We start from the raw sequence: 72,089 nt of genomic DNA, 5'->3' as shown, positions 1-72,089 counted from the left end.
AGGCCTGGGACCCAAGCATCTGCATTTCTAAAAAGTTCCCTGCGATGCTGATGTTTTTGCCCATGTTGAGAACCACAGTTTAAGTCACCTCTCAGATCCATGCTGTTATTCTCTTTGTGTTTGTTTAGTATCTGTACAAAGCCTTTGAAGGTATAACATGCTACCCAAATGTAAAAAACAAAACATAACAAAACAAAAACCACTATGTTCTTTAGAGCATTATCTGAGCCAAGAAGGTGCTGTTTTATGGGAACGCACTATATATAGACACACACACACACACCTACAAATGGTTTGATACTTCCGAGTTCCATTTCAAGATTTTCGCTGCTTGGTATAGCTTACCAGTGCCAAGGGAGTAGGAGGCAATCCCTTCCTGGGATTGGCAGGTTAATCTCTTAAGGACCAAGCTGTTTGTTGGAAACAGCACAGGGAGGCATATGACCCTGAGTGTGAATTCGGACTCAAAGGGATCACACTGAAGGGAGCTCACAGCCAGCAGCGGGGGGCTGCCGGGAAGATTGCTGTCTCTCTGGTAGAACCCTGAGCTCAGGAGGGAGCTGGAAGTGTGATTAAGATGCTTAAGAAAAGATTACATGATTTGCTGAAGGGGAGAAAAGTAGTGCCTAGGTAGAAACTCTTTTGAATAAAGATTATTTTTCACAGGTGAAGGTCGACGTGTGATGATAAACATTCGTTTAGACTCTCGGTTCATGTTAACTGTACCCTACCTCTCCTTCAGAAACTTTTCTTTATATTCAGTTATGGAATACTGGAAATACCTCTGAGGTGGTAAAAAAAAAAAAAAAAAGATGATCATATGGTTCATTGCTTTTCATCCTTGCTGCATACACTGAAATGTTACGTGTCAGCCAAGACAGACAAATATTTTCTTTTTAAATTTTGATTTACTTATTTATGAGGTACATACTTACATACTTGACATACGGTACTCTGTCAGTTTCACGTATGCCACCTAGTGACGCCACGGTTCTGTGCGTTGTGTGGTGTTGACCATGATAAGTGCCGTTGCTGTATGTACGTCAGCACACCAAGTTATTCCAGTGTTATTGACGAAATTCCCTGTGCTGTCTGTTACATCCCTGTGACTTCTTTTTGTAACTGGGAGTTTGCACCTCTTCATCCCCTTCAGCTATTTGTCCCATTCCCCTACCTCTTCCCCTCTGGCAACCACCATATCTCTGTATTTAAGAGTCGATTTCCATTTTTTGTTTATTTGTTTTTTCTCTTGGACTCTACATGTAAATGAAATGATATGGTATTGTCCTTTGTCTGACTTACTTCACTTAGCGTCATCCCTTCTCGGTCCATCCATGTTGTTGCAAATAAGAAGATTTCATTCTTTTTCATGGCTGAGTAATATTCTGTTGTGTGTGCAGGTGCGCGTGCGCGCACGCACGTGTGTGTGTGTGTGTGTGTGTGTGTGTGCCGTATCTTCTTTATCAATCATCTGTTGATGGGCACCTAGGTTGCCTCCATGTTCAGGCTGTTGTAAATTATGCTGCTACAAGCAGGGGTGCATATATCTTTTTGAGTTAGTGTTTTTGTTTTCCTTGGATGAATACCCAATAGTGGGATTATTGGATCTTACAGTATTTCTATTTTTAATGTTTTGAGGAATCTCCAAGCTGTGTTCCACAGGGGCTGTACCATTTTACATTTCCAAGAGCCATTATAAGAAGATTCCTTTTTGTCTTTTCACATCCTTGCCAATACTTGTTATTTATTTATTTTAATACTAACCATTCTAACAGTTGTGAGGTGATCTCTCATTGCAGTTCTGATTTGTTTTTCCCTGATGATGAGTGATGTTGAATCTTTTCATGTGTCTGTTGGCCCTCTATAGGTCTTCTTTGGAGAAATGCCTACTGAGTCCTCATCTCACTTTTAAATCAGATTATTTGGGGTTTTTTGGGTGTTGAGTTGTATGAGTTCTTTACATATTTTGGATATTAACCCCTTATCGGATATGCCACTTGCAAATATCTTCTCCCATTTTGTAGGTTACCTTTTCATTTTGTTGATGGTTTCCCTTGCTGTGCAAAAGCTTTTTAGTTTGATGATTTTTTACTTTTGACACTTGATATGTCTATGTCAAAACATCAGCCTTGGCTCCTCATTGTCTACAGCACAGAGAATAGAGTTAATAGTATTATAACAACTTTGTGCACTGACGGATGGTACCTATATGATTGTGGTGAGCATTTCATACTGTATATAAATATTAAATCACTGTGTTGTGCACCTGAAACTAAGACAATATTGTTTGTCAATTGTTTTTCAATTGAAAACATCTAAACTGCTGTCTTATGTGTATCAAACATTTACTGAGCTCTTACCAAAATGTCCGGGATTGTGGAAGGCTCTGCCTTTAAATAGATATTTTAGATTCTTTTCCTGTACTCGGGGTCTCACCCTAGAGGACGTGAGCTTTTATATAGAGGATTGTTAGTAAAAGCATTCCAGAGAAGACAGAATTTGAACTGAGTCTGGAAAACAAGTGAAAGTTGATGAGAGACAAGAAAAAGGGTTTTTGGTGTTTGTTTTCCATCCATTCAGGAGCTATTTATTTAGCATCTAATAGGAGGCTAGGTGCTATTTCCAGTTCTGGAATAAGTAGGTTATAAGCTGTGGTGTTTGTTATTTTGGAGTTCAGAGTTTGTTGGAGGAGACAGACATCGGACAAAAAAATTCCACAAATAGGGCACCTGGGTGGTTCAGTCGATTAAGTGTCTGACTCTTTATTTTGGCTTGGGTCATGATCTCAGGGTCATAAGATCGAGCCCCATGTTTGGCTCTGTGTGGAACATTGAGACTGCTTTGGATTTTCTCTCTCCCTCCTTTGCCCCTCCCTCCTAGCTCTCTCTTTCTCTCTCTCTCTCTTTCTCCCCAATAATTATTGTAAATAATTATTGCAAATAATTATTGTATTCCCATGATAATACAAGTTAGACAAAAATATAAAGGAAATACGGGACCGTATGACAACATAGCACAGTAAGAGGATGATCTAATCTCAGGGGTCAGGAAGATTCTGGCTCAAACTGAGACCTAAAGAGAGGGGAGACAGGTGGCTGGATCACGGGTGAGAGAAAAGGTTCCAGAATGAACAAAGCCTTAGGACTTTAGTGCTTTAGAGTTTAGTGCTTGGGGTTTAGCGCTTCAGGGGAGGTAAAAGGAGACCTGTGTTGCTAGAGGAAGAGGGGGATAAGGCTGAAAGGCAGGCAGGGCGCAGCTGGGCCTTGGGGCCACGGAAATCGAGATACAGATTTTAAGAAAGAATAAATGTGGTCAGCAGTCCTCAGGGACCTTTTAGGTATGGGATAATCTAAAAGTTCTATTTTTTATTTACTTTTTTTCAGCTTCATTGAGATCTAATTAGCATATAGCTTTGTGCACATTTAAGGTGTACCACATGTTGATTTCATATGTATATAAAATATTTATAGCAAAATGATTATCACTGTAACACTACCTAACACCTCCATCTCATCCCATAATTACCCCTTCTTTTTTATAGTGAGAACATTCAAGATCCACTCTGTTAGCAGCATTCCAGTGTATAACACAGTATTATTAGCTATAATCACCATGCTGAAAAGTTCTATTTTTTAATCTAGACTTTGCTACTACTATTATTATTTATTAATAATAATAATAATAATAATTTGGTTTCCTCTTGATGTAGAAGAACATTGTTCTGAAAATTATAGCTCATCTCATCTATCCTGAGGGGGAGCCAATCTCTTTTTATAGGTCCCTTTCAGTAAGATTTCCTGATGATCCAGATGACCCAACAACATTTGAGAATCACCGAACCTAAATGATTTTGGCACATAACAGAATCTCAGTTCAAGTTTGTGAAGGAACAAACTGATGGATTGGTTCTGGAGAGGATCAGACCGTCCTTTACTTCCCAGGAGCAGCATATTCTCTGGGAAGATTGCCTGTGTTGCAGTGAAATCCCCATCATATTGCAGTGCCCTGTACCTACTAGGTGCTCAATAAAAATTCTTTGAGTGACTATCGTAAATATGAATAAAGCCACAGACACTTTGCTGTCATCTTTGACTCATACTTCTTTGTTCTGAACCCAAAAACAATGTTAGGGATGTCATGATCAAAAATATTACTAAGCATAAACTGACATGCTGTTGAAATAAAATAGAAGTTGCCCATTGTTATATGCCTGTCGTTGCTTTCTGGCTGGGGCCTGGATATCCTGTGGCTGTTGTCACTTACGCTCACTTCAGAAGGAAATTTTCTTCTTCTTATGCTAAGTCCCTCTTTCATAAGGGTAGAATTCTGATCTCTCCAGAGACATGCTTGTTGAGGAGGTTGGGGGATAAGGATTGAAACTTTCTGTGTTGCTTTTCTGCCTTGCCTCATTTATGTCTCTGTGTGAACATGGACACTGTTGTGTCATCTTTCCACCTCCCTGTGGTTGAATCTTCAAAGCCCTCAGAGTTTCCTTTCAAATTTGGCATATGCCTCCGAATTTTAATTTTCATCATCTTCCCACAAAGTACATGATTCCCCCCCCCGCCCCCTTTTTCTGGGTTGGATGCTACTTTCAAATTAAGACCAGAGTTCTGTCATTATAAAAACAACAACAACAACAACAACAAAAAAAAAAAAACCACAAAAAACCTGAATCAGAGAGAAACAGAGCACTTGAAACCTTGCTCATCTCTTTCTTACTGTTCTGTGCACACTCTGGAGAACTGATCCTCCTGGTTGGGTACAAGTCACTATACAAATGACAGCAGCTCTGTTCTTTTTGTCAAGGAAGGGCAGGATCCACCACCTGAAGCTGCAGATGTAGGAACGCAGTTTAGCTCTTCGTAAGGGAAAATTTGATGAGAACATTGAAAAATTGGCATCACTCATCTCTGTGAATCCTTCCTTTCAACAGAGGAGAAAGTAACCTAAACACATTTCCCTATCATTCCTAAGCACACATTGGTGCAAATGTAATGCCAAGAATAATCAGAATAATCAGAAATTCCCCCTCCTACAAGGTAAAATCAACTAGAGTTGACTGGAATTGTCACATAAGCCCACACTTTGTATACGTCTACTGGGCATCACTAACCTCCCTGAAACACAGCGGCCTAAAACCACCAGTTTATTTTACTTGTGTTCCAAACTCAGAGCAAAAGGAGGCTCTATTCCCTGTGCTATAAAACGTCTGGAGCCTCACCTGGAATATTGTAAGCTGGGGTCAAATTGATGGCTGGGGCTGAGATCCTAGTGTTAGGTACCCCAATAATGGGTCCGTGATTAAAGGAGTGAAACTGATACAAAGCGAAGGTCAAGCAAAGCTTTATTTCATGCCAAGCATCAAGAATCAAACTGCCCAGCCAGGGCCGCGCCTCTTACAGAGAGGGCAACCTCTCTCTGTTTCACAGACTAGCTTTTAAGGGCAAAGGCCATATGGTTGGGCCTGGCCATGCACAGGTGGACAATGAAATTGTAACACACAGAGAAATCTGCACAGTCATGCTAGGTCACACATAAGTGACCAATTGAATTATAATTTACCCTATAGTAGACATTTGAACCAGCCTATCACCTTGGTCAGAACTGGCGCCTAAAAGGTGCCCAAAGGGCGGACCCCATACTCCTTGGTAACTAAGGAGACAGTATGTGCCCCCTTCCCCTCCCCCCCACTGTTCGGATGTCTCCACCTGGCCTGACCCACCCTTGTATTTGGGCTTTGTTACCTGGGGCTGGTTTCCGGGACTTGCTTTTGAGTAAGTCCCTTGGGGGAAGGGGGGTCAGGGACAGTTTAAGGGTTAAAGAACAAGGTTATTGTTTAACCTGGATGGAAGCCTCTGGCTAAATAGGTCCTTACACTAGGTGGAATCAGGCCTTTTCACTGTCTGTATTTGTGTATCTTTGACAGAAAGGCCTTCCCTGCCCCTCTGAGCTGCTTGCTAGCGGGAGCAAACACTCGTCCCACCCAAGAGTACCCCTTTCATATGCAAGCAAACCAGTCCTGAGGCCTGACCCCAACCACCCGGTTTATCAAAGTCTCTCTCAGGCACAGACAAGTAGAGACAGTCCTTATACCCCTGAGCCCACTGCAGTCACTCAAACTGGGAAATTCTAAGCCTGCTTATGTGGCCTTGCCTTGTTTCTTCTGCACAAAAACCACAATATAAGTTCTTACTCACATTTCCCCTCACTCCCTCTGCCACCAGAGCAACTCTGGGGCTCTGTGTCTGACACAGTTAGTAGTCACTTCCCTGTCCTGCTGTCCTCAAATGAACTTTGGATATAATTCACACATGGTTCAATAATTGTTTTATAATTATGCTAATACAGCCCATCCCATGTGGCCTTCCAGCGTGGTGTGACCACACCTCCCATTTCTAGCAATTTCTGAGTGTCAACGTCTTCCCTGATAGACAGTCATTTCCATGTCTATGTGTCCTAATGTACTTGGTTAAAACAAATCCTGCATACAGTTTAAAGCAGTCAGAGTGTGGCTTCACCTTCAAGTCTAGTGGTTGTTGTTGGCTTTGGGTTAGAATATCTTGCTGGTGGATCCTCTGAGGTTGTAAGTACATGGCATTTGATGATCTAGCCATGGAAGTTACACAGCATCACCTCCGTCATGCTCTCACTCTGGCTGAATGAGACCAAAGGTCCACCCAGGAGGAGTGGTTCAGTGGAAGGAACACAGGTTCCACCATCAAATGAGAATGACACAAATGTGTCAGGTCACAGTGCAAAAAGCAAACATGGCAGGAGAGATAGGAGAGCGATTGATCCATCTTTGGAAAATACAATCTGCCCCAAGGTTTTCACTCCATGTATCTTTCCTGAGAAGTAATGGAGACCATAGCAGTGGGAGAATAGGAAGCACCGCCACAACTAGAGCCATGTGAGACCTGATATACTTTGGTTAAGACCTCTGGAGTCCAGAAAGACTTGGATTTAAATTCTGGCTCTTCTGAATGTTTGCCACTGGGGAACTCATTAGCCTCTCTGAGCCTTAGTGTTCGCATCTAGAAAATGGTTCCATCAGCTTCTTTCTCATTGGGATCTTGTAAAGATGAAATGAGACATCCTATGTAGAGCACTGAGTAATACCTAATATATGCAAGTGAACACTATTCTTCTTTTTTTACATTTTATATAGTTATTTGACAGAAAGATGGAGAGAGCACAAGCAGGAGAATTGCAGGCAGAGGGAGAAGCAGACTCCCTGCTGAGCAGGGAGCCCAATGCCTGGCTCAGTCTTAGGACCCTGGGATCGTGCCTGAGCTGAAGACAGAAGCTTAACTGACTGAGCCACCCAGCCATCCCTGAGCACTATTCCTATCGTGCTGGTTGATACCACATCTGTATTTTACATGTCCTAGGATGTGAGCTCTGAAGGACAATGAGCCACCACTCTGACTACTAATGTCAGGAAGCAAGGTCATATTTGGTGAAGATATGATAAGTTGCATGTTTTATTTTGATGGAAAAAGTTCTGGTCACAGTGGTTGGAATTAAGTTCTAGCCCTGCCGTTAACCAGCTAACCACCTGGTGTCTGACACAGTTAGTAGTCACTTCCCTGTCCCGCTGTCCTCAATTGAACTTTGGATATAATTCACACATGGTTCAATGATTGTTTTATAATTATGCTAATACAGCCCATCATGGGGATCATGGTACAACAGCATCAACAAGGCTGAAGCATATGGGTGAGACCCCGGAACTTCTCTTGACACTGACTTGACACCTCGAGCTGTGATGAACATTTCACTGGATTCAGGTTGACTATGGGAGCCATGCTCATTTACAGTCATATGTTAGATGGGAGAGTGGGGGGGGGGGGGATGGAGAGTAACTTACCAAAGGCCACATAGCCATTGGGGGATAGAGCCTGGGTTTGCACTCAAGCCCTCTGAGCCTGTAACCCAAGCTTCATCCTCTGTACCAGAGCCTCTGGTCTTGAAAAGTTACACTGAGCCCATGCCTCAGCCAGTCTTCTTCCAGGTACTGTACTGGGGAGAGTTAGGATGGTTGTAGTCCATCCCTGTTACCTAAAAGCAATCTGTCTGTACCTGAAGAGTGAGAGTGCCTCCTTCATAAAGAAGGAACTTGAAAAAAAAAAAAAAAAAAGAAGGAACTTGAGAAAGCCCCCTATGCACCAGAGGAGGAAGTCAGCAGCACATTTTTTTTTACAGTAGCCTGAAAAGGATGTGGGGTCTGTTGAGTTCTTAACTAGCTTTATTTGCATGATAGCAAGTCACAGTCTGTCCCTGTCTATTAATATTCAATGATAAAATGGGTTCAAAGCCAGCAATGTGTCCTGTCCTCTGTATGTTTATTTAATAGATGGGTTTGTTTTAATTTTATTTATGGGGCATTGGAAAAGTAAGGGCTGCCAAAAGGTAAATCTGAGGTGTAGATAGATGGACAAATTTGCCTTGGTGTTAATGTTTCCAGATTTTTAATAGCAAATAGAGATATTTTATCCATGATTTTGGAAGGAGTTAGAATTTATGACCTGCCAGTCTTTATGGTTGAGAGATTGTTAGAAGAGTGATTATATGGGGGAAATAGTCCTACTAAATATAATAATAATTGTTGAGCCATTATTGAATGTTGATTGTGTGCTGGGTACTACACTAAGTACAAACACATAAGAACTCATTTACTTCTTGTGACAACCCAAGGAGATGAATACTGTTATTAATCCCACTGCACCGCAAGACAGTGGAAGGTCTTGCAGCTAGTAAGGGGTGGAGCCTAAGTCTCTGTTCATTATCACTATTCTGTGCTCCCAGGACAGCGAAAGAGCCGGAGTATTTTATCCATTCTACCTGGAGAGTTGGGGATATTATGTATTGGGTTGCTAAGTTTGGGACACTTGCATGAGTGACTTCAGTATCCCTCCCATTTTTATCATCAGCCTGTTCGGGAATCCAGGAGTTAGAACAATGTTCCTGGAAGTCAATTTTTCATCGTGGAGCGCACCACTCAATATGGAGTACACTTGAACAATGACAGAAAGTAGACCGTGTGGGAATTTGTTCCTATCTTCATTTTAAATGGGCCCTCTCAGCTCTTAGCCGAGAATTTACTCTTTCTGCCAGAAAGGCCATTGTGTATGCTTCATGAAGAAGTCTTAACGTTACTGGAGCTTGGCTTCAGCCTACATACAAATGCACAGTGTTCCAAAATATATGTTGTTTGTTTGGATCTTAGAAGACATGCCCCATGGGGAGAATATTAAAATTTCTAATTAGGGGTACCGAGAATGAACCTACCTCCCCTAGTAGCATCAGGAGACATGATGGAGAATTGCTCTTCGAATGACCAACTTGCTGACCTACAGTTCCATCACAGAGAGCCCTCCCTCGATTATGTCAGTTGTTGGAGGGTCTTACACTGATATTTGAACTTTCCTATCATCCATGCACAGTACAGATGACTTCACAATGCAAAATCTGAGGATATATGGTTCAGAAGGAAACTTATAACTGATGGTGTTTATGTCAGTGGCTGCCTCGAGATAGGTCTAGATTGTCTTATGTGTTATGATGACTGTCATTGCCTCGGGCACTGAAGATGCTGAGTGCTTTTCATAAATATGAAGCTCTATGTAGCATAATAATTCTATAAAGTGACGAAGTTATTGCACTTTAATATAATAAGCAAATTTCACAAAAATGATTTCCTCCATTTTAAAAAAATCAACAAGTGTTGGCCAGATGTAGAATTCTAATGTCAGCTAATCAGCTATGTCCCCTGGGGTGACAAATCTGGTCATGTTACCTTCACATAGTCTGATCTTAAAAATAATTTTAAAAATACCTTTTATTATCAGCAAGGAAATCACTTAGGAAAAGGCAATTTTGCTTTGAACTCAAAGCTTATTTAAAATTCCATGTGGGTGTTTCCTGAGAAAATTGCTGACGAGTACAGTTTCTCTCTGTGTGCTGGGGTCTTCTATTGGCTTACATTATAATCAGAAAAATATGAAAGATTTTCATTGAGGGCATCGCTGTGAGACATGATCCACTCATTTCATTATCTCTTGGTGGCATGTCTTCCTCTGTGCTGTTGATCTGTATTACAGACCTTAAATTGCAGGTCTGGCCTTTTGGACCACGTACCTTGAAGGGCTTCATGCTGGAAAACACCTGTGGTGTACAAGCCAGTGTGTGTATACAATTCCTTTCTACCCTATCAGCCTTGTTAAGTCCTGGGATTTTGCAGAAAGCCTAGGAAAAACACCAGCTCACACTGTTCACCACTTACTTACTGGGATCCTCTAATGACAGGGTGTGCAATGGAAGATGGCTGTACAGTGGACAAAGTACAGACATTCTTTTTTCTTTGATGATCTCATGAGAAGTAAAATCTGAGCAGTGACCATGTCTTCTGTGTAGCTGTGGGCTCACACTCCTGAGGTGAAGTAAGTAAATAATGTGAAATAAGCCTTCTGCATGGACATGTGGTATCTCTGTTTTTATAATACCTTCCCCTGAAACTAACACTACATCCCATACCCCAAATGAGTGAATGAACTGAGATTTCTGCTGGATAAAGAGAAACCTTAGTGGCTGAGACTAGTTTACCAACAGTTGGGGCCCTGCCCTCTTAGTCCCTTTGGAAATGTTACCCCGGGGTTTTCAGTAAATTTTAAATACAAAAAGTCTGATAAGCAGTTGCTTTGGAAAGACGAGATAAACAGCTGTGCCTTTACCAGTCCCTGTGGAAATTATCATTTTGTGTGTTTGTCCCCCCTCTAAACTAAATTCTTCAAGGATGGGCTTAGTGCCTTCTCTATCTGGGTGTCTCTTGCCCAGCATACAGTGGGGTTTCAATAAATGATGGTCAAGGTGACTTAATGTGATTTGGGAAATTTGATTTTTTTTTAAACTCGTTCCTTCAATGATTTGTTTTTCTTAAATTTATTCAACATTTATTGAGAACACAACTAATGATTAGGGAAATGCAAATCAAAATGACAATGAGCTATCATTTCACACCTGTTAGAGTAACTGTTATAAAAAAACAAACAAACAACAAACCCAAATGAGATAACAAGTGTTGGCAAAGATGTGGAACAAAGGGAATGCCATGTGCTGTTGGTAGGAACGTAAATTGCTACAGCCGTTATGAAAAATGACATGGAGGGTCCTCAAAAAAAATTAAAAATAGAATTACTATGGGAGAGATGCCTGGGTGGCTCAGTCGTTAAGTGTCTGCCTTTGGCTCAGGTCATGATCTCGGGGTCCTGGGATTGAGCCTCACATTGGGCTCCCTGCTCAGCGGGGAACCTACTTCTCACAAATAAAAAGTTAAAAAAAAAAAAAGGACTATTATATGATTCAGCAGTTCCACTTTTGGACATATATCCAAAGGAATTGAAGTCAGGATCTCAAAGAGGTAGCTATGATATTATTCACAGTAGTTAAGATATGAACACAACCTCTAAGTAAGTGTCCATTACTGGATAAAGAAAGAAACTATGGTATATACATACACTGGAATACTATTCTGCCTTGAAAAAGAAGGAAATCCTGCCATTTTGCAGCAATATGCATGCAGGAACACTATGCTCAGGGAAATACAGCAGATACAGAAAAACAAAATATTGTACAATCTCACTAAGTGTGTGGGATCTAAAATAATCAAAGTCATAGAAATAGAGAATAGAATGGTGGTTGCCAGGCCCTGGGAGGAGGGGTCACATGGAAGGTGATGGTCAAAGGCTACAGATCTTCAGTTATACAAGATAAGTTCTGGACATGCACTAGATAGCATGGTGCCTACGGAATAGTACCGTACTGTAGCCTTAAAATCTGCAAAGATGGCAGAACTTATGTTAAATGTTCTTACCACACACAATAAATAATGGCAATATAAGGAGGTGGGAGGAAACTTCTGGAGGTGATGGAAAGGTTTATGGCGTTGATAGAGGTGATAGTTTTGTGTGTGTAGGGTGTACACGTATTCACAAGCTCATGAGTTGTATACATACAGATTTTTACGTGTCAATTATATCTCAAAAGTGATTGAAATAATAAGAATAATGATGACGATGGATTAGGAGGGGAAAGAGAAAGAGCTTATTCTGTGTTAGGCTCTTAGCTAGACTCCGAGGGTATAGTGATAAACCAGACAGAATCCCTGCCCCAGTAATGGAATTCCCCGGGTCCTCTGAAGAACTGATTAACTCATTAGAACCTGACTTTAAATCCTTGACAACAGAAAAGTGCTTTTACTCTTCCTTAGAAGTAAAATGGCACAAGCAGAACGCCGAAATGTTTTAATTTCTTCTTGCTATTCACTCTTCCTCAAGACGGACAGGAAAACTTTCTGCTACTGCTTCAAATGAAATCAAATCAAATCAAATAAACAAAACAAAACAAACGACATCATGAGCAACCAACGAAAACACACTGACTTTTCCTACCCTGTATCCAGGTTCTCTCCTAACCTCGGAGTACCTGAAGCAAAGGAGCAATGGAGGCCCACCCGCTAAGTGTATAAAGATTCAGTTATAAGTCAAGTGAACAAACTGTTCATTAGAGATGATTTTATCTTTCTACCTGGACAAATCACATCTTCATGAGGAGTTGAAGGACCAGGTCTAGATTTAGGGTTCTCAGACTCTGGAGTTGGGAGCCTGGACCACGGTAGTGCACGTTGCTTCCGCCCAGGGCCCCAGGCTGCTCTTTCCAGCTTGGGCACTTCCCACACTGTGAGGGACCTTGTGTGCCCATGTGTAAACACCCCAGTCCACTGTGCTTCTAGGTTCTGCTAGCCCTGCCCCTGCTTCCCTCTACACAGCTGCTCTTTGGTGCCCTGTTGTAAGAAAGCAGGTGTTGGCTGTTGCGAGGTAGAGGTTGGCGGCGCCACAGGAGAATATGAGAGGGACGCTTGCAAGATTTATTATGCTCTCAGAGCCCAGAGATAGAGTCACCCCAGGCTCTGCCCGGCCACAGGCAAACACACACGGGGGTGGTCGGGAAGCAGAATGCAGGAGTGAGAGAGAGAGCTTAGAGTAACATTGTCTTTCTTGGAATTTTCTTAGCAAAGGTAAGGCAGGACTGGGGAAACAGTTCGGGATTGGCTAGCCTGAATAATTTCCGAGGGCTCTAAACTACAGAAATGGCCTCTAGCCGCCTGGCACCTGGCCCTGGGATGATTTAGGGCCTAGTGTGTAAGATTTGGATAAGGAGGCATTTGGAGTATGGACTCAGGATGGGCCGGTTTGCGCATCAAAGACATGCTCTTGGCTGGGCCCTTTGTTATCTCTGGGAACTGGCTAGCCTCAGGAGAGATAATCTATCTCCAGACAAAGTTGTTTAAAGATGTCAAAATATAATAATATACAGAATATTTAAAAAGCAAAAAGTGAATGACTTCTAACACATGATCTCTTGGGCCTAGAGGGCACATAGGTGGCCCAGTCCACCTTGCAGAAGAAGGTCCTGGACAAGAGACTGGTAGCACAGCCCTGGGCAAGGGACTTGGGCACATTTGGGCAGGCAGTTCCAGGACCCCAGAGGCAGAGCAGAGTCTGGAAGGTCTTGGGCCCCAGGTGGGCATGTTCCCTTGCCCTGTGAAGAGGAATGTCCTTGAAGGAGGGCTCAGCACAGGACCTCTGAAACCTGAAGCACCTCCTTCTCTGTTCTAAGGGAAATCTGCCTGTAATGGTGGTTTTCAGGTTTAAAAATTAGCAAGAAACTGATATTTTCAACAAAGCCATACACAAGGCTCTAATATATGAAACAGCTAAGAGAAAGGTACTCCTCTTGATATCAGTACCAGAAGCTTAAAATGGGCCCTGATTGGTTTTCTTCACTGGGTCCATATTCTGTCTTTCCTCTCCCCTTTCTGCCTTTCCCCACTCTTCTTACTCCCATCCCATCCCCCCTACTTAATGCCAGATGTGCCTTTGGGGAACATGAGGGCTCTGACTTTGGACTCGACCAGTGGTTCCAAAACTTGAACAAGAATCAGAATCTACAGAGGGCTTACTAAAACACAGATGGCTGCCCTCCCCACCTCTCGACTTTCCATTTCAGCAAGCCTGGAATGGAGCCTGAGAATTTGCATTTCTAATAAATTCCCAGGCCATGATGGGGCTGTGGATCTAGAGACCCGACTTTGAGGACCCCTGGGTCAGAGATGGTGGCTCGGAATCCAGCTAGTGCTAATTCTCACGTGAACTTTTGGAGCTTGTTTGTCTTTGCCTCCCACTGAGATGCCCTGCAGAAATAATACAGCAGGAACAGGCTCTGTTAGGCAGACTGCAGGATCAGATATGTACTTGGCATTTGACATGATGCTCTTCTCGTGGTCTTGTTTCGGGATGCCAGTGACAGAGAGTGGGAGCTGGTATATAAATGGTTACGTGTAACATTTGGGGATGGCCATGACAGTCTAAGTGTAGAATGAAACATCTGAAACAGCTGTTAAAGTAAATTATTTTGAGACTGGGGGAGGGGGAGGGAAACCTTCAAATGAAATGCAGTTGAACAGGGAGAGAAGTTTTTGTCACTCCTTTTTAAGTCAAGAAATAGAGACTAATTTGTTTTATGGGGAACTGGTTGGATCTCCAAATCTTGTCAATGATTCAGAAACATTTTATTTTTAGCTAGAAAACTATGTTTTCTATCCATCGATTTATTGAAAAATGTTATATTTTACTTTCAGATTGTTGAGGACAACTTGGGGTCTGAGTAGTGTCTCTCTAGCTCATAGTCTCAATTTTGAACTGTTGATGTTTTCCATTTAAACAATATTCTCATTAATTAACAATCCAGTTTCCAAATACTTACGTTCTGTAGGAGGAATTACTGAACATTTAATTTGCTTCAGCTGAATATTATTTTTCTATTAGATAAACATACTGTTTTGGCCAGCAATTACATTTTTTAAGTGCAACATATCGGGTTGAGGAATAGATGATGATTAATAAAGAAACAGCAGAAGCAGCCGATTTATTTGAATAAAAATAAAAACACATAAATACTGTGTGCGAGGACGAAGGCAGAGCTGTATCCTCATGGCTGACCCAGAAGGCCCATTGAGGAGGAAGATAACTGGTCAAAAAGCATGCCTAGGCCCTTGTTGTAGTCTCGGTAGGTCGGTACTTCTAAGGAGCCTAAATTACATGGGAAGATATGACTGGTCTCCCTGACATTAAGTCCCCACAACTGAAAGACACAGAGGAAGATTCTCTCACTGTACGGGTTCTAAGCTTGGAATAAAGGGAAAGAGGATTCAGATGGTGTTGTGGGCAAAATTATTTCCCACTGACCCCACCCCACATTCCTCTGTTGAAGTGTTATCCCAGTCCTTCAGAACGTGATTGCATTTGGAGACAGGGTCTTTACAGAGGGAATGGAGTTAAAATGAGTTTGATTAGGTTGGTTCTAATCCAGTAACGGTGGTGCCTTTACTAGAAGAAGAGATTAGGACACAGACACACACACAGACACACACACACACACACACACACACACAGGGAAGACCACATGAGGACACAGGGAGAATTTGGCATCAACAAGCCAAAGAGAAAGCCCTCAGAAGAAACCAACCCTGCGAACACCTTGATCTTGGACTTCTAGTGTCCAAGGCTGTGAGAAAGTAATTTTCTGATGTTCAAGCTGGCCAGTCCTAGGGCATTTCGTTATGGCAACTCCAGCAAACTCATAGAGATGGGTAGCCTAGAGGTTGTGTTTTGGGGATGAAATGTCCTGTGCTCCTGCCTTGCTCACCGAGGAGAGATGTACCTCTCCCGTTGAGGCCTCATCTGCACTTCTTGTCTGCTTATGCCCTTCAGGCTTCTGTCATCTCCTTCCTGCGAGGCCAGACTGCCCTTAATATGCCCTGCGTCCCACGGACTATTCTGTGCCTGCCCCATGGGGTACCTGCTGCACCCCCGCCAGTGCAGAGTACACTGGAATGGGCATGAGACTTTAAGAAGCAGATTCCTAGACTTGTACCCAAAGAATCTTTTCAGTAACAGGGAGAGTCTGCATTTGTAGCAACCCCCTTGGCTGATTCTGCAGGAGATCCAGGGGAACTTCTCGCGATTACAAATTGTCTTAGACCATCCAGCAAGAGGAAAAGCAGAATCCTAGAGCTTTTCCAGAAAAACAAAAACAAGTGGGGTACTCTTGTATGCTTCTATTCAATATTTATTATTTCACTTCTGTTACCTCCCTGCTTAAAATCCTTCTGTTGCACTTAGGATAAACTCCACAGTCTTTGCTATGAGCGAGGAAGCTCTGCAGAGGAGTGTGCCCCCTGCAAAACACCCTCATCATGGGATGATGTCATCCCTGCAGAATCACTGAGCCACCCTCTCCTGATTTCTGATCTTTTACCATACAGGTGCCCTCTGACTAGAATGCTTTTCCTTTTCAGCCAAATTCCACTTCCCCTGTAATTTAGCTTAAATGTCCTTTCCTCCCATCTAATCATTTCCCCCATTCTTCCCTCTGACAGCATCTATTATTATTTTCCTCCATAGTAGGTATCATAACTTACACTTGTGTTTTTATTTGCACAATCGATTGTTTACTTCCTGCCTCCCCCAGTAGCCTGTGAGCTCTACAGGGCTTTCTTGTGTGTGGGTTCTCTGCTGTCATCCACACCTAGCAACGTGCCTGGCATGAGAGGAAAGCTACATGCGTGTTAGCCGAATAGACACAGGAAGGAGTATATGTTGAAAACTCCAGGGAACGTGAGCAAGGGTTTTGGAGGTCTTCGCATAGCTAGGAAGGAAATGTGATTCCCACCCCCCACCTCACCTCCATCTTGAAAGGTCCTTCTCATCAGTTCTGATGATGCGTATTTTCAAATTCCCTTTCCCTCCTCCTCCGAGATGTCTGACCTGGGCAGAGACTGACCAGAGGGCTTACGGGAAGTCAGTTACCGGGTGGAAATGGGAACTGAAAGTAGCCTTGTCCAGCGTTTGATACATCTGGGCACACTGCCGAGATTTTTGACAAGATAAATGACTTAATGATTTCCATGGATTCTCATTCCAAGTCAGTGGGATTGATATAGAGGTGGTCAAAGCAGCTTTTGAACTGAAATCAATACCATTTAATATCTAAATTTCATTTCAAAATGTGACTAAGGATAAGCTAGTGGATTTTTGTTAGAGGTAGAATTATTTTTAAACTAACGATCCTCAGGGCCCCATAGATTTTCCAATTACTATTAAAAGGGGGGGAAACCTGCTGCAGATGACCCCACAAGCTCTTGCCTTGATTTACATATTAAAGATGTTTTGATATTTTTCAAGTGGAAGATCAAAGCATTAGGGCTCCATTAGTCACTATATTAGGAACAAAGATAGAAACATAGATTTTGTTTTAATTTGAAAGCAAGTGGCCTTATCTTATATTTCAAGTTATTAGGGTCTCAGGGAAGTCCATTTTTGTTTTGCATGCTTAAATAGATTAAGAAAGAGGAAGATTAAGCAATTCTCTTGAATTAGTATCTTCAAAGAATAAATAAATGGAAAGCATCTTAATTAGTTATGCCAGTCCTTATTTCAGGGTAAGATGCTATCTGATAGTCATAGCTAGAGGCAAAATATATTTTAAAAATATACAAATATGTGTAGTTCTTAAATGTAATATTTGTGTTTTGGGGGGGTAACTCTTATTAAAAATGTATCTGACACTTGTAACTTGCTCCCTTCTGTAACAGCACTATTGTTATTTTGTTAATACTTCTGTTACTATTAGTAATACCACCACTGTTTCTGTGACTAGTAATGCTGCTGCTATTACTGCTATTAATGATTGTGATAATGTTCCTGCAATTTACTCGTAAACAAATACCGTGTTCCTAGTCTTACCTGAGGTATTTGTATGGTCACGACAACCAGTAAGGTCAGTACTATTCCTGTTCCTGCTGCACACTGAGAAAGTCACAGAAAGATGTAGTAATTGGCCCAAGGTCACCTGGCCAGTGAGTGGTGGAATCCCAGCTCATGCCCAGATCAGCTTCAGTAGAAAGCTCGAGCTCCTTCAAGTCCTGCATGCCATCTTTAATAGGAAAGATAACGACACTTACATAAAGCAAAGTTTGGTGTTTGCTCTTCTTTTATCCTATTCTGTCATGCCACCTTTTCAAAGGATTTTGAACCGTTTTATGTTCTATAAGCTGGGTGAACAAGCCAACTCTGAAGCTAAAATACATATATTCTTTTGCTCCAGCGGAACTGAATTAATCCCGTTTCCCAGATTGTGTGCGTTCCCGAACCTAGTTCTGGGAGCACGCGTGGCACATAGCTAAACAGAGATAAAAGCCCATTGCTTGCAGCTGGGGGGCGGGGGGGGGTAACTGGAGCATTAGGGGAACCAGAGCCCCGTTAGCTGGCATTCCATCCAGGGGTGAACCTTCACTGCAGATGGGAGCAGCAGCTCGGAAGTTGGCTCTGTGGAGACTGGAGCTGCTTTAGGCATAAAGCTTCAAAGACCTCAAGATAAATCTGCAGAGTGGGGAATTCACAGGCGGATAATGGGAAATTGACTCCAGAGTTACAGCATTTCAGGAAGCAACTGACGCAGAAGACATCAGAGACACTTGAGAAGGGCCCTGCTGCTCTCTTGGCATTGGCTGCATTCCGCCACTTGCCCTTCATCCTTCTTCTAATGGCCTCCTGATTGATCTTGCTTTCCAGCTTGCATCAGGACGGTTTCGGCCTAGTCTATATTTCACTGAGGGTATTCTAACAGAATTAAGAAAGGAAAGAAATCAAATCACGCTACAATAAAAATGCGACAGCTCTCAAGAATAGTCTTTTTTTTTCTTGTTGCTGTTTTTTTGGGGGGGGGTTGTTTGTGTTTTGCGCGCGCGTGCGTGTGTGTGTGTGTGTGTGTGTGTTTTAATGCCCAGGGGCATCTTCTCTGGTTCACAAAATCTCTTGGACTCAGAGTCCAGGATACAGGATTGGGCCCCCCCCCCCCACTTTTTTCTTGGGCTATTAAGTAATGTATGATGGTACTTCATGGCTATTAAGTGATGATGACTATTAGGTGATGTGATAGTGGTTCGGGTCATGGGCTCTAGTGTCAGGTGGGGCTGGGTTTGAATTCCAGCTTCTCCATTTATTGAGGGCAACAGCTACACTGTCCTCCTCTGTAAACCAGGATAGGAATGATAAGTACTCGGGTGGCTGTCGTGAAGATCTTTTGAGAGAGGGCAGATTTATCCCTTAGCACATCTCTAGCACAGCCTGAACATTCATTCAGTGTGAGCTGCTATTATTATTATGTTGTTGTTGTCGTTGGAATGAAGGATCACTACTGATTGTGTGTAGTCCCCAAGTTCACCAGTGACTGCTAATATTTCATCCCATTTTCTAAAGAAGTTCATTGGCAGCATTTCTATGCATTATGGCATCTTCTGTCTTGGCATTGATTTTTGAATTCAGAACCAAAATCAAAGTGACAAATCCCTTTAATTTTTTTTCATTGGAGGTCAAAAGCCTTTCTTTCATTCACTGACTTGTTCAAGCAAGGTGGATAGTTGCTGCATTCTCCTGGGCACTTGCAAGCTTGTTACAAATGAGTTGTCTGGTGGATTTAAACCTCTCTTCCTTTCAGGAAATGAAACTGCACCACTTTACTGATCCAGGCCATGTATCTAATCATTTACCATAGCTGAGAGCCAGGAAAAATTTGGTTCTGCTCATATGACGCTAGAAAGGAGAAATCATTCTCCCTAACTTCTGCCATCCCGAGATAAAATAGAAACACGTATTCCTAGATTTTCACCCTTCAATATGAGTTGCATCGCCTGGTGGGGGGGCCGGGGGAAGATAAATGAATGGATTCTATTTTATTTTAAGCTTTAAAATGGAGATCTTTACTAGGGTGTCCTTTACCATTCTCCTATCTGGGGGGTTCTCCAACTTGCGCTGTTCAACCACCAGAAATTCGTGGATGGGGGTGGTTGGGGTGGGGGTTAGTTCTGATGCCCTCTCCACAATAGTTAAGGGTTCTAAGACCATCTCTTGGATTCTTGGCTGTCCTGGGGGAAATCCAGGATGGCTGTCCTTTTTTCTTCTTAGTTACACCAAGTCATTTTTTTTTTTTTTTTCCTGTTTCCACTTAACCTTTGTCTCTTTCAGGGCTGGTACTTTGCAGGTGCATGCTGATCCAGTCATACATTTTTAGATCTATTGTTATAGTTTCACAGTGATTAATCAATAGCCTCTATTCTAAGAACCCACCCCCTTCAAGGGCCCCTTCCTCTGCCTGCCCTGATCTCTTTCCCAGAATGCCCTGCCCTCCCCCCACCAATCCTTTAACTGAAGTATTGACCCCTGGCCTGGCAGGAGACCTCTAGTCCCTGCTTCTGTTCTGCAGCACCTCCGTTCTTGGTAAGTTCTCTTGCCACACGGGGGGATAGAATGGAGGAGTGGGGATGGGATGGAGGGGTGGGGGGCACATAGGTGCTTCCTCTTTCACAAAGACCATTCTGGCCTATTAAACCTCAAGTCCAAATTTCCAGCAAGGTAGAATCTCTTGTCTCTTTTCTTGAAAAGCAGGGTGGACTTAATCTTCAAACCGTCCCAGGAGGTGAGGGAAAATATTTCATTTTTCTTCTCTGGTGCGTCAAAGAGCAAAGCAGTTAAGCTTTCATATTAAAGTCGTCTGAATCTCTTTCAAGATTTTGTGAGAGGAACTTGTTTGGTTTCTGCTGAAGGGAGCTGCATCGCACTAAGCTTCCAGGCTGGTGGAGCAGTGGAGCAGAGTCATTAAAGCCTTTTGCTATATTAAAATGGGAGGAGCTTGATTGCTGTCAGAACTGGGACAAAACTAGAGTTCTAGAGATGGTGGGCAGAATGACAAACTTCACGTGCGAACAGTCAGGAAGTAGGTGAGGCATGGCCAGGGGAGCACACTAGTGAACCTGCAAATTCAACTGGGCAGGCATGTGAGGAAGGGACTTGTCCCCCCCCCCCAAAAAAAAGTACAACTCTTGGGGATCATTCAAAAGGGAAAAGAGTGGGGATTAAGCCCTTGAAATATGTCATGTTGGAACGTTATTTAATGTGCCACCCATGGGTTTTTGAGTTATCTAAGGGAATGATCTTTTTCTTAGACTTGGCATACGTATTTGATTAAAAGCTCAGGCTTGGTGAAGTTCTGTGATAACTTGTAGGCATTTGTCCAGGAGAGATGGTTTCTCTCTCCCCAACGTGATAATCTGACTGCTGTCTAGGACATGAGCCAGTTTTGTACCTTTTCTTAAATTAATTAATTTATGAGAGAGAGAGAAGGAACATGTCCTCAAAGCAGGGGGAGAGACAGAGAGAGAGAGAGAGAGAGAGAGAAAGAATCTCAAGCAAACTCCCCGCTGAGTGCAGGGCCCAACGTCGGGCTTGATCCCAGCACCCCGAGATCATGACCTAAGCTGAAATGAACAGTCGTACACTTTACTAAGACACCCAGGTGCCCTCCAATTTTGTATCTTTAACAATGCTATTCCAAGATTTTTTTTTTCCCCAAAATGATGGTAAATTTCTCCATTGGTCTTTGAGCCAGCCTATCTGATAGATCGTTTCCTAGGGCTGCCATAACAGATTACCAAAACTTGAGAGGCATAACACAACAGAACTTTGTTGTGTCATGGTCTGGAGACCAAAATCATGTTTTCATTGTCTCAAATCAAGGTGTCAGCAGAGTCATGCTCCTTCTGAAACCTGTCATGAAGGCCTTGATTGCCTCCTACTGGCTTCTGGTGGGTGCCCAGCAGCCCTTGGTGTTTCTTGGCTTGAGCCGTGTCACTCCAGTCTTTGCCTCCATTGTTGCTTGACATTCTGCCTCTGCCTTCAGATTGCCTTCTTTTAAGGACATTAGTCACAGTGGATTAAGGGCTCCCCCTACTCCAGTATGGTCTCACTTTAACTGATGACACCTGCAATGACCCTGTTTCCCAGGAAGGTCACCTCCTGAGGTACTTGGGGTTTGGACTTCAAGATATCATTTTAGAGGAAACAACCCATAGCAACCATCTTGCTTGTCCTCTCATTACTGAGTTAAATGATATCTTTAGTATATGTTAATTCTATGCCTATACAAGAATCACATCTTTAACATTTGGAAACCGTACCTTGACTATCTTTGGAGGTCAATAAGAATGTTGGAATGAGGGGTGGGTGTGAGATCAGCCTGGAACTTTTGTGGATATTGGATCTTGACCAGTGACTGGAGAGAAGGAAGAGATGTCTCCAACCCACTGTCAGGTTTGTTCAGCAGGAAGTAGAAGATGTGTCCCGCAATACTACTTATACCCCCCCCACCATAAAACCCTTACAAACACAGGGAAGGTTCATTAACACATTAACACCATTACCAGATTATTATACAAGTTTTGTCATGGGATATATATGTTCATGGACTTTTTTACAGGTAAAATGTCCTTGTGGGTTCCAAACCAAGGGAGTTCACAAAATGTAATGCCTTATCAGACTGCCCTGCCTCTTGAGCTTCTAGTCTCCATGGTTGGGAATGCTGATTTAGCCTGATCTCTGCTGTTCAAGGAACCTGCACATATGTAGTACCTTGGACGGGTGCTCCCAGCCTATTCCCCTGCTGCTGGACTATAGTTCTCATGACTGGCCTCCTAGCTCCCAGTTTTTGGGGAGGTTCATGCTTGTGTTCTTTGGCTCCTGTGGCTTGGTTTCATAGTCCCCGCTCCCAGACCTCCTGGATACTCATTGCTAGTAAAGTGTTCATTACACATTAAAGACACAATAACTATTTGAATAAAGGAGCAAGGAGGTTATGGTTGATGCAGATGCTGCAATAATCCACTTGCTTCTTTAGACTCTTATCTTTGACATAGATCTCCAAGAATTGCCAGTTTCTTCTTGGCAGGCTTTTACTGCTCCCTTGAACTGAACTGACCCAGTCTGTCTCTGAGTTATGGCTCTGACACCGCTTTGAACTTTGGAATCATCGTCTATTCATAGGCTAACAACTGTCTAAATTGTTAACCCCCTACCTTTGAAATGAATATCCTCACACTTCCTCTAACTAGGAATGCATATTTTCAGAAAGCCAAGAATCAGCATAGATGAAAAGGCCAGTTTTCCTTACAGATTCAAACTTTGGCAAATTTTCCTCTTTAATGATTTTGCTTTGCTTAAGTTCAAATATTTTACTCTTTGGTCCACTTAGAAGCTTGATGAGTTAGTTAATTAGACCCACATATATTATTATAGACTCTGAGAGATTTAATTAGAATGTGCTAATGTGTAAAATCAAATGTGCGCCAATGGTTTCTTAATTTTTCCCAAGTTTAGATGGAATGAATTACTGGTACTTACCATAACTTTGGGGGTGTTGTAGAAATTCTGCATAAAGTAGCAATTAGATTCTCTTTTTATTACATACCATATTAATCTTCAGGTTAAGATTTAACAGTTGGAAATTTAATACAGTAATTATTTTGCGGCTCTTGACAAACTAAATATTTACAGAATTATAATTTAGTGTGAGAATATACCCGGTAGCTGTTAGCATGTCAAAACATGTTAGGCGGCTCTTGCAACCTGTCTGTTAGTGTTAAAACCCAGTTAATGTGTAAATTAACTTTAAATATATTTTTGTTGAATATAGAATCAAATATGGAACTGAAAGAATTTTTCAGACTGTTGATGTCTAATGAATCTAGGTGATTTAGTATCTAGTCAACTGTACCTCTAATCTATAATAATAATTGCTTTGATTGTTAAGTTATTACTATTACCATGTAGGGATTTGCCACGTATTGTGCTAAGTGCGGTACAGACAGCATCTCATTTAATATTTGGCACAAAGTTGGGATGGAGGTACAAATTTAATGCCTATTTTATAGTTGAGAAAACTGAGGCTCTGTGAGTTAATTTAATTATGCAAGTAGCTTGCAGCTCTCGGGCAGATGGTCCGAAAAAAAGCCTGGACTTGAACCCAGAATTGCCTGACACCAAAGCTCATATTCTTAGCTATTACTCATTACTGCCCGTTCCAAAAAATGCTGTTCATGATATATATTGCCGTGTCTAGTTTTATGTTTGTAACTCATTCACATAGTTTCATTTTGCTTTGTTTCATTTCTTTGCCAAACAGAATCATGATTATCCCGCATATCTTATGAGGAAGACATTAAGGGGAGCCTGGGTGGCTCAGTGGCTTAAAGCATCTGCCTTCGGCTCAGGTCATAATCTCAGGATCCGGGGATCCAGCCCCACATCGGCCTTTCTGCTCAGTGGGGAGCCTGCATCCTCCTCTCTTTCTCTCTCTCTCTCTCTGCCTGCCTCTCTGCCTACTTGTGATCTCTGTCTGTCAAATAAATAAATAAAATCTTCAAAAAAAAAATCCCTTTTAGAAAGACGGTAAAAGTGTAATGAGCTAAAAATACCCATCTTTATGCATCTTTACCATGGTGGCTTTTGTTTTTTTTTTCTTTTAAGAGGTTTAGGGATGAAGGAGAGGGAAGGAAATTAATTTATTTGGGGCATCTATTGTATTCCAGACATTGGACTAGATACTTTCCATAGTAATGCCTATAATGGCTTACAAGCTTTGATCTCTTATCCAAACCCTTCATGTGTTTCAAAATGTAGACTTTGTTGTTACGGTTGTTGTGTAGAAAGGTAAGACAGTATCCTAGTGGGATCTTGGGCAACACTCTGTCATCCCAACATGTACTTTTTTGATGTCCACAAAACACAGGAAACATGTAAATGGAATAAATGAAGACTATCCTTGGTGCCATTGTTGGTTCAAGTCACATTTTACAGTGAGACAAGTTCATGTCCGGTCAGGTTGGCCACCAAATATGTTCTGAAAACTTTTCTTTTTAGAGCTTTTGATTTCAGAATTGTGGACGATGGGATGTGGGTTTGTATTCTCCGCACATAGTTCAGGAAACTGTGGATGAGACAGCTTCAGTGACTTATGCTTCAGCCATGTAGCTCATCAACAGTGGAGGAAGAATTGGAACCTAGATTTTGTTCAAGTGAGAATCTCCATTTTATTTTTTATTTATTTATTTATTTTAAAGACTTTATTTATTTGACAGAGATCACAAGTAGGCAGAGAGGCAGGCAGAGAGAGAGAGGAAGGGAAGCAGGCTCCCCGCTGAGTGGAGAGCCCGATGCAGGGCTCAATCCCAGGACTCTGAGATCATGACCTAAGCCGAAGGCAGAGGCTTTAACCCACTGAGCCACCCAGGTGCCCCGAGAATCTCCATTTTATTGCCATGGTCTCTTTTTGGAAATGTCCTTCAGGATGCAGAAGGGAGAATTAATAGTTTCCTCCAATGCCATGCCCTGTGGCCCTGAGATGCTAAGCCAGTCCAGCCCTCAGTCTGGGTTTTCCAGGGGATTCGGTGATATGAGCACAAGATCAGTATTGTGGAAGGTCTTGCTCATCTCCGCCGATTCTGCTGATGACCTGACCTATGTGTGCCGCACCACACTCTGTGCTTTTCTTGCCGACATGCCAGCCCTGGAAGAACACAGAGATATATGGGCAGGAACAGACTCTTTCAATTATGGCATAGACTTTAAATTAGATTAGACATTTTGTTAATAATTTCTGGAGCTAACTACTAATGGCTCTGATCTCTCTTGGGTGATAGTGTCCCGTGTCTCATCACCTTGTCCCGCCTTTCTCTTTCTCAGAGAGTCCTTGGAGGTAGGAGTTGAGGAGTTGTGGCCTCTTTCAGTACTCAAATTTTAAGACGCTTACAGATCACCTGGGATCCTGTGAAAATGCATTAAACAGAACAGTAGGTGTGGGACATGCCCGAGATGTTGCATTTCTCATAAGCCCCCAGGTGATGCTACAGGTCCATGGACCATGCATTGAGTGGCAGTGACTTAGCTTGACTGAATGCAAGTTAGGTAAGTAGAGGTTCTCTGTCCCCTTGGTCTCCAAGGCAGAATTCCTTATTTACTAGTTTGCCGTGATGCGCATGGTATTATAGTCACTTACCAGGGCTTGGCGTTAGAGTCTTTGGTTAGTGTAATTTGTATCCTGGTCTCCCTTGCCTTGGTAAAGATTTCGTGACACTTTATGGCTGGATGGGCCCATGCTGGCTCTTATTTGCTAAAGATACCAGGTCTCCATGCTGCCTCCTATCAACTCACTGTTGCCTTAAAGAGCAGGCATTTTGCCCTCTCACTTACTCTCAACGTAGAGTTCACGCCACTGGAGAACTGAAGGTGCTTGAGTTGGCAAACTAAACTTTACTTCTGAGCACAGTGAGCCACAAGTTTAATTTGATGTAACTACATTTCAGGATTTTAGAGGGAAATCACAAAGGACCTCTTTTTTTAAATTTCTTTTCAGTGTAACAGTATTCATTGTTTTTGCACCACACCCAGTGCTCCACGCAATACTTGCCCTCCCTAATACCCACCACCTTGTTCCCCCAACCTCCCACCCCCCGCCACTTCAAGACCCTCAGGTTTTTTTTCAGAGTCCGTAGTCCCTCATGGTTCACCTCGCCTTCCAATTTCCCTCAACTCCCTTCTCCTCTCCATCTCCCCGTGTCCTCCATGTTCTTTGTTATGCTCCACAAATAAGTGAAACCATATGATACTTGACTTTCTCTGCTTGACTTATTTCACTCAGCATAATCTCTTCCAGTCCCGTCCATGTTGCTACAAAAGTTGGGTATTCATCCTTTCTGATGGAGGCATAATACTCCATCATGTATATGGACCACATCTTCCTTATCCATTCATCCGTTGAAGGGCATCTTGGTTCTTTCCACAGTTTGGCGACCATGGCCATTGCTGCTATAAACATTGGGGTACAGATGGCCCTTCTTTTCACTACATCTGTATCTTTGGGGTAAATACCCAGTAGTGCAATTGCAGGGTCATAGGGAAGCTCTATTTTTAATTTCTTGAGGAATCTCCACACTGATCTCCAAAGTGGCTGCACTAACTTGCATTCCCACCAACAGTGTAAGAGGGTTCCCCTTTCTCCACATCCTCTCCAACACACGTTGTTTCCTGTCTTGCTAATTTTGGCCATTCTAACTGGTGTAAGGGGGTATCTCAATGTTGTTTTAATTTGAATCTCCCTGATGGCTAGTGATGATGAATATTTTTTCATGTGTCTGATAGCCATTTGTATGTCTTCACTGGAGAAGTATCTTTTCATATCTTCTCCCCATTTTTTGATATGATTATCTGTTTTGTGTGTGTTCAGTTTGAGGAGTTCTTTATAGATCCTGGATATCAACCTTTTGTCTGTACTGTCATTTGCAAATATCTTCTCCCATTCTGTGGGTTGCCTCTACAAAGGACCTTTTTCAAGTGTATCATATTAGGTAGAGTGCCAGAGCCCCCTGTCCCCACCACCCTGCACAGATCTCAACTTATCTAAAATACCTCCACACTTCAAGGTGCAGAATTGAACAGTTACAGCAGAGGCTGTGTCCCATAAACCAGAATGTCCACTACCTGGACTGAAGAAACAGTGCCTACCCTGGTCCTTACCATGAGGGGCATGCATAGACTGAGTTCTCTAGATGCAGTGTCTGATACACTAAATCAGAACTTATCTCCATAATTTGATTTTTATATGTAAAATTTGAATAATACTTAGATCCTTCTCTGTATTTTTTTTTTCCTGTAAATCTGGATTTCTCACCAGGTAGTTGCTTTGGACTGACTAGTACAAAGGTCATATACATAGGAAGGCAGAAGACAAAATCTTATTAGTAACTTTCAAAATATTGCCCCCATTTATAATAATCTCTAGCTCTACCCCTGGATAGGTTCCATTTAAATTATAGATACAAAAACATATCCTTCTCAAATATATTTAACCTCACAAGGAAGTGGAGTTTACTTATTTAGTGTTTACTGAAATATTAGGAACTTGGAGGAGAGAGATGTTGCTGTCAACTGTGTATGTTATAAAAACCATATCTATTTCATACTTTTATTTACACATTTGTGTCTGATTTCTCTTTGCTCCTTTTACCATGGTTCTCCAGGTGTTATATACTCTTTTGGCAGATAATGATTTTTAAAGTAAGTAACTTACTTTAAGATAATTATACTATTATCTATAATGAAAGTTTTAGTCTTCAAGTTGACAACAGACGTGAGCATTTTCTTTTTCTGTTTCTTTTTTCTTTTCCTCATGATTGGAGTGGGTTTTATTTCTGCTGCCCAGACACCAGAAGGTTTAGTCTCCCAAGGGAGTGCTCAGTGGTCAGGTGACTCCCGCGCTGAAGAGGGCTGAGGCATGCTAAACTTGGACAGGTCCAGGCTGAGGTCTAAGAAGGTGTACAGGGTGTAGTCATGGTGCTGGAAGTTCCTGTATATGGTGTTGTCGAGAGGCTTGGTGGGGGCCGGCAGCTTGAGAGGGCTTCTGTGTGTCGTCCTGCTGTTCCTGGCGAGGCACCGAGTCTTCAGCCATCTTGTCCTTTCCCTCAAGCTCCAGGCCCGTGGTCGTCTCCTCAAAAACTCCTTCTTTGGAATAGAAACTGATTTCAGATGTTGTACTGGTACCTGATCTTCCAAAATGTCCTCTTTAGCCTTCGGGATTCCTTCCTTTACCTTCTTCCTCGAATAAGGAAACGCTGCCTCCCCACCACTTTCCAAATGTCTCTCTCTGGTCTCAGGAGTTGCTTGCAGCTGTCCTGCTGCTCTGGTTCTTTCTGACAGTTGCCCAGGTGCTGGGCTGCCATCCAGCTATGTAGACAATCCTGACTTTGTATGATCAGGTAAGATTTTTTTTTTAACTTCAGGTGGCTTTTGGCTTTATCTTTTTCACTTGATCTGAGTATTTTCTCTATTTTTTTTCCTTCGCATTTTGCTTCATAAATTCTTCGTCTGCTTGTAACATGGGTGTTATGGTTTTTGGTTTAGTGTCTTTTCTGTCCTCTCTTCGCTTCATGGTGGGCCCTTTCCTCTTTGCTGACAGGGCCTCTTTGGAGGGGTGAGGTCTGGCTGTTCCTGCTGTGACCAGGTCTTCTCTTTTGCTGATGCTGCAAATTGGGGAGCTCATTTTCAAGGGAATGGGAGGCCTGCAGTTTTGGAAGCCCTCCTCTGCCCCTGCTCATCATCCAAGGATCGACCTTGAAGCTGTCACCCTCCTGGTCAGACTCTGAATCGGAGGAGCTGGACAAAGAGGACAATGAATCTTCTCTCCGTCCCCTGTTCTCCTGAAAAGTTTGAATCTGAACCTTTTTTTTTTTAATAGAGGCAGAACTTTTTGAGGAAATTCTATCAAAGTCTTTCTTGACAAAAATTCTGGAAGCCCTTTGTCTGTGAATAGCATGCTATCATTGGGACTGGGGCTAGGGCTTGCTACCGTCTTGCCATGATATATAACTGATGGGTAAGAACTGGCTGAAGACTGATTTTTAGACAGTTCAGCTACTGTTGGGGTGGCTAGTAGTTTGCCTCTCTCTTTTTGGTTCCACTACATTTTTTGGTGGATTTTCCTTCTTGGAATTCGGTGGCAGTCCCTTTTCTTTCTTCCCTGATTCTTCAGAGCCCCAGACTGTCCTTACTGCAGCAGAAGCAAGGGTACCATGTTGGTCACATGGGGGGAGGGCCGGGCAAGGGCGGGGCAGGCCAGAGTGATCATGAGTATTTTCCATATCATTTAGTATATAAGAAAGTTGATTTTTAAGAGCTTCATAGTATTTCCACATATAGATGGCCATGCAGTGCTTTTCCATTGCCCAATCGCTGGATGTTCCTGTTTTTCACATGTTGCTGTCTTCCTTCATGTTTGATTTAAAATCAGAGTGAGATTAAAATATTTTAAGGCTATTAACATATATGAAATTTTATTCAAGATACTTTGTGTCTACTAATTCTTGAGTGTGTTTAGAAATGAGACACTATCTGTCTGTCTTTTAAATTTTTGCCAATTTAGGGCACCTTGGGTGGCTCAGTCAGTTAGGTGTCTGCCTTGGCTCAGGTCATGATCCTAGGGTCTTAGGACTGAGCCCTGCATTGGGCTTCTTGTTCAATGGAGAGCTTGCTTCTCCCTCTCCTTCTGTTTTAAATAAAATCTTAAAATTAAAAAAAAATTTTTTTCAATCTAATGATGAGGAATTATATCACTATTGGCTGAACTTTGGTCAGCCATACTGATAGGTTTTTTGCAGTTTTTTATTTGCCCTTTAAATTTTTATATATGGTATTTCTTTTACAGACAACAATCTCTTAGTTCTGTATCAGATGAATATTTTCCTTAATAGTTTTATCATCTGTCTTTATTCTTTAAAAGACATTGCTCATTCTTAAGTTGGATAGTTGTTCTTTAGTGTTTTTCTTCCATTTTATGTGTGTGTGTGTGTTGTCATTTGTTTCTGCTTGCTTGTTTGCACCTGACATATGTTTTGGTTATTTTATGAGATAAAGATCTGCTTTGATTTTTTTTTTCCTCAAATTGTTTTTCTGAATGCTGGAACAGTTTTAGAAAATTGTTTAGAAAATTGTTCCAACATTACTTATCGGAAGTATGAATCCTTTGCCAAGAGATAGAAATTCCAACTTCAACATATGTATTTATATAGCATCATTTTGGGGGCCTTTAGGTCCCTTTCTTTGATCTGTTCCTCAATCCTTGGAGTCGTACAAGACTAATATTTTACAAGACTAATATTTTAGAACCTTGGAATGAGATTCAATACGGGTAGAGCATAACTCTCCTTGTTAATCTATTCTTTCAAAACTTCTCTAGCTTGTCTTACTCTTTATTTCTTTCAGTGAAATATATAATCTTTTTTTTTCTTTTATTTGAAATCATTTTAAATCTCTAGGAAGTTATAAGAATCGGACAAAGAAGTGTATGCCCTTTACCCAGATTCAGTTTTCTTTAGCACTTCCCCATTTGCTTTATTACCCATTTGCATGTGTTATTATTTCTTCTTTATTTGAGAAAATGATGTGATTTTTAAAAATTATTTATATTTTTTACTTAAGGTAGATTGTATATGTCACACCCCTTAATATTTCAGTGTTTACTTTCTAAGAATAAGGATATTCTCTTTTATGATCATAGCATAAAAATTTATCAACTTCAGGAAATTTCATACACTACCTTTTTATCAAATCTACACTCCTTCTTTCAGATTTGTCCCAATTTGTCCAGTATTGTCCCAATAATATCGTTTATAGCATTTTTTTCCTGAAGTAGAGAATGTAGTCTGGATTGTTGGATTTGTCCTGTCTGCTTAGTCCCTTTTAGTCTTTCTTCGGCTTTCATGAGACTGACATTCTTTGATGAACACGGGCAGTTATTTTCTATAGTGTTCCGTATTTGGGGTTTGAAGATGGTCCCTCATGAGAAAGATTCACGTTACACATTTCTAGTGAGAATACTATGGATGTGATGTGTTCTTTCCAGCATATCACATTGGGGTCACATGATGGGCACCTGCCTTTCGTGGCTAATAATTATTGTGGCACCAGGCAGAATATCGTCCATTTCTCCGCTACATATTCAGCGCTTTTCCCCTTGCACGTAGGAAACATTCTTCAAAGGGACACTCTGAGACCTTTATCTTTGATGATTCTGGTCTGAACCAAGCTTCATGTAGTTGCAAACAGTGATTTCCTGAACCCCATCCCCCCCATATTTATTCGCTGGTACTGGAGCAGAAGGATGAGCCCTGACTTTTATTTGTTAATGTGCCTATTTGTTTTCAATGTGGACCCATGGATTCTTATTTAATAAGAATAATTGGTAGGTTAAAGTACCTCAGTGATCTTAATCATTTTGATGCTAAATTTGTCCCAGACTCAACCAGCTGGAACTGGTTGAAGGTGATTCTTGTGTTCTTTTTGTTATAGTCTGTCATTCTTTGAGCACTGTGGTTTCTTAATGAGGTGGAAATGTATATGGTGATCATGAAAAAGCTTCATGATATATTGCTAGGCAAAAGAAAGCAAGGTACAAAAAATACATATATAGTATTCTACCATTATGAAGAAAATGGGAAAATAATAGACATATTGACTTATTTCTTGACAAGGAAATTCTGTAAAGATAGACCTCAGGAGTATGGAAAGTGCTTACCCACAGTTGACAAATAACCAGTGAGGACAAAGGTGGTGGTGAGATTTTTATACCAATGTCTTTTTTACAAAATTATTTTGAACCATGTGAATGTCTTAACCTTTGGAAAAAAAAATAAATTATAATGGTTAAAGCATTTCTCTTCTCTTCTGTAATAATTATTCAATCAAATACTTTATGATAGGGGCACCTGGGTGGCTCAGTGGGTTAAAGCCTCTGCCTTTCACTCAGGTCATGATCCTAAGGTCCTGGGATCGAGCCCCGCATCGGGCTCTCTGCTTGGCAGGGAGCCTGCTTCCTCCTCTCTTTCTCTCTGTCTGCCTCTCTCGCTACTTGTGATCTCTCTCTGTCAAATAAATAAATAAAATCTTTAAAAAAAATACTTTATGATAAAGTTTCGTACTATAGGCTGACCCCAGAAATTGGAAAAAAATATAAGATAGACCTTATTAAAAGTACTTGGGAATATGTGTAAGTTACGGGGTTAAAGGATATAGCTTAAAGAATACACTCAGTGGTATTATAATAATATTGTGTGGTGTTAGTTGGTAACTACACTTGTGAGAAAAATATGTATGGGTAATATTCACAGCAACATAAGTAGTTAATGATGTTGGTACTCTAGAAAGAGATACATAATTTTACCTAGTTAACTGTTATTTCCCCCAAATAAGTTTGTGACAGCAAAGTGGATTAAGTTGTATTTCTTTCTTTCCATGAATTTTTTTTGAAATCAGAATATATATTTTTCTACATTCTGGTACCAGATGTTCCAGCTCTGCAGTCAGATATCTCTTCAAAGAGTTCTGTTTGGGGAACGATATTTAACAAGCAAAATCTGACTTCTGGGTGGCTCATAGGTACGAGGGCATGATTGCTTTCAAGCCCATTCAAAACCAGTTCAGTTCCAGAAGTTTCTTACTTCAACAAATCACTGATGTCGTCTAGTACAAGAAACTGATTTTTGAAGCAAAACAGGGTCCTTAGAACACTTATATATTTCACATATTTTAATCTCCCTTCTTTCACAGTGAGAACCCTGATCCCATCATAAATACATTCACTAAGCTGCTCGGTTCTACAGCCCTTGTGGTTTCGGAACTATACCTCCATTAAACCAAACCTTCTGAAAAGAGTTCAATATTTGATCACAGTTATTTATTTTTTTCTTTTCATTAGTTGAAGAGGTATATGAAAGTGCTGTGTTGAAAAGTTAACCTACATTTGTTTTCTTTGCTCTCTTCAGTGTGATTATTCATTTAAAATGCAGTTGGGGTTCATTAATTAGTTTGTGTTTAGTTTAAGTGTTTTATTTCCATTGTTGCTGATTTAATTTATTTATTTATTGCATATGTAGGATATTAACATGATTCTAAAAGTCAACAGTGTACCAGAAAAGGAGGAGTTTTGAAGGGTCTCTCTGCCTCTTATCCTTTCTTATCTAGCCCTCCCCCAGCCCTTGGCAGGTAACCAGTTTGACCGATTTCTGGTTTATTCTTCCTCTGTTTTCTTCAGAAAAATAAGCAGATGCATGTATGTTTTCTTATTTTCCTTTGTTTCTTACACAACGATCGCACATTATTTATAATCTTTTACTTTGCTCTGTTTACTGAATGTATCTTGATAGTTATTCTCCATGCAGTTCATGGAGACCTCCTTTCATCTTCCTTGTGGGTACTGTGTTCCCCATTTGTGTAAGTACCGTAGCTTATTCAACTAATGACCTGTATGGGCACTTAGATAACTGTCAGTATTTTGCAGTTACTCATCATGCTGGAGTGACTGACCATGTGCATATATGCGTTTGCATTGTTGGAGATATTTGTTCAGGTGTATTTTCAGAAACACGATTGCTGGATCACATAACAAACACATATTGAGTTTTGTAATACATGTGCATATTCTCCTCTCTTGGGGTGGTTACTCTGAATTTCCACCATCAATATATGAAAGTGACCCTTTTCCCATGGATTTCACATGTTACACGTTGGATTTTTGCTGTTCTTATGGTTGAGAAATTTGCATTTCTCTTAGTAAAAGGAAATTGAACATCTTTTTATATGTTTAAAAATCATTTTGAAATCATCTTGTAAAATATCTTTTGCCTTCTCTGTGAATTTTTTTCATTTCCTCAATTTTTTTTCTTCTATAAGGAGTTTATTTGGTAAATAATGTAATTTTAGAGGTAAAAAGGAGATATTCTCTGATTTTCCCCCAAATTAACATTGACACTCTTTTTATTTTTTAAGATTATTTATTTATTTATTTGACAGAGAGAGCAGAAGTAGGGGGAGCAGCAGGCAGAGGGAGTGGGAGGCGTAGGCTCCCTGCCGAAAAGGAACCTGATTTGGGGCTTGATCCCAGGACTCTGGGATCATGACCTGAGCTGAAGGTGGATGCTTAACCTACTGAGCCACCCAGGCAACCCAACACTGACCCTTTAAATAAACGTTATTAATATTTCCTCAATGTTTAAAAATTATAAATGTTAAAAAAATAGTAACAGAATATTGAAATACTTTTTCCTAATTTTTCATTTGTGTTTTGACTTTGCTTAGAATGGTTTTGTTTTTGTGTGAGAAAACTTTTCCCAAGTTTTATTGAGATATAATTGACACATTAAAATTTTATTTTATGTACTCAAATGCACCAATCTCTCTCTTTTTTAATTTTTTTATTTAATTTAATTTATTTATTTGACAGACAGAGATCACAAGTAGGTGGAGAGGCAGGCAGAGAGAGAGGAGGAAGCAGGCTCCCTGCCAAGCAGAGAGCCCGATGCGGGACTGGATCCCAGAACCCTGGAATCATGACCTGAGCTGAAAGCAGAGGCTTTAACCCCCTGAGCCACCCAGGTGCCCCTCTTTTTTTTAATTGAAGTATAGTTGATACACAGTGTTACATTCGTTCAGATATACAGCCAGTTCTCTATGTTTATGGGTCTGTTTCTGCCTTTGCTCATTTGTTTCATTTTTTTTTTTTTTTAGATTCCACATGTAAGTGAAATTGTATGGTATTTGTCTTTCTCTGTTTGATTTATTTCATTTAGCATAATACCCTCCAGGTCCATCCATGTTGTCACAAATGGCAAGATCTCGTCCTTTTTTATGGTTGAGTAATACTCCTGTGTGTGTATATGTATGTGTGTGTGAGTGTGTGTGTGTCTGTATAGGTTGTTTCCATATCTTGTCTATCAAAATAATGCTACAATAAATATAGGGTGCAGATACCTTTCCAAATTAATGTTTTTGTTTCCTTTGGGTAAGTACCCATTGATGGAATTCTTAGATCTTATGGTATTCCTATTTTTGATTTTTTGAGGAACCTCCGTATTGTTTTCCATATTGGCTGTACCAATTCACATTCCCACCAACAGTGCACAAGGGTTGCTTTTTCTCCACATCCTCGTCAACACTTGTTACTTACCTTTTTGATATTAGCCATTCTGACAGGCGTAAGGTGATATCTCATTGTGGTTTTGATTGGCATATACCTAGTAAATGGTGGACACAAAGCTAATGTTTAAAGATTTTAAAACTCTTTACCCTCAGGAAGACTAGAATATGTATAATTTTACATCTCATCGAAAATTCCCTTTTTATGGATCTACTTCAATATTCATATAAAGACATTTTTTTTTTTCACCAAAGCGCTGATGGCAATTTCCCTAGTGGTAACAGATAAATAGAAAACTTAAATCTTTAGCAGTTGATGCTGCATAATATTTCCAAGAGTTTCATCGAGTTGTAACCATGTAATTTAATTTACCTATAATTCAAAGGTTCATTGTCTTTTTTATGGGAAAAAAAAAATCTGTCAGACAGGGAAATACATAATGCCCACAGAGAGACATTAAATTTTTCACTGTAAAGACAAAATACTGCATATGAATCCATCACCCATTTCCCTAGCTCATCCTTCTTTGACACATTTAATGAAAATTACTGATGGCTCCAGGTATCATAAACTACTCTCTAAAACAAAACAGAGAAGTTATAATACTTGCATATTTCACATTGAAGGAGTGATGAAAACTTCACTTCAGACATTTGTTCTGTGATTTCAATAAGTGTAGTTAAAATTTTAGCTCAGAAACAGTAAATCACCGTATGCTCTGTTATGTCTAGGCTTGGACTTGGAACCTTGGATGTTGACAGAATTAACATATTAATTTGAGCTTTTCCTGGATGTTTCAATTTAACTTTTGGTATTTCTTTTCCCAAAGATTTAAAAAAAGCCTTTCATTTAAAATGCATTACTTAGGGAACTCTTTTAATGATCTCACTTCCTTTCATTAAACAGGCAAAATCACATTTCTTTGAAAAATATCTGCCCAGAATTTGATTATTGAACGGAGATGAGTAATTTTTGGATGTGTGGAACATCTGTCGGGAATTTTGGAAGGAATCACCAACTCCTAGAACTCATAGAAATCATGTGACTGATTTCTATGAAAGCAGCAAAAACATTCTATCAGAGAGTAAAATTAAAGCTGTATCCATAGGGCAGTTATGAAATGCAGGGGAAGCCGGGGCAACTTGTAGCTTCCTGAATGCCTGATTTCATGGTTTGCTGCCCTCCATGCCCCTTACCCCGTATTCCTTCACGTGACCATCCCTAATGCGCATCTCTGATCCTCTCATTCCTTTCTTCCCAGATCTTTATAACATCCCAACACCTACTCGGACAAAGTCCAGATGCCTGGATATGCCACTTAAAATCCCCCACGATCAGCCTGATTCTTACCTGCAGTCTCACATCCTGCCACCCGTGCCCCATTCTCTGACTCTAACCATCGGGAGCCACAAACTTACCTCTCCTTGTGTCTCTCCACCTCCACGCCCATGTGCCCGCTCTCTCCTTTGCCTGCAATTCATCCCCTTCCCCAGTTCTCATCTCCAGTTCCCCCAAGTCCCCTGCAAAATAGTCCCTGATTTTTCCGACTAGATGTGACCTACTCTATGTGCTTATTTTTATATTTTTTCATAGACATGAGGATTTATGTTGTACATAGCACTTTATTCTTTACTCTTTCCATTAATACTGTTTAAATATCAACTGAGCAGGTACACCTCTTTCTCATTTTTTAATATGCATGTCTTTATTCAACGATTTTCAAGAATAAACAAAGAATGCTATTCCTTTTTTCCTCCTTAATTAAAGATAAAACTAAAGCCTTAGAGAAAATCGAGGGAGCTGGGAAGAGGGCTGTGCTGTTCCTTAGTTTTTAAAGGGCTCGCTTCATATTTTTAACAGCCACATTCTAACAAATCACATGGGCATGCCATAATTTAATTAACCGATCCAGTTGTAATGGATATGTTAATTGTTCCTAGTTGTGGTCTTTTCAAAAAAAAAAAAAAAAAAACTCCATTAAAAATAGCATCTATTGGGACGCCTGAATGGGGTTTAGCCGCTGCCTCTGGCTCAGGTCCTGATCTTTGGGTCCTGGGATCAAGTCCTGCATTGGGCTCCTTGCTCAGTGGGGAGCCTGCCTCTCTCTCTGCCTTTGCCTGCCACTCTGCCTGCTTCTGCATGATCTCTCTCTCTGACAAATAAATAAAATCTTTTTTAAAAATAGCATCTATTATAAATACTCTTAAATGTGTATATTGGAGAACTTTTACAAGGGTTATCAGTAGGATTAATTCCTAGCAGTGAGAGTGCTTTCTATTTTGAATTAATGATTTATGGTGGTGTCTCTTTGCCACTGTCCCCTCTCCCAGAGCCCTGTTGGCTTCTTGACATCATGTATTTATTCATCAGGCTTTAGGCAGAGTCCTTTATGGGTCCAGCATGCTTTTGTTTCACAACTCTGCTAGGCAGAGTCCTTTATGATGTACACGTCGTTCAGTCCTCAGAACAACCCGATGGTGCTGGGGATGTTATTCTCATTCCACGGATGAGGAGACTGAAGCTTCAAGAAGTTAAGTTACTTGCAAAAGCAGGTTGATTTGAACTGGGTTCAGGAGGTTGCCTGTGAACTCACTCAGTCACCCATAACCACAGCACCCTCTTCCATGGAGCCAGTCCTCTGACGTGTTTGCTCAGTGATTATGCCTGGAACAGAGCATGTAAACTTGCACAGAAAAGAAAACAAATGTTGTTCACATAAAGGGAAGCCATTTCTGCCGTCAGCCACAAATTGTTTTGGCGATTCTACTGGTTATTTTCCTTGAAGATACCTTCTGGAAGAAATCACTTAAAACAAGATCTCTTTTGTGTTTGGTTAATACCCGCGTTTCCATAAGTAAATCCCTGTATAAACAGTTTATTTGCAAGTTTTTAGGAGGAATTCTAACTATATTTTTTTGATAGAAAAACAGAGGGAAGGCTTTCATGGTTAGAAAGAAAAGTTTAAGATATTCCTTCTTTTCTAGAATATTTACCAAGCTTGTGTTATATGCCCGTGTTCTACCAGTGGGAAGAACAGGCAGGAGTAGAAACGTCTGGAACAAAAAGTAAAAGATTAATTACATCTGTGGATGCACAGGGCGATCCTGGAGCCTCAGGGGAAGATTTCTCTGGTCACATGGGAGTGGCAGTCTGATGTTTGGGGTAAGAGTGAACCGGGTCTGGCTGACATGAGTGTGGTGGGTTAGAGGTGGCAGTGGAGGGTGGGAGGGAGAGGCTGGACATCGGGAACAGCAGGAACACCATGGGCAAAGGCCAGGCATGGCTTGTGGGCACATCCCAGGATCCAGAGGAAGACGTGTGATCTTAATACTAAGGATAGGAAGAGTGGTACAGGGAGAGGCTGCCTTTGGCCACTGTCAGCAATGATTTTTAATACAGTAGCTTTATTGACATGTTACTCACATACCATATAGTTTTGCCCGTTTAAAATGTACAGTTCAATAGTTTACTTACAGAGCTGTGCACCATCACCTTGGTCAATGCCAGAGCGTTTTCATTGCCCTAGAAGGAAAGCCGGTACTCATTGCTTGTCATTCCCCATTCCCATCTACTCACTCCCCCATCCCCTTGCCACCACGAATACACTTTCTTTTTCTATGGGTGTACCTACTTTGGACATTTCATATAAACGGAATCATGCATGATGTGACCTTTGTGTCTGGTTTCTTTCACACGGTATCAGGTTTTCAAGGTCCAGCCATGTTACAGTTTGTATCAGTACTCCTTCCCGTTTTATTTTTGCCAGATAATTCCTGAATTTTATGGCCGAATAAATGTTTGTGATATTTTATCTTTGATGTTGTATAGTGATTTCAGCTGCTTCTAATATACCTCAGAGACTTGAAGTCCTAAAACAAGCTCACCTTGAAGACAGTCGAAATGTGAACTTGTATCCCGGTTATTGTTATTCTTCAAACACTTAAATATCATGCAATAGAATTATTGTAAATGGCCAACTGTAACCTCTAAAATAGGATAACACATATTTTCTCCTTTGAAGAAATAATAACTCCTGCATTTTTAGTGCTTAATTTTTTGCAGTCTTATCAGAGAATGTAAACATGACACGTTTTATAACTTCAATTAAAGAACAAGTGTTCACATAGTATTGGTACACTTTCTCAGTAATGGATAGAAATTTGTTTTAGGGACCGTATGTGAGGAATTTTTTGTGGGCCACATTCGAAACCTGTTCCTATTAGAAGAAATAAGTGGAATAAAGTTACCTTCTAGTAAATGTTTTTAATTGTTTCAGAACGTAATGCTATAATCTTGCCAGGTTTTTTTATTTCCCCCATTTTTTTTCGTTTGGTCATGCCAAAATAAAAAGATAGAGGTAGACTCAGACAGTAATTACTTTTCTTTCCTTGTGATATGAAAAACTCACTCTGGAAAATAATCTTCTGCTGTCAGATTACTGTGAATTGCACAGTGAAAATAACCGTACAACGGTATAGTTTGCAACCTCAGCTGTCGCTTCTTTGTTCCTTGGCTAAAAAAGCTCATCTTTTTTCCCTAAGTGCAGCCTGTGGGAAGAGCACAACCCTAGAAAGAGCCAGGGAAAGGTAGAATTTAAATTGTGACTCTTTGCCCACACACTGTGAGACTTTGGGCAAGTGGCTTCAAGTTTCTGAGCATCCACATCCTCACCTGTGAATTAGGAATGACGACGTCTCTATCATGGGATTCTTGGAAGGGCTGGATCAGCTAGCATCTGTAAGTTAGCAGTAGCGTCCCTGGAGCACAGTAGGAGCTCACACAAGGGCAGTTACTAAATAAGGAAGATTTTGACTCCACAGGACACAAATGGTTCTTGAATTGTTTTAGGTCTTGCCTTCCACATTAAAATAGTGTTCCTTCATTGCCAAGCATTATGCGTCTTATTCTTATCACCCAACCCATCAAGTATTAAAACTAAAGTTAAATTAAGGTTTTAGAATTAAAATCAGAATATGAGGGGCGCCTGGGTGGCTCCGTGGGTTAAGCCTCTGCCTTCAGCTTAGGTCATGATCTCAGGTTCCTGGTACAGAGCCCTGCATTGGGCTCTCTGCTCAGCAAGGAGCCTGCTTCCCCCTTTCTCTGCCTGCCTCTCTGCCTACCTCTCTGCCTACTTGTGATCTCTCTCTCTCTCTGTGTGTCGAATAAATAAATAAAATCTTTAAAATCAGAATATGAGCTCCAAGAGGCCAAGAACTTTTCTGCCTTATTAAATGCTGTCTACAGTTGAGATTTGAGTAGGTATCTCAGTACATACCACAGAAATCGGTGAGTTATGCATCTACTATGTGTCAGGTTCTGTGGTTAGCTCTATGGGTGATGTAAGAAAATAGCCTAGCACCCAGTCACTGTTCTCAAGCAACTTGGAATACAAGTTTGAGTAGTATTGGCTAGGCTCGTTTAGGGATTGAGATGGACTCAAGTTACCCAGAGGAAGTGTGTGAACATTTAGGTAGCTGTCTGAGAGATGCCCAGGAAGGGGCCGTGGAGATCTGGCCCATCATTCAGGGTGCACAGTGTGTCTTTAACTGTCTAACAAGGTGGATTTTTTTAAAGAGGCTTTGTCATACTCATGTCTTCTGTCTTCTGACTTTATCTCAGCTTCCAATATGATTGCAATTGCCTCTTGTATTGATATCACTTGCCTAGCTCTCTTTCTGACTTTGAAGCCTCTCAAAAGAGAAGGTCTAGCTGACTTTTGGGTTAGAATCCAGTATAGAACATCTCTGTAGGAAGGGTTTTCAGGATAGGTCCGCTGTGGTTTGTTGCTAACTTTGGCTTCCTCAGTGATCATGATTCAATCAGTTGTGGCCAAGGGGGTGGGTACAGGGTGCTGTGGGTTCCAACCATGGCAACCTGAGTATTGGGAGGTGTAGGAAGCCTAGAGATTTCCAGGCTTTTCTCTGCAGACGTGAATGGATAGCTATCAGTACAGCATAGTTTGAGCTAAATGTCAAGAGACTGAGATAGGCGAAGCATGCCTTGTAGAGAAGATAGCCCACTAGGGTGCGTAATCAGGGAAGAAGGGGGTCGAGTGTAAATCACAAACTGTGTCTCATGCCATGCGGTACCCTCAGGATGTATTCAATAAATGTTTGCTAAGTGAGCTGTTGAAGAAAGAGACATGGGCAACTGTGTTGAGAGGGTTAGTAGAGGAGAAAGAAGGAAAGAGATTGGAAATTGGAGATTTCCAACCGACTTGGCTGATTTTTAGTACCTCTCTTCCACTTTTGCATTGGCTGTCTGGATTCTCCTTTTATTTTTATTTTTTTATTTTTTTTTTTTTTAAGATTTTTATTTTATTTATTTGACAGACAGAGACCGCAAGTAGGCAGAAAGGCAGGCAGGGGTGGGGGTGGAAGCAGGGAGCCTGATGCGGTTCTCCATCCCAGGACCCTGAGATCATGACCTGAGCCAAAGGCAGAGGCTTAACCCACTGAGCCATCCAGGCACCCCTGGATTCTCCTTTTAATCTTTCTTGCAGATTGAGGTATAGTTCTTGTTTAAAGAATCTCACAATGCTGCAACCATGGTTCTTGGGAAAACTATTTTAGATGGCAGAATGATTCCCAAACTGTTTCCCTGTAAGAGGTTTTCTGTGTGATATTCATTACTTTTATAAGAATAAGGAACTCTGTGTTCAAATGAATTTGGAAAAAAAAAATGCTAGGTTAAGCTATGCAGTGGTAGCAAGTTAATCCCCACATGTCAGTGGCTAAACCTGGAAAATGTTTCTTTTCTACTTTTGGAAGGTCTGACATACCTGGAGGGCTTTCTGGGGAAGCTGGCTTCTGTGTGTTGGCTTAGAGGTCCCTGGCACTCCCATCTCATGGTTCTGACAGTGTAATAGCATGGTATTCATGATGTCCTCAGAGGAATTGAGGTAGCTGGAAGGTGACACAGGAACATTCCCTTGCCTCAGCTTGGATGGCATGCCCAGGCACATTTCATTGGTTGGAACTAGTCTGAGGACGTTGTCTAATAGCAAGGGGCTGAGAATCTTTGTCCCGGAAAGGTAGGAAAACCTACATGTGAGTGAGTGCTATCAATCCCTACCCTTGTGAATCAAATTGTATCCTATTTTCATAACTGCAGGGAGGTTTGTTTCTTTTTTGGAGATTTGGAATGGTAACCTTCCTTACCGGTCTTCAAGATGGGTTCGTTCTTTGCAGTATTTCCTAAATTCATTTGCACGTAGAACTCTTCCTTCGTGGAGCACCTTGAACACTGCTCTTCTATGGGGCATACTCTGAGCAACATTGCAATAGATAATTTATACACGTCCTTTGTCATTGCTGCTGTGAGCCTCAGTTCTCAGCACCTTCCTTGTAGTGGTCTTATTTATAAACTTTTATTATCATGGAAATCACTCTTAGTGTGCTACTCACTTCTAAAATTCTTAGCAGGATCTCAATGTCTCCAAAGAGCCCATTCGGAAAGGCAAAGCAAACTGTTGGAATATAGCAGAAGTGATTACCGGGTGAGTGACAAGGAAAGAGTTGCTGTCTACTGGTAGTTTTGTTCATGTTGTTTTAACAGCCCACTAGCCCTTTATTTTAGAAGATAGGAGATGAAAATATTATTGCTCATGTGAAATAACAGCTGTCACCAAGTCTCTTTGAACTGCTAAGCGACATCATCATCTATAAAGGAAATAGTGGAGATGGTGACTCTACTCAGCTGTTGTTAGATCAAATTTGGCTGGGCTTTCAATTCTTCCAAGAACAGTTGCTGAATTCCTGATAAATCGAAGTCCCATTGCTGGGCTCTGAGGAGGGCACAAAGAAATATATAACTTAGTTTTGTGTGTGGTAAGAAGCTGTGAATATGTTTTGCTAGATAGATTGTAAATATCAGTCAACAGCTGTTTATTGAGGTTCTGTCATGTGCCCCCAAACATAAAAAACTCTAGGACTATGTTAGGGAGCAAGAAATGGACATGGTGGTAATTCTCATAAAGGTTATAGTTTATTCGAAACATACATTAATCAAATAAGCGCAAGTGTATAAAAATAACCTGAGATACATGTTCTGGGTGAAAGGAAAGTCTGAAATCCACAAACAGCCTGATGGAGTCTTGGAAGTGCAATATTTAGTCTGCGTTCCAAGGATAAGGAGGGGCCAGAAATTTCAGAGGTGGCAAGGCCAGAATTTAAACTTATTACTTTGTGAAACTATATACTGTAAATCATGCAAATCTGCCCTTTCATATGAAAGAGTTTTTGAGCCTAAGCTCTTCAAGGACTTTTTCTTTAGAAAGACCTAAATGAAATCCGTTAAGTTGACTCATGGACCTCTTAGTGGTATCAAGCCCAAATCACAACTAATTCCGAGAAGAATGCTACCATGTCCTCCCTAATACCTGGGTTCTGTTAGAGATCCCATGGTAAGCTACCCAAAGGGGCAGTTGCAAGAGGGTCAGTGCACGGTGCAATATGGCTCTTTGTGAAGAATCTGACTGATGGTTTAGACCAGAGTTGGGCAAACTTTTTTTTTTTAAGGCCAGATAATAAATATTGTAGACTTTGCCTATCGCATGGCCATGACTCAGCTCTGCCGCCATAGTGCAAAAACAGTGACAGACAGTACATAAATGAATTGGTGTGGCTGCCAATAGAACTTTATTTGTAAAAATCGAGTGGCAGACTGGATTTGGCTCATGGGTCTTTGCAGACCAGTAGCTTAATCCACAATTTATGTATACAGGATTTTATCCTCTATGAACGAGCGGGAGTTTTTCCTCAAAGGCATTTTGGTGATATCCTTTTGGTATTTCAAGCAGGTCAGCAAATGCAGTGCAATTTTAGGAACATCGGAAAAGATTTTTGTGCTTTCCATCAAAAATAATCTTTATTCGTTCTCATGCGATGTTTCAAACTCCCCTTCCGGTGCATTATCTGTTTTACATATTGAAATCCAAGTTGGACACCACGTTTTCTGAAAGGGAGGTATTCTTTAAGATAGTTTGGCTTTAACACCGTGATATGAAGAAAGGCTTTAAGAATGAGTTTTGAATGAAGAGAAGGGCGCTCTGAAGACCTGTCCACCCTGGGTGAGATGAAATGGAATGTTGCCAGTTGGAGTACGGCTCTTGCTCCACAGCTTTTATGGGTCTGACACTGATTCCTCTTCACCGGAATATGATGACAGTTAAATAGCAAATATCATGATTATAGTTATTTCAGCTTCCTCTTCAATGGGGAGGATCGCATTTCAAATTGCTATCCATTCCCCCATACAACCTCACTCATGGTAGGTACTCAATAGGCTGAATATGTATTTTAAAAATTAATAAATGAATGAATGAACAGAAGAGGGCAAAGGCTGTGCTACTCTTTTTTTGTCAATATCAATCACTATTCAAAGTTTAGGTGAAAAGAAATAGTTGTACTTGCTGACTTATATTTATATATATAAGTATATACATGTATAGGTATATATTTGATTGGCTGTCTAGAAAGACAATGTTTTTCTACTTACATTTCTTCCGAACCTGCCGTAATTTCTGGGTCCAATGACTGTTGTTGATGGCCATGACACCAATATGAAAGATGGCGTGGGATGTGCACTCAGCACAAAAGTAGCCCGTGAACATGCTCTATGACTATTTTTTCTCCAAAATAAGCTGATTTTTTATGGCTCACGTTTTTCTGTTAAAAAAAATGAGTACAAAATTATTTAGTAAATAGCACATGCATTCTAAAGTCAGCCACAACTGAATTAAAATCTGATTCTTCAAGTTACTGGCTGTGTGACCTTGGGCAAGTTATTTTTCTTCTAACATCCAGTTTTTTCATATGTGAAATGATAGTAATCAGAATTTTTAGCTCATACTATTACTATGATGTTTAAATTAGAGAACTTGATGCTTTGCCTTAATGAGTGCTAAGAATGTAGTAGTTCTGCCTAGAATATAGTAATTGCCCAACAAATATTTGCTATGATGATAATGATGATGAGTTCTATCCATCAGGATATTATTTTTTACTTTCTCTAGCTTCTGTACATAACGAAGGCACTGGTACTAGATGAGTCATTAAAATGTGCATACCGCATATTATAAGATCTGAGAAAGTGATGGAGATTTTTTTCCTTGAAAGAGATTTAATATTTCATCTGAATCACAGGATAAAAACTTAATAATTCTCTTTCACAAGGAAGAGAATAAAGCATGATGCTGTCCCAAACCTACTGTTGCTTGTCAAAGAAAGACTATCTGTTAATGCCGCCCATCGGAAGGACACGCCATTCAGCACAAAAGCACACACTGTGTATACTGCTTGTTTAATTTACTTTCCTATGTGTACACTGGAGGGACTTTGGAGGGAAGCTACAAAAACAACAAGGGGTGAATTTTTTCCCACATGTTTTCCACGTAGCTTTTAGGTTGTTCTGATGTTTATTTACACGAAAATTTAAGAATGAGTTTATTAAGCCCACCATTTTCAGCGTCATCATTTGCTGTGAACTTGAACACAAGCAGATTCTACATTCGTATTATCCAGTATATTTTATGTTGGTTAAGTGAATATGAAACAGGAATAAGCACAAGTCCTATCTAATGAACTAGTATAAACACGATGGGGATGATGCACGAAAAAGTCGAGTTAAGTAAGCAATGAGCACTATTTAGGAGCCCAGTCAAATGGTTATTTTCCAGTGATCAGGAAGCTCTAGTCGGTGGGATGGAACAACCACTGATAAATACACACATACACACATAAATGCATGCAGACAGACAGACAACATGCATTCTTAGAGTTGTCCTTTGTCATGCGTTCGTCTGTTCAAGATGTATTCGCTGAGCCCGTTCTGCTTGGCAAGTATTGGAGATTCTATAGTAACTGAAGCAGATGTGGTCTTTATCCTATTCTCTAGCTTGCCCTCTAGCAGGGGAAGATGATTAGTGTCAGGAGAATGAAGTCCAGGGTTCTACAGGCACATTCAGCTGCCAGCTCAATTATCTTCTCCCAGAAATGACTTTAGAAGCCAGCTAGGGAATAATAAACACGCCGGAAAAATAGAGAAGAGAACAAACAATGATCATTGAACTAACAAGAACAACAAGGGGTGAATTGTTTCCCACTTCCCATCTCCCATCCCCCATTTCCCATTTCCCATGTCCCATCTCCCATTTCCCATTTCTTCCCACTATCCACCTTCCATTCCAGGTCTGCTTGCTAGGGCTCTTGTTCTACAAAGTCAGAATTTTTTAAAAATTATGTTTTACACACATGTACACACACACACATGATTACATTTTTCACTATCTTGTTCATACTGTCTCCCTACCTGGCTGTTACACTTTGTTTTCTCTCTGTTGTCAAATCCTGTCCATTCTTTAAAATGCTCCTCTGCCCCCATGAAGCCTTCACTAAGCACTTTGACCCTCATAGACCTTTCTTTTGACTTCCCAATTCCCCACAACTGAATAGAACATATCACACAATTTAGCGTGTAGTTACTAGTTAATGTAACTAGTGCTTAATTACATTCTGCCACATACTTTTAGTTTTCCATTTGTTCAACTATAATATGCTAAAAGAGTTCTTTTTCTCAATTAGGTCCTCTAGGGAGATCGGGTGGGCAGCTAGGAGAGATGCACAGAGAAAGGAAATAGGAATGAGCTGGGTACCTGTATACAAGGAGCTTGATATTGATTAGGGGCTCTGTGTCATATATGTAAATTACTATGGGTTGAACTGTGTTCCCACAAAAGATAGGTTGAAGTCCCAGCTTTTAGTATTAAAGAATATGACCTTATTCGTAAATAGGGTATTTACGGATATGATCAAGTTGAGATGAGGTTTTATTGGATTAGTGTGGGCACGAATCATGTATGACTGGTATTTTCAGAAAAGGAGAATTAGATGCAGAGACATTAAGGAAATGCCATGTAACCATGGAGACAAATATTGGAGTGATGTGATGGAATGCCAAGAATTGCTGGCTACACCAGGTACTAAGAGAGAAGACATGGCCCTGACAACGCCTTGATTCAGACATCTTGTCCACGGAGCTGTGAGGGACTATAGATGTGTGGGTTTAAGCCACTTACTTTGTGGTAGTTTCTTATGGCAGCTTAGGAAACTGATACATACCATGATGATACCAAGGAAGGACATGAGGGGAAAATGGGCTAGTTTCATGCTTTGGGTGTTTTGAGGAGAAAGCAGTCATCCCTGTAGGGGGTTGGCAGTATATTGAACGTTTCATGGGTGGGCCCTGGGTCTTGAGGATTAGCAGGGTGTGAACATCTAAGATAGGAAGAAAGTTCAAATTATATTATAGTTTTAGGGATCGGTAGGGGCAGGGCATAGAAACGTATTATTAGAATCATAATACAGATAGCATCCGGAGAGAATTAATTGGTTTAGTTTTGCTAAAACATTTTGTGAGTAGCGGAAATAGTAGCCGATGAGCCTGGCAAAGGAGACTGCAATTAGACCATAGAGGGGAGAGCATCGGGGACAGAATGTGAAGATGTATCACCATTTACTCAGTAGCTAGAGGGAATTACAGAGCAGAGAGTGACGGCCATATTTATGCTTTGGGAAGACGAATAAGACAGTAAAGGTTTTCAGGCTTGAGCGTGTACCACACCCCCTGGAGGACTTGTAACACAGATTATAGGACTCCATCCTTGGAGTTTCTGATCCAGTAGCTCTGGGCTGGGCCCAAGCATTTGCATTTCTAGCAAGTTCTAAGGTAATCCTGATAACTACCAGTCCAGGAAGCACCCTTTGAGGACCACTGGTGTAGAGAGATGGGAATTTGAAGAGACATGAGGCCAGGAAACCCTTTGGACCTTGATGTAATGAGCAGACAAAGATGAACAGGAGCTGGAGGAGTGTCCACAGGCATGAAGAGGAGGCAAGAGATTTCTCGCAGGTGGGTCTCAGGCATCTCATTGAATGGAAAGGTTCAGGGAGACAGAAGGCAATCACTTTTCTAAATCCTTGATTCTGGGAAGTTATTGTAGAGCTTTGTTTTGTTTGTTTCTTGTGTGTTAGTGTTATTATTCTCACTAAATTAAAAGCTTTCTAAGGTTAACGACCATGCCATTTTGGCAGGTTCATAACACACACACACGCACACACACACACACCACCTCTTTATATTCGATATAATAATAAGTAACATTTTAAGTTGGTCAAGTTCCCCATGTGGGCATGCCGCCCTCTTCTAAGACCTTCCACAATTATAAATGCAGGTTTAAAAAAAATAATAATAACTAACATTCATCAATAATATAATATATATGTCAGTCACTTTGCATAGATTACCTATTTTAAACTTTACCACCAATCAATCAGTTGCATATTGCTATTTGTTTTATACAGGAGGAAACTGAAGCTGAGTTCTCTTAGTTGAGTAACTTACCGAAGTCACACAGGAACTAAGGGGCCCAACCAGGATTTGGACCAGGCTATCTGATTCCAGAGTCCATGTGCTAACCCCCACATTATAGTACCTCATTAGTGAAGAGCTGATACCTAATAGATGCTGGGTCATTATATCTATTTGTATTATGTGACAATACATAGTCATAAAGAAAGATTAGATGATATAATAATGAAGATGATGATGATAATAATTATAATACATTCATCCATAAACCCACTACCCAATAATAGGCTCTACTAACATGTTAGTGTACATCTTTTCAGATCTCTCTCTAAGCCTGCATGTTTGTACACGTGTGGATGACACAACTGTGTAGGCTGTTTCGGAACTCAAAAATTAGCAACACCGCAAGCAATTTCCTCGTCAATAAATATACTCCTATAGTGTCAGTGTTAATGATGATTTATTTTTATGCCATAATATTTCTGTTTTCATTACATAGGCATCTGTAAATATGTTCTGACATGGAGACTCATTCTGTCCGTGAATGATTCTTAACTTGAAGTGCGTACCCTGGAACCTAGAACTCTCAATTTTGTTGGAAGGGATAAAAGTCATGCATTTGAATTCTCCCATTTATTAGATGAGAAAGCCAAGGCCCAGAGAGGTTAAGTACCTTTCCTACCTTCACAGATTAGAACGAGAACTGTTATCGTGCCATCCATTCATCCATCCACAACTGTCTCGTACTAATGACTGTCTTGTACGTGCAAGGCACTATTCTGTTTATGGGGAATACAACAGTGACCAAAACAGACTAAAGACCATTCCAGCACTGAAGCCGACATGATGCGGAGTGGCGGGTGGTGGGGTGGGGCGGGGTGGTTATTGCTAACCCAGTCTCTTTTATTGGCTGATATTGCCAATTTTCAAGACAGCTGGTTTCATATCTCATATCAAGGATGCCAACTAAAAAAAGCTGCTCAATGCTAGATATGATCTTTTCCTCCCTGAATTTCCGCCAAGGGAAAGCCGCTGGTGTAGTCTGCTGAAACACCCCCTTCTGGGGCATTTTTCATCCATTGCCCAGAGGTATTTAGGTCTGCCCTACCAATTTTTGTTTTTTATTTTATTTTATTTTTTTGCCCTACCAATTTTTTTTTTTTTTTTGCCCAACCAATTTTTAATAGTCCTTCTCTCCTACCCAACTCCTCACACTTGAAGAAACATAATTTGCTTCTCACAAAAGACTGCAGTCAAGCTGAAAAATGCTTTCTTTTGTTTGTCCATGAGCGACCCACAGCTGAAAGATGGGGATGGCAGAGGATATGCAGGTGTTTCTTTTCTCACAAATTTCCAGCAGAGGGATAGAATTGTATGCAGAATCTAGACCCAAGGGATTTGCTCTAAATTCTTTCTTTCCTTGGTCTGATGAGCATTCCCTCCTCCAAAACTTTTGGAAGCATTCTGTCAATTAGTGAAAGTCAAGATGGGTACCCTTGGGACACCTGGCTGGCTCAGTGGGTTAAAGCCTCTACCTTTGGCGCAGGTCATGATCCCAGGGTCCTGGGATGGAGCCCCGCATTGGGCTCTCTGCTTGGCAGGGAGCCTGCTTCCTCCTCTCTCTCTGCCTGCCTCTCTGCCTACTTGTGATCTCTGTCTGTCAAATAAATAGATAAAATCTAAAAAAAAAAAAAAAAAAAAAAAAAAGATTGGTACCCTTAAGTATAAACTATAAAAAAGTAAATTATTGACTCGTATATGGCATCAGGCCATGTGATTTGGAGTCAGAACAACTGGGTTAAAAAAAAAAAAAAGTACAGCTGGGTTTCAGATCCCTACTTTACCAGATACAGACATGGGTGTATTAACTTTGTTAAAGCTTGGCTTCATCATGTATCAAAGAGGGCTAATTATACATAGTTTGTATAACTCTGAACTTTTTTTTTTTTTTTGACTCTGAACTTTTTAATAATAGTGCTTACTATGTTTAGTTATATCTTGTGTCACTTTGCTAGGTGACCAGCTGTTCCCCTCTCCCAGATTAGAGGGAGTATTTCGGGGATGCGAAAATTTCTGTGCTAAATCCAGGCAAGTCCTAGACAAACCAGGATGTGTTGATCACCCTAAGTTAGGCAGTAAACATTAGGAAAGCGTTTAGTGGTTAAAGTGTCAAGGTCATGGGATGTAAGGGAAGATGGAGAAACCATCTTTGATTGGGGGAGACTGAGATGCAACAACTAAATGCCATGAGATGACCTGCACTGGGTCCTGGAACACAAAAAAGTTAGTTTGTGGAAAATAAATGAAATCTGCATGAAGTTTGTAGTGTAATGCAAAGTATGCCTGTGTTGATTTCTCAGTTTTCATGCATATACCATGGTTATGTAAGATGTGGATGTTAGGGGAAGCAGGGTAGGGTATATATAGGAATTCTGTCCTCTGTCTGCAGGTTTTCTCCCCTGCTGGACTGCATGCTTTGGGTAGGCAGGGACCGGGTCCTCTTGCTCTAAGCACACTACCTGATGCATTGTAAGCACTTGATAAATATTTGTTGAATAAATGTAATGCAAATTAAATTAGTTAGAATGTCGAGTTCAGAGAATAGCATATCGTAAATGCCTAATAAATGTTAGTTTTGTTATGTTCTTTCTGTGAGGCATTCTTTAGTCTCAGATAGTTTATTGGCAGCTTTTATTTTCTGTGACTGTGTTCTACATGTTTCCAATGTAAATTTTATAAGGTAATTAGTATGACATAATGGGTAGCATTAGATAACCATTTTGTTATTTGGGGGATTAGTAAACTTCAAAGGAATTCTCTCTTAAGGTGTTTCTTATACTTTTCCTTGGTGAGTCTTTCTGTTTGCTTTCTTGCTTTGAAATACTAATGTCAAGATTCCCTTTTGTCTTGTGCATCTTTTAATTTGGGTTTCAATTCTACCAGTTATCAGTACAGCCTAAACCTTCTGCCAAAGCTTTATCAAAGCTGCTAAGCAGGTAAGTTTGTAAGCCAGAAGAGGAGAGGGGGTGACAATTTGGGTGGTTCTGTGAGAACAGAAGAGAAATGCAATTTGCTTCTCTAGTAGTCTAACACCGTGGACTGTGAAGTGATTATTTCCTGTTGATTTCCATTGGGCATGTGTTCCCCTGCTCGTTAATAAACCCATCTTCATTCTTGAAATAATATCACCCAAAACGGTTATCTTGAAGCACAGTGTTTTGGTGTGCTAAGTGTCCAAATCGTGTCTAAGAATACTGGTAGTATGGTAAGGGAAATCATCTAGAGAAGTATTAGAACTCTAAGAAATGTGCTTTTTAATAATTAAGAATAGGGACACTATTATTTATTCAGCATATAATTCATGTGGGGCATGATTATGTGCTTTGAGCTGTATTATCTCATTTAATTCCCTTACAGGTTTCTGTGATGAGATTTTCTTATCTGAAGTGGAAGGCTGAGAGAAATTAAAAAGTTGTCCAAGTTTCCAGAGCTAGCCAGTCACAAAATTGAGATTTGAACCTTACTATGTTTGACTCTGAAGCACATTTTTTCTACTACGTCATGCTGTAGTTACGAGTTTAATAAATATATACCATGGATTTCTTTTTTCTGCTGAGATCTTTGCCAATGCTGGTGATTCTGGAGAGAGTAAAACAAACACAGATCGTGCCCACACATCACTTACAGTTTCCTGAGTGCCAGACGTTCATCTAGTTGAAAAGTAAAACTTTTCAGAGTTTTATTTTGAAGACTGAGTGAGAGGTACAGTGCTTGACATATAGAAAGAGTGTTCGGTAGTTGTTAGCTGGCATTATTGTTACTAGATTAGAGCACAGATGTGTAAGTATAAATTTTGTTAATTGCTGTGAGGCAAAGGTACATGGAATTGTGAAAACATATTGAGGAGGACCTGATCGGAGTCTAGAAGGTTGGTGAGGGGGTGAGGGGGTGGGCGTGTGTGAAGGCTTACTGGAGGAAGACATAAAGGGGAAGAAGAGTTATCTGGGCAGAAGGAGCAGAGCGTGCAAAGGCCCTGAGGCAGAAGAGAAAATTATACATTATAGGAAGTGAATGCAAGTGTGATGGAACTTGTAAAACAGTACAACTTGCAATAATTTTCTCTGCAGTGTTTCCCCTATACCAGGCATTTCTCCAAGTCTTTGTCTACCTCTGTTGGCACCTTCACAGTTCTCAGATCCTATATCCTTAACTCTATAAGCAGGCATTTCTGCCTGTCAAATTTATCTAAAATGAAAGGTACCTATACAAATCTACTTAGAGACTTATCTTAGGGCACAAAGAAATCTTGCTTCTATTGTGTTCCATCTTTGCAGATTCCATCCATAGATTAGGTAGCAGGCTGATGGGTACAATTTAAATTCAGGGAGACAGTTCTGTCTTGAAGAGAAGAGATAATTGGGAATGAGTCATTGTCTTTTTAAAGGGCAAACAGTGAGATCTAGAAAATTTGCAGACATAAGTCTTGCACGTGCTAATTCCCTGCCAATGTAGATAGAGTGTGCTACCTGGAAAGGGATGTCCCAGGGGTATCAGAGACCAAAAATAATCATGTTGAAAGAAAATGCTTGTAAGGAACCTAATACTTATCTTGTCATTGTAGTAGACATATTGCATCTGTAGTGACTTCAGGGGACAGAGAAAAGGGAAATGTGCAGGAAATGACTAGAACAAATACTGTTTGAGGAGGGTTAATGATTAATGAGGCTCCTAAAAAGAAAATGAGATAGGACAGAGAACTTCGGTGACTATCATATCTAAAGCTTCTTTCAGGTCTGATGTGCAGATTATTCTGGACATGGTCAAATGAAGAGGACAGAGAGCAGGAAAAATGACTTTTTAAGTAAAGTTTAGAGCTGGTGACATATTCAGAATCATGTGGCTAATAATGAGGGGGGATTCTTCCTGAAAGTCAAATCCTGAGTTTAACTGTGAGAAACCATTAGACAATCCCAAGGGGAGAGACATTCTACAAAATATCTGACCACTGCTTTTAAAAAGGGTCAAGGTCATGAGAGACAAGGAAAAACAGGGAAACTATCTTTGATTTGGGGGAGACTAAGGAGATATGAAAACTAAATGGAATGAGATAGCCTGAATTGCATCCTGGAGCACAAAGGAGATGTTAGTGGAAAACTAATGAAATCTGAATAAAGTTTGTAGTGTAGTGAAGTTTATCATGCCTATATTGATTTCTCAGTTTTCATATATATACCATGGTTATGATGCACGATGTTGATATTAGTGGAAGCAGGGTAGAATATAAATAGGAACTCTGGACTATATCTATAATTATTCTGCAAACCTACAAATTACTTCAAATTACAAAATTAAAAAAATAGGGGCGCCTGGGTGGCTCAGTGGTTTAAAGCCTCTGCCTTTGGCTCAGGTCATGATCCCAGGGTCCTGGGATCGAGCCCCGCATCGGGCTCTCTGCTCCGCAGGGAGCCTGCTTCCTCCTCTCTCTCTGCCTGCCTCTCTGCCTAGTTGTGATTTCTCTCTGTCAAATAAATTAAAAAAAAAAAAATGTGGCCACACAAAAGCCACATGGCCAAAGCTTCCACCTTATAGATAAAGGGACTGAAACTTGGAAAGGCCACATGTCTACGTAGAGCCTTACTTGGTTACTTAACTCTGTTGGACTTGGAGAATATGGAAATAAAAAATATTTCCCACCCAGGGGGATCTATCCTGGGTTTCTGCAAAAGACTTGGAGGATCCTAAAGGGGTCTTTTCACCATACTACATATTGAGACTGTTTTAATATTTTTTCTATTTATAGTTTTTACAAATGTACAAAATGGTGTCTACTAGGTAAAGGCCAAATCTTTAGCATGGCTTATAGAATGCTTCATCTTTGGCCTCTGACCACCTCCCCAGATTTACTTCTCTCTAATCCACCCATCGTAGTCTTTTTCCAAATGTGTCATGTACTTTCCTGTCCCAGGACCCTTTCTTCTGCCATAGAGTGGCATCCTGGCTCCCATACTCACAAAGTGCTGGGATTCCATCTTTAGGCCACACCTTCCCCTAAGGAGCCTTCCACTGTGGTCTATTCCACCTCCTGTTCCTAAGAACCAATTAGTCCATCTATTTTTTTTTTCCCTCTATGGTATCCCGTGCCTTTCTAGTGAAGCAACCAACTCAGTTCGTCCTACATGTTCATTGATAAGCCCTCTACAATACTACCGTTAATACATACATTAGTAGCTGACAATCTTTCTTCCCCATTTTTTTAAATTCCCTATTTTTAAAAAGATTTATTTATTTATTCGAGAGGGAGAGGGAAGAGAGAGAGAGAGAGAGAGAGAGAGAGATAGCATGCAGGAGTTCAGGGGAAGGGGCAGAGGGAGAGATACCCAAGCAGACTCCTGCTGAGTGCAGAGCCTGTCATGAGGCTGATCTCAGGAGCCATGAGATCAGGACTGAAGCTGATTCTGAGAGTTGGATCCTCAGCTGGCTGAGCTATCGAGGTGCCCCTTTATTCCTCATTTTAAAACAGCATCTCAGATACTATTCTTTATTTTTTAATTATTATTTATCTGAGAGAGAGAATGAATGGGAGAGAGAGAACATGAGCAGGAGGGCAGAGGAGGGGGCAGGGAAAGGGAGAAGCAGAGCCCCACATGGGAGCCCCACATGGGGCTTGATCCCAGGACCCTGGAATCGTGACCAGAGCCAAAGGCAGATGTTCAACTGGCTGAGCCACCCAGGCACCCCAATTATTCGTTATTTTTAATCCTGGTATGCCTTCACCCCCCCTTCAGTATCCTGAAACCAAAAGTGCATGCAGTGTGCCTCCATTGATAAAGTGAGTAGTATGTTTCTTGGGGGAGTTTTCTTTTTGCATCGCAGTGTTTAATACGTGCCATTTATCACGAATTCATATCTAGATTCCAGAGCTCTATCAGAGTACAGGCACATGATAGACATTTAGACTACCTGTTAAATAAATAAATTATGAGATGCAAGCTGGACAATTGAAACAATTGTCTGGAAACCAACTGGGCAAGTAAGGGAAAGTACTATTTAGAAATCCAGCTTAACCAGACTGAAATACTCATTGGTTTTCTCCTTTCAGCCTTTATACCTTTTTGGGTATCCATTGACTCTCCTTTTACTATGGAGAGAATAGTTCCCCTTTTCTGTTTCACAGTCATGAAAGGGAAAGGAAGTAACATATCACAGGAGATATATTTGCAGAAAGGCTTCAGTTAACTCTTGTCATGACTCCTGTATAAAAGAAAAAAAAAAATAAACCACTCTAGAAATGAAAGAGATTGATGTGCAGTCCCTTCAGATTCTTTGGAATGGTGCCCTTGTGAAGATAAGTTACAGTGAGTGTCAGGCCATTTGTAGGTCCAGCAGGTTCCAGTCTAAGGGTTATTAGTGAGAGAGAGTAGTGGAGAGCAGAGCCTCAAGACAATGGAGAGGGCTGTCATCTAGGCTTCCCATGGGGTTTCCATTGGCCAGTGGTGAGAGCAAGAAGTGATACAGAGGTGTGCTCCATACAAATCTTCTCTTCCTTCTCTCTCCCTCCTCTCCTTTCGTCATCACCACCATTATCTTCATCATCACCATAGTCATCACCATCATCGTTATCATCATCACTGTCATCTTCATCATCTCCATCATCACTTGTTTCATCACTTACATGGTCTTTTGACAAACACTGAGCAGACCATTAACTGGAAGGTTCTACTGGGACAACCACTGCAGTGCCGTTATCAAGGAGGATTTACTGAAGTTCATGAATCTTAAGCTTCAGTACAAAGTGGTAGCTGGCTCTTACAAGAGCTTCTTCCAAGAATGTCCGCTTGATTTTGTGTTTATGCTTATTCTTTTCTTTCTTTCTTTTTTCTTTATTTTTATTTATTCACTAGAGAGACTGAAGGGGAGGTAGGCAGAAGAAGAGGGAGAGAGAGAATCCCAAGCAGACTCCTTGCTGAGCTCAGAGCCCAACATGGGACTCAATCCCACCACCCTGAGATGATGACCTGAGTCTAAATCAAGAGTCTGACACCCAACCGACTGAGGCACCCAGGTACCCTGATTTTGTATTTTCTTGGGGGGCACCTGGGTGGCTCAGTTGGTTGAACGTCTGACTCTTGATTCTAGCTCAGGTCATGGTCGCACAGTCATGGGATTGAGCCCTGTGTCAGACTTCACACTCAGCGCAGAGTCCGCCTCAGATTCTTTCTGCCTCTCCTCTTCCTCTCCCTCTGCCCTTTCTTGCTTGCTTGCTCTCTAAAATAAATAAATAAAATATTTACCAAAAAAAAAAAAAGTTTTCTTGTTGTGGTGGAGAATAACAATAGAACTCTAATTCTTAAGAAGTATGTGTCAGATGCCCTGAAAGAACTGTTAATGGTCTTAGCCAGTCGCAGTGGGATTTCATGTATCTGTATCTGTATGGACTTATGTTTATATTTATTTATGTGTGTGCATTAGGCACTATGATAGTGTCCACTTCACAGTTGACAAAACTGAGGAACAGAGGAGAATACTTGTATAGGGCCACATGGCTAATAAATGACAGAGCCAGGAATTTGACACAAATCTGTATGACTCTACAGCCCATGTCTTAACTGTGATCAGTTTTTGTTGCACAGTAGAATAGGTTAAACGTTAACATACTCTAAGTGTCTTTCTGGAAGAACAAGCATGAAGATGTGTTGCTTCCCGTGTTTCTAATTGCACCCTCAGACCGTGGAACAGAGCCATCTTGTTGCAAAGATCCATTGCCTTAAGAAAATGAAATTGGATGGCACCTGCCTCTCGTTCAGTCACACAAATCCGGGCCCAACTGTTTCACCTTGATTTTTTTTTTTTCCTCAACCAGATGGAAAATTGGGCAATTCCTCAATTAAATGTCACCAACCTTCTTGCGTCTGCAGCAGCAAATGCCTCATTTCTCAGGAGTTTGGCAAAATTTCACTTCTCCAGGATCTCATTTTTCTGGCTCAGGTCTAGAAAAGCAGGGGCAAAGACACAACTTTCAGCCCTGCTGTTTTTTTGCTCCTTATAACAATGTCTTAGCAAAGAAAGAGCAGTGTTACTCCTTGGAAAAAGCTTCTTTTTTTGTCACCTGGTGCATGACTGTGGAAAACTTTGGTTCTCATTCAGTGTTTCAACCCATCTGGCAGGGACTGGAAGGAAGAGATTTCTTCTTTGTATTGTAAATTAACAAACTAGCCCTACCCTCTTTAGAGCCAGGGAAAAGAAAACAGGGTAAAATCCAAGACTCTTTAGAAAGGGATAATTACCATGTTTAGAGACCAAGGATTGGCATCTATTTCAATAAATATTAACAGTACCCCAGCACGTTTTGTACTACAGCTTTGGAGCAAGAGAAAGCACATCCCAGATCTGTCAGTTAATCAACAAACATTTTTTAAGTGTCTACCAAATGGAAAACACTGTGGAGAACACCAAGGACTTTTCAAGAGGACGGTACCCCGCAGGGCCCTACAGTCTGTCTAGGAAGAGAAGTTAAACATATTGAAGGAAACAGAGACTCAGTGTTTTTATGTGCTCAAGGAAACACTAAGTACTCTGCGTTTTCAAACAAGGGGGATATTTGCTCTGGCCTGGAGAAATCAGGTAAGACATCTTGGAGAAATCAGAATTGGGTCTTTGAGGAGAGGGGAGATTCAGATACTTGGTGAGGAAAAAAGAACATTTCATGTAAGAAGGAGTAGTGTGTCCCCGCCTAGGGCTGTGAGCACATTAGATGCTACATAAAGGCTGTTGGATGGATTAAAATATTACTTTATATTTCAGTTATGCTCCTCTCCTGCCATGTCTGATGGTTTCCTGAGTACTTTCATGTGAGATCAGAAGATGATATGACATGTTTTTTAATATTTAGAGAAAGACGTTCATAGAGAGTGGATTAGTTCACCCAGCAAGTTTTATTTGAATTAGATTGAATTATGAGTTGGCTTAACTATGAATGAATGGTAGCTTGGGACCCAATAGACAAATGGTACTCACTGCTTTTCTATGAGATGGAGTAGTTATTCGCGGCTCTCCTTACTGACAGCTGTTGGATCATAATTATGGCCGGTTCACTGGGAGAAAGGTGGGACCATGGAAATGGCTCAGTGGAAGGCATGAAGAAAATTAGAAGCATTCCACAAATGGAAGTTTTTTTTTTTTCCTTGAAGAAGGACTTAGCATCATTTTTTTTTAACACAGTGTGTCATTTTTATGGAAGCAATACATGTGTATTACAGAAAATTTGTGAATACAGATAAGCAAAATAAAAATTTGTCACATCCTGGGGTGCCTGGGTGGCTCAGTCAGTTAAGCATCTGCTTTCAGCTCAGGTCATGATCTCAGAGTCCTGGGATCCAGCTAAGCCCTGTGTCTGGCTCCCTGCTTAGAGGGAAGTCTGCTTCTTCCTCTTTCTCTGCCCCTCCCCTGCTCATTCTCTCTCTCTCAAATAAATAAATAAAATCTTAAAAAAAATTATCACATCCTTACCACAGAAAGATCCAAACTGTAATACTTTAGTGTAATATTTCCAGTTATATTTTATATGTGTATGTACACACATATGCACACATTTTTAAGTTTTCACAGCATGAGATAATACTATATATAATGTTTGATAATCTTGTATTTTCAGTTCATAATCTTCACTTTCCATGTGAATTTTCATCTTATCTAATACCCAGATGTCATTCTCATTTCCCCAGTTGACTCAAAAATGTCCTTTAAGGCTGGTTTTCCTAAATCAGTATCCAGTTCAGGACCACACATGCATCTGGTTGTCTCCATCCTGTCTTGTTCAGTTCAGGCTGGCATGACAGAATGCCCTAGGATGGGTGTCCTAAACAACAGGTCTTTATTTTCTTACAGTTCTGGAGGCTAAAAGTCCCAGGTCAAGATTGGGTAGGGTCAGTTTCTGGTGGTGGCTCTTGTCCTGGCCAGCAGATGGCCACTTTCGTGGTGTGAACTCATCTCGCCTTTCCCCGTGTGTGCTCAGGGGGAGTGCACTAGCTCACCGGTGTCTCTTACAAGGACATTAACACCAACCATATGACTTCACTTAACCTTAATTACTTCCTTAGAAGTCTTGTCTCCAAATACAGCCACCCTGGGGTTAAGGCTTCAATACGATTGTGGGGAGACCCAAACACTGAGTCCGTAATAGGTCCTTATGACTCTTTAATCCAGCATAACCCACTCCCACTTTTCTTTAGGACCTGATTTGTTGAAACTTCTTAATCTTTAAAAATCATAAAATTATGTTTTGATCCCTATATATTGCTTATAAGGTCCTCGCAGTCAGTTTAAGAGCTCAATATAAAACAGTAATCTTGGTACTAACAGGTCAACATTAGAATTTTGTTCCTATCCAGCTACTGACTCTCTTTGTGGCCTTGGGAACATCATTTCATTTTCTTGGGCTTCATTTCCTATATTGGACCTGGATTTTTGAATCAGAATGTCTAAAGAAGGGGCATGAAATAGGTTTACATTAAATTCCTCATGTGACTCTGAGGCAACTTTAGGAACTAGTATAGTAGATCGCATTTTATGACTTGTTTTTAACCTGTGCTTCTGCTCCACACTATATATAAAAGCACAGACTATATAACTCTCCTTATCACAAACCAAATTAGCTTTTATGGTTTCTTTAATAATGCACCACAAATTTGGTGGCTTACAACCACAACAGTTCTGGAGGGCAGAAGTCCTAAAATCAGGTCTTAGCAGGGCCACCTTCCTTCTGGATGCTTTAGGGGAAAATCCTAGGTTTTCTAGGTTCTAGAGGCCACTTTCCATTCCTTGGCTCATGTCCCCATCCTCCATCTTCAAAACCAGCAGGGTAGCATCTTCCAGTCCCTCTGTGTTGGACCTTCTTACCTCTCTCTTATAAAAACTTTATCGTTTACCTTGGTCTGAACTAGGTAGTTAGTGCTAGAATTTGGATCCCCTTTAAGGACTACAGCAAAATGCAGTGCTCTGCCTTGACACCAATGTGATCTGATCACCATCCCAGGCAGAGGGAAGTGCCAGTCACTGGGCAGTGACATGATGGGGAGGGCTGGGTGAGACTCAGGATCCTAGGCAACAGGAGGCTAAGAACCTGTCCTGGGAGGAAGAGAGGTGGTTGAAGGCAGGACCACATGTAAGTCAAACTCAAAGCCTTTGGCACACTCCATTGTTCCATTGCACTTCACTTAAAAAACACAGATTAGAAGACCCAATTAAGAAATTGAAGACAACATTGGGGCGCCTGGGTGGCTCAGTGGGTTAAAGCCTCTGCCTTCGGCTCAGGTCATGGTCCTAGGGTCCTGGGATCGAGCCCCGCATCGGGCTCTCTGCTTGGCAGGGAGCCTGCTTCCTCCTCTCTCTCTCTCTATGCCTGCCTCTCTCCTTACTTGTGATATCTATCTGTCAAATAAATAAATGAAATCTTTAAAAAAAAAAAAAATTGAAGACAACACCCACAGAGCATTAAACTCCCAAGAGCAGGACCTTTCAGAGTGTGGGGCTTTGTATGACAGCACTGGGTACACACCCATTACGCTGGCCCCGACTCCTGGGTTCTTGACTTAAGCTTATCTTGGTAAATACTGGAGTCATGTTCTGAGATGAGGGAAGACTGAAAATCAACCATTTTGTAAGGGCAAACCAGTTCTTCAGTTTCACCTTGCTAAATTGCAGATGCCTTTGATATATCCAGGGAAAGATGTCAAGGAAGGAAATGCAAATGTAAGTATAGAGGAAGGTTTCAAGGCTTTGAAGTGTTCAGGGTCCTAATACGATAATTTCATTAACTCTTTTTCACAAAAGTAAAGAATAACTTGAAACATGTAGATGTTTGGATTCTAGGTAAACCCAAATTTCCTATACAGTTGAACAATGTGGGGGTTAGTGGCACTGACCCCCATGCTCTTGAAAATCCACATAAAACTTTTGAGTCCTCACAACTTAACTCCTAATAGCCTGCAGTTGACCAGAAACCTTACCAATAACATAAACAGTTGGTTAACAAATATTTTGTACGTTGTATGGATTATATACTGTATTCTTATAATAATATAATATATTTGGGGCGCGTGGGTGGCTCAGTGGGTCAAGCCTCTGCCATCGGCTCAGGTCGTAATCTCAGGGTCCTGGGATCGAGCCCCACGTTGGGCTCTCTGCTCAACAGGGAGTTTGCTTCGCCCTTTCTCTCCCTGCCTGCCTCTCTGCCTAGTTGTGATCCCTCTTTCTCTGTCAAATAAATAAATAAAAAATCTTTAAATAAAAAATAATACAGAGGAAAGGAAATCTTTTTAAGAAAATCACAAGAGAAAGTATGTTTATTGTACTGTATTTATTGAAAAAAAAATCCAGGTAGAAGTGGACCAGCACAGTTGAAACTGCATTGTTCAAGGATCAGCTGTATTTGACTATCTCAGATACTTTGGCAAAACTTTGTATTTGCATAAATGCATTTTCAGAGATCTTTCTTTTTCATATAATTATCTATGCTCATTTTTCTATTTTTATTATTCTAGACAATCAGTTTTCTGATTTCTAAATAGTATTTTTGGTTCCCAAGTAAATAGTAACTTGAATTATTCTGATTTTCAGCATGTGGAATGCTCGATTACATTTTGAATACACATAGAGGGACACTGGACTTTCCTTTTTTCTTAAACTAGAATAAAAATGTGCAACTGGGCCAGATCCTCTGGCCTCAAATATAGGTTAAACAAGAACACGCTAGCCAACATGCTTATTTTTCTTATTTTTTTCCCTCACGTACTTAGTACATTTCAAAATGAAGTTATTTTGACCTCTCTCCCCTTCCGTGGTATGTGAGTTAAGAAGAATTTAAAATAAGGGTTCTCTGCTCCAAGGAGTTAGGAGATGTTTGCCTTCCGGTGATGTGTGAGAAAATCCTTCGCCACTGCTTTGCCTGTAGCAGTGCCAGTGTCCATTCATCTCTTTCCACCCCCCCCCCCCCACAGCAGGATTCAGCCCCTAGGCTATTGCTTTTCTTTTCTTTCTTCTTTTTCTTTTTTTTTTCTTTCTTTTTTTTTTTTTTAAAGATTTTATTTATGTATCTGACAGAGAGAGATCACAAGTAGGCAGAGAGAGAGAGAGAGAGAGAGGAGGAAGCAGGCTCACTGCTGAGCAGAGAGACCGATGTGGGGCTCGATCCCAGGACCCTGGGATCACGACCTGAGCCGAAGGCAGCGGCTTAACCCACTGAGCCACCCAGGCGCCCCTCTTTCTTTTTTTTCTTAAAGAACAAAATAAGGTAGTGTCTGATGGGTACTAGCCAGATGGGGTAGACCAGACCTCCCATAGATGGATAATGGAAATGGCTCCTCGTGGCAGCATGACTGTGTGTTTGATATTTGTGTAGGGCACCTCTACGTTCGTTACATTGGGTTTCTTTCAAATGACGTCCGAGAAAACTAGAAATGTCTTTATTGAAGACCCTGGATTACTATTGTCTCTGCTTCCAGTTAATGCTTCAGGCAGCCCCTGGAGGGCGGGGACATAATTAGAAATGATGTTCAAATTGAACTTCTTACTGTAGATGAATATGGATCTGAAGACTGTTAACTCTATGTCCATCCAGTCCTAGTGGCCTAGCTTTATAGAACTACCTGTCTTTTGTGCCTCTACTGTTTTCAGGTGGTGGTAAAGGGAGGATATTTCAGGGGACACATTTTAGACTATATATTTTATATTGAACTGAGTATAGTGAAATGAGTCCTCTAATAAACTTAATTTATCTAAAAATTAGATTCAAACAAACACGCTGGCTTGTAAATAAGAGGCAGTCAATAAATATTTGTAGTTCTTAAATTAGGCAGGAATCTTTTCTAGACTCAGTGCCATACATGCTAGTTCAACAGCCAGGAGGGAGTCTGAAAAGCTAATTCAGCATGCAGGTAATAAAACTCACCATGAGTAAAGCATGATAGTAGATGCTTACTAGAATAAAAAAAAGAACAAATAGGTAGAATAACAGCTCTGACTTCTAAAGAATACTAAAGAACAAAAAAGCATACCAAATTCCTTAGAATTATATTTGTTTTTAAAGCTGGAAGGAAATTTATAAAATCACCAAGTCTAACGCTTCACTTCTAGAAATGACAGTGTGGGCTAGACTCATCCATCAGAATTCGTGAGAAAGTTGAGTTTAGGTGCTGTTTTTTTATCCACTATCCAATGATACCAATTGGGCTTGGTTTGAAAGTACTCTTGTTGCTGTATCTATGGAATGTGAGGACTGATACCTGCTTAGTGTAAGAGGTTGTTCCAAGCAGTTTCATCAAGCGAAGGTGGAAACTAGCTCATAACCAAATAGTTCTGAAACAGTGCGAGTGGCTTATTTACACGGATAGTCATTAAAATGACTGAAACTGCGATCCATAGAAAACAGGTTGGATGTCTAGTAATAAGGGAATGATTAAAAGAACTATCTTTAGCCATCAACAAGGAAACTGTAGAATATTTCATGCTGTAGAAAAATGTTCATGGTGTAGCATTATGTAAAAATATACACTAAATTATGGTAGCATCACATTAGTATATGTACTGCCTATCATTTGATACAGAAATCACTTCTTCAAAACTATCCGAAGACAAATTTGCCAAAAGATTGAAAGATGCAAACAAAAAGCTATTTATTGCAACAGTATTTGTAACAGCAAAAGACAGGAAACAATCTCAAAGTCCCTCATTAGGGACATCACTAGGGACAAATGAGGAATTATGTTGATGTCATTAAGATCCAGGGTATTTGGTATAGGAAAAGAAAAATGGCTGTATGGCAGATGGGTTTAAATAAAATCACGATTGTTCTGAATCTGATTTGTAAGTATCATTTTGAACTTAGGATGACTTTCTCTGGAAACAAAACATATTTAGTAGGTCTGTCCTCTAAAAAGAGATAGGAAAAAAACCTATCAGTATTGAGTTAAGTCAGCTTCTTGGAGATGTAAGAGATCCAGGTCTGAAGGAAAAAAAAAAAAAACTGTGTGAACCAAATGTACAAGATCTTGTCATACCAGAAAGCAGGCCCACTCTCAAAGGCTCCTGAGAATATGTCAAAAAGCAGGGACGACCCCGCTCAAAGAGGTTCTTGCTAGCTGAAAATGGAAGGATTTCAGCTTCAATAAGGATAATAGTTGGGATGATTGGAAAATATCAAATATGATTAAATCCATGCATTCCTAAGAATGCTAAAAAAAAAAAATCCCAAAGACTTATTGGTCACCTTTTGAGTGTGGCTGAGAACCAAGTCATTATTCTGAACACTAATAAAGGGAAAGAAACAAGGAGTCATCGTGTCTTTCTTGTACAGATGATGCCTTATCCTCCAATGACTGATAACGAGAAGATGCTCTTGGAAATGGTAAAGCTGTACAAGAGGAAGGAATAGATAATATCACCATTTTACGACGCCTAATGAAATAACATCTACCGAATAAGCATTAGGGTTACTAACATTACAAAAAGGGGCGACCAAACTATATGTGCTTCTTGATAGAAGACACCACCACAAATGATGTATACCTTCCCCCACAAATTGAACCTGATTCCAATTAATCCCTTAGATAAAGTCCTCACTTATATTATTTTGTACAAAAATATTTTATTTATTTGAGAGATTGAAAGGGGGAGAGATCACAGAAACAGAGGGAGAAGCAGACTCACTGCTGACTGAGTGGGAAGCCTAATACGGGCCTCGATCCAAGGATCCTGAGATCATGACCTGAACTGAAGGCAGCTGGTTAAGTGACTGAGCCCTCAGGTGCCCCTCCTCTCCTACATTAAATTAAATACAGGAAACAGAGGGATGAGTTAAAGAATACCATTAGGATAACACTAGTAATAGCTACACTGTGCTAAACTTAAGGAGACCTACAAGCTAATTTTTCCAGAAAGGTTTATGAAATGGGGGCATCTGGGTGGCTCGGTCCGATGAGCATATGACTCTTTATTTTGGCTCAGGTAATGATTTTAGGATTGCCGGATGAGCACTGTATTGGGCTCTCTGCTAGGCATGGAATCTGCTTGGGATTCTCCCTCCCCCTGCCTCTCTGCCCCCTCCACCCCCGCTCATGCACGCACGCACACTCTTGTACTCTAAAATAAATAAATAAAATCTTTAAAAATTTTTCAAAAATAAAAAAGTGAAGTGAGAGTGGGAAACCATAGATTTAAAGAGACTTAAAAGCAGTGAGCCTCAATGCTAAGTTAATATGCCTGTAAACCACCTGAGGTCCTGTTAAAATGCAGATTCAGCTTTCCTTTGTCTGCCTGGGGTGAAGTAGGGGGAGGTTGAAGTTCTGCATTTCTGACAAGCTCTCTGGTGATGTCTGTGTTGCTCCCTGCCCCCCCACCCCCCCACCCCCTCACCTGGAACACACTTTAAGGAGGTTAAGATTTAAGACATGCATTGACCCATAGTGATGTGTGGACCTAAATTTTATTCTGAGTCAAACAAGTAACCTAAAAAAAAAAAAAAAAAAAAAAAAAAAAAAGAGAAATTGGAAATATGGACATTAAATGTGGATATTTAATGATATGAAGGAGCCATTGTTAAATTGAGGTAAAATAATGGTATCTGATTCTGATTAATGAGAACTATATTTACTTTATAAAAATACGTAATGGAACATGTACAGTGGAAATGACATGATGTCTGGGATGAGAGGAAGGGGTAATGGTAGGAATGAAATTGACCATGATTAATATTGTGCTGAGTGATGGGCACATCGGATTTCTTTGTACCAGTCTGCATACTTCTGTGTATTTGGGCAATTCGCCATGAGAAAAGTTAGCTTACAAATACCTATTGTGTAGACATAGAAACAAAAGATTAGAAGCATAAAGGGCAAAATGTGAGAGTGGCTATAGATGATCTTTATTTTCTTCTATGTACTGACCCATAGTTTCCAAATTTCTACAAGTGTGTGTGATATCTTGAAAATCAAGAAAGTTCTTCCATTTCATTGCGGGAGAATGCCCTGATATTGGCCCAGCTGAAATGATGATGTGTAAGGAGAAAAGCCACACCCTGGTTAGAGGAACACTGATCAAACAAATGAACCTAGCTTCCCAACAGAGAAAGAGAGAGAAAGCAGGAAAAAGAGCATAGTTTATTTCATGTCTCCTTCTGCTGAGGAGCTGTGTGCCTTGGGAGAGAGTTTGAGGGGACAGTTTGAGGACGCAGCCCTTCAGGACTAAGGACTTGAGAGTTGGAGGAGAAGGTTTGGGGAATCTGAGTGGAGTTATTTTAAGCTTGTGTTGGAAGAGGCGTCTTAGAAATTCAGACTTGTAGTAAACATTAGATTGTGTGCTCAGGGAGCATCACATGGATTTGGCTGTCCTCAGGAGCCTGTAGGCAGTGGCTCTGCTAGGTCAGTGAGGTAAGGGAGTCCAACGTTTTTAAGACCCACAGACTTTAGAGGCAACCGGGTTTGAGTTCAAAATCCCAGTTTTGTGGTTTAGCTGTTTTGTGGCACATAGTTGACAAAGGGCTTTGCCCTGTTTAAGCCAGAATTTCTCCATTTGCAAAACAAAGATGCAATCCTGCTGCTTCCCAGGTTAGGTGCACAGGGCCTGGAAACTGTTCTATGCAATAAATAGAAAGTGTTTTTGTGGTTATTGTCAGTAGAAAAGAAAATCTCCACACCCGCCATTTCAACCAATCTATGAATCATTTCCTACTTTACTGGCTTTTTATCATTTATATCTCTTGCTTTCTCCTTTTTAGCTGTTAATGGACACCAGATTTGGCTCTTTCCCCCAAGGAGGGCTGAGATGTTCTCAGACTATCAGTTATCTTTTTTTTTTTCTTAAAGATTTTATTTATTTATTTGAGAGAGCGAGAGAGAGAATGAGAGTGAGCATGAGAGGGAGAAGCAGATCCCTGCTGAGCAGGGACGCCCCCCGCAGGAACCACCCAGGGACGAACCTCCCACCCCCACCCTGCCCCGCCCCACCCCACCCCATGCGGTTTGGATCCCATGACTCCAGGATCAAGACCTGAGTGGAAGACAGTTGCTCAACCAACTGAGCCACCCAGGTGCCCTAGTCTCAGTTATCTTTATGCATTTGGTTGTCCCAAAACTGTCAGGGTCCTATATTCTCCCAAGAAGCTCCTGAGTTAGTAAAATTCTATAGGAAATGGAAACTCTCCTTACAGAAAAATTATCCTGAAATATTAGTTTGGGCTTATTGTTAAAGTAGTTTTAAAAGTTAGGCTTTTATGCAGTCCATGCAGTCCAACCGCCCGCTTAAGTAACTCCCTGGAATGCAAGGTAGTCGGGAAAGGCAGCAGTGGAAAATGAGAGAATAGGTGGGAAATCTCAGGTCCAAGCCTTACAGGGCCTTGGATGCCGCGTGGATGCCGCGCTAAGTTGAATGGATTGACATTATTCTGCAGTGAGGCTCCTATTGAAAAATTTTCGGAGGAATATGATCTGATAAGAATTGAAGGTAATATTTCTTTGGTTTTGGGTTTTTGGATGGCTGGATTATAGAGAAGGCTTGGGACTACCAAGAGGGCACCCCTACCTTTAAGGTCAGAGGAATGTGGACCCAAAGTAGGAGGATGGAAGAGAGGATTATTTGAGTCCTATCTAAGGTAATGCAGATTTAAAAAAAAAAATTTTTTTTTTTGATGTTTTGTGTAAGAAACTTGGGAGCTGCACAGATGGAACTGCATATACAGAGAAGGGTTTCTGGCAAGGACAATTACGTAGCTTTGTTAATGCTGGAATATATGTTGGTTTAATGAATGGAAACAGTAAGATCATAAAGCCTGTATGAAAGTGGGGGCAATATGCTGAATTTAAGGTGGATTCAAGTGTAGCCTGAATGCAGTTGTCTGAGTCTTCATAAGTAGAATTTGGTGTTGTAAGTATAAAAACCGGAGAAGATTTTTTTAATACCAAAAAATAAGAGTGACCTATAATAATTGTTATTAAATGCACTTAATCGTGGTAGAAAATTGGTGTCCTTATCTTTCTCTGGGAATAAAAAAAGACATGCGAAAAGACCAGCCAGACAAACACTCCCTGTGTCTCTGCACTATGTCTGGACTCCCAGAAGAATTGATTTAAAATCTGTTTAGGATTTCATCCTCATCTAAAGTAAAGCACTAGTCTTATAGACACATTTTAAATTTTTGTGAGATTGTCAGTGGAAAATAAAATATCCTATAAAAATGTGTCTATAGTATATACAATGTGTATATAATATATACAATGTAATATAAAAACGTGTATATAATATATACAATGTGTATATAATATATACAGTGCAAAAACACTGTACCTTTTCTTGGTAAAATTTTCCAAGAGTTCATCTACATTATTCCAAACTATAGAGGCTGTGCCTAATCTATTATTCTTTAAAGCTAAGAGAACCTAGTCTTTGGCCTTTATCTGAGGACCCTGGAGCTTAAAAAAACAAAACCAAAAAACAAAACTGCCCAAACCAATATAAAAGAAAAAACACAGGGAGAAGAAAAAACAAACAACTAGTGAAAGAGACAGAGACAGGAGGTTAATTAAATTTGTTGGGTGTTGTGCCTGTATCCTATAGGCTTGTTTCCTGATTTCTTTTAGGATTTACTTGTCTCTTCAGGCTTGACCTTAGAAGGTTGAACTAGATCTTTCCTCAGAACAGCAAAGCTAGAGAGATGATTTTTCCACATCTGAACTCAAGTCTAGAATGGGAATTCCTTATTTTCAGCATTCATAAAGAAGTAAAAGGAAAAAAAGGGGACTTCTTTGCAAGGAAGGTTCTGTTACCTCTTAATTGAGGCCGAGGGAGCAAGCACTGTTGGTGTTCAGTTTCTAGTTACAGGTGCTTTACAACTCTATCTTGCTATACCCTTGCATTGCCTAACTGCTGTTACCGACCAGAGAAACCCAGTACGGCTGGTTAAAGGGTGTGTTGACATTCACAGAACAGAACTCCTGTCCTGAGAACCAGGATTTCCCATAGTTTAAGTTTCTGCTTGAAGGATGAGAAGAAAAGATCTAAAAATGAACCCACTGTGTGAATATTAACGAATTGGACCCCTGAGTAGAAAAATAAAGCTATTTTCAGGGAGTAGTGTTAAAATGTAGGAATCCGTATAAATTTGAGCTGTGCCAGGTGGTAGTAGAAGGACAAGGCCTAACTGCTGTTAAATAATCGGTAAGAAATAGAAAACTTGGAGCTTGAGAATTTTATTTTTAAAGTAAAGGCAAAGTAAGAAGCAAAAGCAAGAAATATCTAATGGGTTATCTGGATGATTCCACAGATGATCTAACAGATTTGGGGACATGTGCTGAAGTGCTCTTCTAAGCTACATCAAAATGTGTTTTAGAATAACTCCTTTGTAGAAGCTTGGAGCTGGAAGATCTTTGGTGATCATCTCTTACCAGCATTTTCCATTTTCATTAACTGGTAAAATTCTTTCTTTATAAATCTTACTGATCAACAAATATCAGATCATTGTGTTGTACAACCTAGATTAGTGTTATATGCCAATTATATCTCAGAAATAATAACAACAAAATCACATTGAAACAGGTGTCCTGCCAACAGCCTTATTTTTCCCTTCTCCCCCTACAGTGGTCTGAAATACCTCAAACTGTAAAAATTTCATAAGATATGGCTATGATGACCCCAACTTCCCTTTTGTTTCATTTCATAAATGAAATTTAAAAGCCTGGTTTGTAGAAAATTCAGGAGGGAACAGGTGGCTTACCTCCTGTATCTCCTTTCCTCTCTGTTCCATTACATTACGCTGCTGCCCAGGGTCTCTATATCTATCCTTGGACAGATCAACTGAGTGGAAGAATTAGGGATCCAGCTCTTGGTGCTTAGTGCTGCCATAAATACAAGAGAATGAGACCTGTTTCTGCCCAGGAAGAGCATACCGTCTAAATGGGCAGATACAGAAATAAAACGGGAAGGCAGTCAGTTTTGCCTGTGCTTTTAGCTACGACTGTTTTCTTCATATAACTTCTTGCTTGAAAGCCCCATATGTTCAGCAGAAAGAGCTGTTCAGAGGCTCTGTGGAACATGGCTTGTAAAGTCTAAAACCTTAGGGGAGAGAGCAGTTACCAAGGGCTGGAGTGAAGAAGAGGGAGCTTTCAGGAGACATTTCATGGAAAAATGAGGACTTGGCCAGGTCTGGAAGTGTAGTAGAATTCAGGTAATCAGGTAGAAAGACTTCCTCATCAGAGCCTGAGAAGGAAACAAGGAGGGGAAGCAGAAGGATGATAAAAACAAAGGCTTATTTTTTTAATGGCCTTGCCTCTTTCTCTGAAATTGTCTGGTTTATCTAATTATTTTATTATGTGTTTCTTGCAACCCTAATGTCAATAACAGTCTCAGTGACCTTGCATATCTTGATGGTAGCCCAAGCACCTAGCCCAGTGTACACAGAGGATCTTGTGGTATGGATGAAAGACTGGATTAGGAGGTTGATGGAAGTTAGACTGGACTGTTGCCACTGGGTCAGATTGAGGGACTAGCATTGCCAGCATTCAGAGCTTGGAATTAACCTGTTGAAAGTTACTGAATAGAGAAGTGAAAAAATTGTATTGATACAGACAATGATAATCTAACAGTGGAATTCCGATGGACTTGTGGCAGAAAAAATGGTGATCGAGATAATGTTACTTAATAAGAACCCTTTGTAATATTCCAAACGTGAGTTGATTCAGGTGGGCGTTATTGTGATCGTGTAAGAAGAGTACAGAACGTTTGAGAAAGAAAATCTCATAGAGGCTGGGATCATGAGATCTTGTGGCTGGCCACAGTAATTTGAAGAGGTGACTGGATCACCATCTTGATCATTTTCAACCTGAAACTCCTCTCCAGATTTAAACTGGGGTGGCAGTCTGCGTACGTAGCAGGCCAAAAGCGCACGTAGGCTTTGGGGCCTCCACTGGGAGGAATCCTAATGTGTTTCACTATTTAAAAACCTGGAACCTTTTCTGGATCTATCCTTTTGATGGGCAAAACATCATAGACCAGTAGATCTCGTTCTGGAATTGGGTGCTTGTTTTAGTATGAACTTCTAGAAAGGGCAGAGCTCCTCTTTGTTTTCCACATGCTGATGTGAGGAGAGGGTTAGGTCCTTGAGAAATCAAAGAGGTCGTTTTCTGCCATTGCTCTATTGTCTTGGTTTTTATTTCAAGATTTACAGGTTTCTTTTTGTATGCTTTCTTCCTTCCTCCATGTGTCTTCCC

At 40.7% G+C, this 72,089-nt stretch overlaps 1 pseudogene; it reads right to left on the bottom strand.

Annotated features, from left to right (window-relative positions):
• Window positions 1–28,241: 28,241 nt before the first annotated feature.
• Window positions 28,242–29,725, bottom strand: LOC123939279 (annotated as a pseudogene).
• Between the last annotated feature and the right edge of the window lie 42,364 nt (window positions 29,726–72,089).

This window comes from Meles meles, chromosome 3 (genome assembly GCF_922984935.1).
Source record: "Meles meles chromosome 3, mMelMel3.1 paternal haplotype, whole genome shotgun sequence".
NCBI classification, from domain to species: domain Eukaryota; kingdom Metazoa; phylum Chordata; class Mammalia; order Carnivora; family Mustelidae; genus Meles; species Meles meles.
Note: the sequence above shows the minus strand (reverse complement) of the source record. Positions and strands in the feature narration are given on the sequence as shown.